Source organism: Chelonoidis abingdonii, chromosome 1 (genome assembly GCF_003597395.2).
Source record: "Chelonoidis abingdonii isolate Lonesome George chromosome 1, CheloAbing_2.0, whole genome shotgun sequence".
NCBI classification, from domain to species: Eukaryota; Metazoa; Chordata; order Testudines; family Testudinidae; genus Chelonoidis; species Chelonoidis abingdonii.
In genome coordinates this window covers 151,821,508-151,893,213 of record NC_133769.1, presented here as the reverse complement: position 1 = coordinate 151,893,213, position 71,706 = coordinate 151,821,508, and the positions used below count along the sequence as shown (strand labels likewise).

General features: G+C 47.6%; 2 protein-coding genes across 6 annotated transcripts in view; one reads left to right on the top strand and one right to left on the bottom strand.

Moving 5' to 3' along the window:
- Positions 1-7,772, bottom strand: part of LOC116815541 (rap1 GTPase-activating protein 1-like) — a 53,568-nt gene extending 45,796 nt beyond the window's left edge. For 4 of the 5 annotated variants that reach the window (XM_032763978.2, XM_032763979.2, XM_032763980.2 and 1 more), the window contains exons 1-2: positions 4,557-4,665; positions 1-90 (exon numbers count right to left, since the gene is read on the bottom strand). The exon at positions 1-90 is cut by the window's left edge and continues 4 nt beyond it. In XM_032763978.2, the coding sequence (XP_032619869.1) occupies positions 1-90; positions 4,557-4,600 (134 nt within the window). In that variant the 5' untranslated portion in view covers positions 4,601-4,665. Of the gene's footprint in view, positions 91-4,556; positions 4,666-7,685 lie in introns of those variants that run through there. The other variant, XM_032763983.2, reaches the window with a different exon arrangement.
- Positions 7,773-43,945: 36,173 nt separating this feature from the next.
- Positions 43,946-56,917, top strand: TMEM139 (transmembrane protein 139). The gene is made up of 3 exons (XM_032763995.2): positions 43,946-44,332; positions 50,492-50,800; positions 52,514-56,917. Exons 2-3 carry the CDS (start codon positions 50,553-50,555, stop codon positions 52,914-52,916), a joined length of 651 nt encoding a protein of 216 aa, XP_032619886.1. The 5' UTR covers positions 43,946-44,332; positions 50,492-50,552; the 3' UTR covers positions 52,917-56,917.
- The last annotated feature ends 14,789 nt before the right edge of the window (positions 56,918-71,706 follow it).

The window sequence follows — 71,706 nt, the reverse complement described above, 5'->3', positions numbered from 1 at the left end:
TTGTGAACAGCAGGGGTAAGTGCAGTCTGGGGGTCCTGGACAGGAGAGTCTAGGATGTCACTGATGCAGCGCTCCACTTCATCAGATCTCCTGAAGGGAGACAATTGCCATTAACCCTTATAGCATCCAGGATGCCAATACTCATATACAGTCTCTCCAATGGTTCTCCCTGCCACTGGATCCCGCTCTGCCCACCTGCACTAACTCTCTGACAATTCCCTTCCCTGTGGATATACATGCTCGGCCAAATCACTTCCCTGCTCCAGGCTCCTGATTCAATGGCTGGGTTGCAGTGACAAGACGGGTAGGTCCTAGATGGAACAAATGCTGGGAAGCAGGAAGAGGGGAGGGTTCCCAAAAGGGGGGACAGGACCCAGGACTAGCCTCTGAACTATTAAAAACTGTCAGGTTCCCAGGAATCAGCCACTTTGAGACTGCTCAGTATCTGAAGAGCTAAAAGCCCTTGGAGTCACTGAAACCAGAACCTAAAGACAGGCCCACTTGCTACAGCCTTGCTGCCAGACCCAGGGATGAGAATATGCCTGAGCCAGGGCAAGCAAAGGAGAAAAGCAGGGGTCAGAATTATCACTGCTAAGGGGGTGAGCAAAGCAGAACTGAGAAGGGGCTGCTGCCTTGTAAAGTTGCCAACTGTTGCAAATTAATCATAATTATGGCCCTTGCTACAGGCCATCTTGTGATGATGTGAAAAGCTGCAGCCATCATGCTATCTGTGCGAAGAAAACTCAAATAGCAACCCTAATGATGTCTAGCTGTCTACGGGAAGCTGCATTACACTGCCCCTTCTGCCCAGGCTGCGGCCCAGCGCCCCCCTACCCCCAGGGCTCCTGCAGGCTGCAGCAGTTGCATGCGGTCAGTGGCCCCTGTGCGCCTCCCGGCTCCCCCCCTCGCCACGCTTGGCCTCTGCAGCTCCCGGGCATGTGAGTCGCCACTGGGGCGCAGGGCCCTGAGCCTGCTCCTGGATGAGCAGCGGCGGCTCACACTCCCGGGAGCCGCAGAGCCCGAGTGCGGTGAGGGGAGAGAGAGCTGGGGGGTGCACAGGGGCCGCCGCCCGCATGCATCTGCTGTAGCCTGCAGGAGCCCCCCAGGCAGCCTGGGCAGGAGAGGCAGGGGCTATGGCTGTTCCCCGCTAGCGGCGCTGCCACTTTTGCAGGGCTGCCGCCCTCCCTGCTCCTCCATGGCTGGGGCTCGCTGCCCCCACAAGCCGACGCTCTGGCTCTCCGGTACCTCCAGAAGGCAGCTCCTCCCTGCCAAGCCAGGACACCGCTTTTTGGCGCCCCCAACCACTTGGCGCCCTAGGCGACTGCCTAGATCGCCTGGTGGTTGCACCGGCCCTGTCTCTACACTGTCTGTAACTACCAGGGCACAAGTAGTTTTGAGGGCCAAGAATCCTGATGCCCCACATTCTACTGCTGTCTCATGAGTACTGGTGCAACCCATTGGCAATGTGCATTTGGTGTCTGACTCTGTGGGCTGATCCACATAGAGGGTAACGGCATGCATCCCCCATTAGTTACTCCTACAGCTGAAGTACACGACATCTGTATTGTGCTTCTGAAGGTTGAAACCCTGCTAATGACAAATATGGGAGTAAAACATTATAAAAGTTAGTCTAAGGAGCCTGGAGTAATTGTTGGCATGTCTATATGCAAACCACTGTAGTTGATTTGAATGTTGTATTAATATTCATTTTATTTTTTATTTTTTGTACTTGGTTAATGGGAGCGGCTCCTTTAAGAACAGGGCCAGGCAAACAGAGTGCATCTGAAACCGACAGCACAGTGGGGGAGATTTACACTGTGTGTCCAGAGAGCAGATGACTCTGCCAGCGTAAGCTGCAAAGGAGATCAGAATTTCATTTAATAAACTCATCTCTCCAGAAAGAAGCCTCATTCTCAAAGGTGCAAAATTACTGCTTTTGTGGGACTGAATGCCTCAGTCATCTGTAATGCGATATAGACTCAGCATCTTCCAGTTTGATCCTGCAGATCACCAGTTTGAATCCTTCCCTGCTGAACAAGGATTAAAAGTTGTTCCCATCTAATGGATCTTCAGTGGCCCCTCTATGAGATGAGTCTGGCTGAGTCCCAGTTCCAAACTCACCACATCACAAACTTATCACCATGCCTTGCACTCAATTGCAAGCTTTCGGGGCCAAGGACCGTCCCTTACTGTGCAAATGGAAAATGCATGGCACAATCGGACCCCAGTTTTGGTTGGATCCTCTAGTAAGAGCTCCTTCAGCAAAATCCTCTACCTTAATATACATCTTGGCAACAAGACAAACACATTGCAGGTGGGCTGGGGCCAGGGGAATTAAAAAAAATCAGAAGACAGGACAAAAATGGGACTTAAACTTTTAAAACAAATTTCATGATTTTTGGGAGACTGACTCATGAATTTTGAGCTTTGGGGCTTGGCAGTACTGCAGGCCCACAAGGAAGGACCATTTCTCTGCATATATGTTTGTGGGAGAACTTCAAAAAACTTCTACCCCAAACGAGTGGCTCTCCTTGTCATCGGCAAAACTTTGTCTTTTGTGAGTGTGTGTTTTTTTAACACCTCTGAAAGACAAAAGTTTTGTTGTTCAGTTGCCAGTGTAGATCTAGCCTAAGCCGCACATTCTTCTATCAAGGAAGAACAAAGTGCTGCAGGCCAAACAAAATCACAAAAGAAACTGGGCTGGGAAAGAGAAGTAGCAGAAGGCCAGGGGAGGACAGGACATTCAATGCTATATTAAAATTGATTGAGAACTGTTTAAATTCACGCCACTTTTTAAAGAGATATTTCTTTATGCAGAAATGTTTCTTAACCATACAGCTGTACTACCTTTAAACAGAAAAACAGGAACCCACCCCTGGAATTATTCTCACTATCTACTGCTTACATTTTAAATAGAAAAGTAGCCAGGCAATCCTGACCTGCAGCATGCACTGCTATTCAGTCCTTCAGTCTCCACACTCAGCCCTGAAATCCTGTGGAAGACCCTTTATAACCCTCTCAGCTATCCATCTCCACATATACTCTGCCAGTGCTTCTCCATCCTGAAAATAAAACATGCACATCCACTTTGTCAGATGTCATAAGCCCTTTAATTCCCCTTCCACAGGCATTCATAGGAGTGATTTGTTGCTCTCTGGAAGGGGAAGTGTCCAAATCCTCATGAAACTATTCTCATAGGGGCTTGTGATTGAAGGGTGCATGTGGCTATCTTGAAGGCTCTTCATGGGCTTAGGAGTCCAGCCCAGGAGCAGAAACAACACTATGTGACTTCAGGGACTAGTCAAATGGCCATGGCAAATTACAGATAATTCAATGTAATAGCCATGGCCAATAGTTGGCAAATGACCCTCTTAAGCTGAAGTATGTTCATGGGAACCATTCCCTGAAACATTTAGAAGAATCACCGAATTCATAAGAATTAGAATCTGTCTGCAGGTAATTCACAGCTAGAAAATAGGTCTGAAGAAATCAGATAAAATGTTTGCTGGGGAACACTTGTCTTGACCTGCAGCAGCCCCTGCTAGTCCAGTCCTGGGCCTCTCTCCAGTGCCCAGCTCTGCCAATCATGCTCATTGGGGTTTTGGTGATCACATCCTAATCACAACACCAGAGCATGTAGTAGCTAGAGCTTTGCATTCCCCAACACTGTGTCACAGATTGATTCCTGAACTCCAAAGGAAAGAAAGCAAGACAGAGGCAGAGAAGTGAGAGTGAGCAGCTGCCACTGATGAGGCTAACACTCTTGCTCAGTGGTTCTCAACCTATTTACCACTGTAGGCCACATATGCAGCCCACAATGTGTTATGTGGGCTGCATCCAGTACTACCTGTATGGCCCTGAGGATGTCACATGGACCGCAGCTCTGTGCTGATTGGCCCGCAAGCGACCTATGGTCCACAGGTTGAGAACCACTGTGTCCTCATTCTTTGTCTAGGATTTCCTCTAAATGCCTCTGCCTCCTTTTGCCTCTGAAACAGACAGACAGAGAAGGCATATTGGGTCACGAGGTAAACTGCCTAAACTCTCACTCCAAGCTCTATCAGTCATTTGGTCCACAGCTATGGTCCATGCCCGCAGGCACACCAGGTGTTACACTGTTCTGTTCTGGAAGGAGAAGTCCTGAGGAAAATGCTATGCACCCATCCTCAAACACCCATCGCCATCTCCAGAAACATTAGAACTGGGGAACTGCGTCTCCTTCTAAGGGGAAGGAGGAGGGAAGAAAGTGAAGTCTCAGGCTTTGAAGGAGAGCTCATCCTGAAGAAAACAGTCAGTCACTCCCCCACCCCAGCCCACAATCCATACAGGCCAGGGAAAATCTTATCTCTGCTGGGGACAAGAAAGGCGGTTGTCCCAATATCAGAAGGATGAGGATGAGGCTGGGGTGATGGAGCAGAGATGCACATGTGAATTTTCCTGGAGGTTTCCCTCTTTAGTTTTAACCCACTCCCACAGCTTTGCCAGGGTTCTGGCAGGAAGAGGCTGCATAATGCAAGGTCTGTGAGAGGGAGCCAGGGGCTGGTACAAGTACATACCCTCCATAGGCTCCGAAGGTGAAACTGCGCTTCCGAGAAAACATTCTCTACTCTTCTCTCTGCTAAAGGTGGATTCCTGGCTCTCCTGCTTGCCAGCTTCCTCTCCTCTTGTCTCGGCATGCAGCAGGGCATAGACTCACCTCCCCATCTCTGGAGGGCACAGGCTCCCTCCTATGCCCCCCCAAGTCCCAACCCCCACCTGCTTCTCTTTCCTGAGACACACTTCAAATGAGAGAAAGGAAAGAGCTGCTCACAGCTAGGGCCGGGCATGAACCACATGAGGGCAGGAAACTCCCAGGGAGACGCTGCGGGACTCCCTGTGAGCAGCAGAGAGTGACAGCGTTGCAGTGAGAGACTGAGAAACAGGAGGCACGGAGAGAGCAGAAAATAATGTGAGACAGGGGTACTGTTCCTTTTCTATGGCTTGGGGAGCTCAGCTCTCCCTGCACATCCTCTCCTGCCAGGCTGTTGAGATGAGGACCTCCAGGAAGGGGAATCTCAGGTGGGAGCAACAGAGGGACCTGATGATTGGCAGAGGAATGTCAGGGGTTCCCAGAATTTTCTGCCAGTGGGTAAAGTGGTAGCAGAACCTGAGAGGGGGAGAAGAGTCCCCTATTTCCCTCCCCTCCTTTAAAGTAGGGTATTTCCCTCTCAGCCAGCTTGCCATACCCTACAGGAAGAGAGGGTCACAGGAGCAATCCCATACTGCCTCCCATTCCCTAAACAGGGAGAGAAAGCCTGTACCAACCTCTTCTAGCTCCACCTCCTCTGGGCAGTAAATAATACATAATGTGGAGACTTGGCATAAAATCTCTCTTGTGGGATGTCTAGCTGTTGGAGTGCACAAGCTATGGTATCGGGCATTTCATACCTTTGGCAGGTCAGGCCTACCCACTTTTCTTTACTTTCACATCAGTACAGATTCTCCATCCTGGTAGAGACTGTGGTTGGGGGCACTGTCCCCCACGCCACCAACATACACACATGGTTGTGTTTACCTGTCTGTGGCCCTGTTGCTTGGGGACTTGAATCCCTTTCAGACCCATTTCCTCTCTGCCCTCAATCTCTTCCCCTTGCTATGTGAGTTCCAATGCCACAAAATGATGTAATGCTCCATGACCACATAACTTCAAGACCTGTGACAGCAGCCACTGCAGTTGGTGAGGTCCCACGCTCATCTTGAGCTACTTTAATCACTGAGGGAGAAAGAGGAAAAAAGAGAGAATGGCAAAGAGTGAAAGGAGAGACAGATAGAAAGAGAACAAAAGGGAGACAAATGGAGGTGGGAGGAGGAGCAATAAAGAAAAGAAAGTCACAGGGGGTAGGAAGGACCAGAGGGTAGGAGACACACACAGAGTATGACTGCAAGTACTATACAGGAAATGCCAGATATAGATGGGGTAGAAAGAAAGAAAAGGAGAGAGGGTGGTATAATGCCTCCTGTTGGGGACATGAGTGTGCGAATGTTGTTCTACTGCCTCCAAAATGTTCTTGTCATGAAAGGCCAATGGAATTGCAAGTGACCTGGCTGTGCATCATTGTCCAGGTCAAGCACAGATGCCCCCACAAGCAACTCCCATCTCATAATGCTGGGAACATACAGAGAAGAGAGAACAAAACAAGTGATGAAAGCTAGCTAGTGTGCCCTCCTGTGTTCAGAGCAGAACCTGAGGCATCACATACAATGAGGAGCTGAAGCTGGCTGGAAGCTTTAGGACCCAGCAAGAACAGATCATGGCTTATTCTCTCTGTCTCTGTCCCTCCATCTCTGTTGCTGGGGAATGAGAGGAACTGCGTACTCACAATGTGGGAACTTCTGAGTGGGAAGGGGAGATTAGCTAAACTAGAACAAAGAGAGAGCATATGGGAAAATGAAATGTAGACAGGTGAAGGGTCTTGTACTGTGAGGAGAATTGCCTCATGGGGAGTGGAGATTAGAGCTCTCTTATTACTGGTTCTCTAGGTATGTTAGGCCTGGCTTTCATTTCACTGCATCACAACTTTATAGAACCAAAGGACACAACCCCGATATACAACTGCAAAATAGCTCCCTCAGCAACTCAGCACCCACAGGTCCCCAGCTCACAATCTAGTTGCAAACAGCCTCCCTCCTCAAACAAGTCACAACTCCCTGCCACTTGCTGCCCCTCAGTATACTACTAATACACAACCACTCCCAACAACCACTGCCCTCAACTTGCACTCAAGCCAAAGACAGCCTGTGGGTACGCACTAAATACAATGATGCCCCCTGACTGTATGGGGATATACATCCAGTTGTGTTAATGAGTATGTTTCAGGATGTATGGGTCAGTGTGTGAGGTCATTCATTCTGAATATGTGTAAGTTTGAGCTGGAAAGGTTTGGATTTACTCTAACACAAATTGATCTCAGCGCCATCCATCTATTAATTGAGTCACTGTAAGTACATCTGATGTGAGACATTAGCTCACAGAAGGGAATGCATGCACAGGCACAGGAACAGGCACTCACACAAACATAACCCCTCAGACTATAAACTAGTCCTCACAGAAACTGTCTCCGTCTCTACTCATTAATACTGTGCAACGTTAATAAATCAGCAAACAGCTTCACAGGTGCAAGCCACGCACACACAGAGCGACACACAAATCCACATCTGCACACACAGTTGCACACAAGCATGTCCACACAAATGCAGACACACACTCCAACACACAATCCCCTGTGCCAGTGCCAGATGTGAACAGATGGCATCTCCCATGGCCCAGCTGGGCTCAAGATTTGATGCCATGAGGTTGGGAGGATAAAGGTGAGATCCTTTAGACAACCCCCTCCGCCCCCTCCACCTGCCCAGTGTCTCTGTCTCACTTCCTCTCCACGTAGCTACCCTACCACGTTCTCTGCCTCTGGCCAACCCCTGCCCCGCTGAGCACTGCATTACAGCACAATTTCTTTACAATATACCCCAGAGCCACCTCCCCCTTGTAACAAATTCCCTCAGTCAAGCTCTGTTCCCTGCACCGTGCCAGGGGGACCCGTGTCAGCCCCTGCCCAGCTGCCTCTGCCCCCCCTCCCCTGCGGATCACAAAACACCTTTAATTGGCATTGCAGGAGAGGAGAGAATGAAAAGCAGCTGCGCTCCCCTACCTGAGCTCGGCTCTCTCATCCCCGACTGGTGAGCGGATGGAGACACAGGGAGTCCAGCGGCTCCCGCATACGCTCCCCCCTCCTCGCGCTATCAATTATTCAAGGAGGTTGCAGTGTCCTCTTCCTCTTGCTCCCTCTGCCTTGCCCTCCCCTTCCGCTGCCCCCACCTGCGGAGAGAGGGAGTAGGGCGGTCACACGCCACACCAAAGAGATCCTCCTTCAGGGCAAGAGCCCCGCTGTGCTCTTATACCGGGAAAGTGGAGCCTAAGGAAAGGGGTCAGCGTGGCTGTTCCCTGGGGACTGGTCTTGCAAACCCTCCAGGATTGTGCTGGAGCCTCCAGGACTTAATCTGTATTTAAAGATTATGGCATGTGATGGAACTTCCAGGAATATGTCCAACCAAAACTAGCAACCCTACCAGGGACTGGCATTCACAAGGCAGGCACAGCACTGGCAGTGGTACTCTCCCACAGGCACCCTGCCTCCTTCCAACACCATAACCTCAGCCCTACAGAAATGACCCAGGATTTTTGTTCTGTTTTGTTTGGTGGTGGTTTGTGTGGGGGAGTGCTTCGCTCTGTGGCCCACTCAGTCATAGTCTGATTAGTGTCAATTGCAGTGAATTTGGTACATAGATTGACTGAAAACCCAGCTCATTTCATGTGGTGGCCAAGGAACAGAGCTAACTACTTACAGTTAATGCTATTGTGGGACTTGTGCCCTATAGGTGAAAAGCTCTGTACCTATTGATTTCACTGCCCCATCTTAGACAGCCAGCCCCACCTCCCCGTATCATAGGGCTGGATTGTAACTACTGCAGCGGAGGGGAAGGGCTCTGTATTCCCTTCCCATGAGCCAATCATTCCTCCTGACCTTTTCCCCATTGAGGTAATTTAGATCTCATCTCACCCCCAACTGTATAGGTCAGAAGATGCACTCATGCAGTGTCTAGACTGAGATAGTCCTTTATTGCTAAGATCTGATTAAAAGATGTGGCTTGGTCCCACCACATGAGCCAGAAGAGAATGAAGCTCTATACCTCCTCTTAGGTATTTGTGTAAGTGGGGTGGGGGCTCCTTGAGGACCCTCCGTGCTCTGATCAAAGACTGATTGAGTAACTTAACTTGGTCTAGAAAGGCACTAAGGCCCAGATTGTCAAAGGTATTTAGGTGCCTAAACTCCACTGATTCCAACTCCCATCTCATAATGCTGGGAACATACAGAGAAGAGAGAACAAAACATGTGATGAAAGCTAGTTAGTGTGCCTTCCTGTGTTCAGAACAGAACCTGAGGCATCACATACAATGAGGAGCTGAGCCTTGGAGCTCAAGCTCACCAAATGGGGTTTGATCAGGATACAGCCAATTAAAAAAAAACCTCTCTTTACAAGCCATCCCACCCTACTACCTCCAATGAAAATGACAGACTGGGTGTGCGTGTGGCAGAAACCTTCTTGTCTAATTCAGACCAATTCTCCAATTTGTCAAGGCCACTTTGAATTCTAATCTTGCCTGCCAGACTGATTGCAACCTCTACCAGCTTGGTATCACCCGCATATTTTATAGGCAAGGATGAATTGTGGAACTGACAGTTAGAAATCAGCTTCTCTTTACTTGTAAACTCAGCACTTGTGTCCCCATATCCCCGAGAGATGATAAACGTGGAGCTCCAGGGTGCAATTAATAGACACTTTTCAAAGGAGAGGTGCACTTTATGCCTAATGTAAAGCACAGTCAGAGTCAGAAAGAAGACTCTGACAACCAGTCCCTTCTATCTCATTAATGTCAAGTTTTTCAAAAGCTTGTGAATGTGCACACCGCCATTCGAGTGCCCACCTCTGAGAACAAGTTGGAGTTGGGTTTCCATGGAGTTTTAAAGATTGGATTTGGTGATGGCCATGTGCTCTGGGCATTCTGGGCCTCCTGTGCTCCAGATGGGTGAAGTCAGGATGTGGTTTTTGGGTGAGTCCTCAGTAAGGATTTTTCAGGCAAGCAGGGGTGTTCAATGGCAGCACTAGATTCAGTCAGGTCAGAGGTGTTACTGAGCCAGGAACTGCAGTTACTCAAGAACCATCCCTGCTCTAGGTTCTTGCAGCCATTCTCCCAGTAAAATATAATCCCCCTATACCCCAACAAACACTCACTGATAGCGAGTGAGCAGGAGAGAGAAAAAGAGAGTTTGATATGATTAGAATAGGAAAGATAAGTTAGTTAGATTTAGGAATTGGTCTTGGGAGAGGGGACAGAAGTTGGCAAGGACACAAGCGCACATACAGGGTACAGAGGAAGAGAGAATTGTGATTTTCAGTATTGTCAACCCTATGTCTACACTAGGAAATTAGGTCGAATTTATAGAAGTCGATCTTTAAAAAGTAGATCGTGTATGTCCCCCCTAAAAGCAGTAGGTCAGTGGAGTGCATCCTCAATACTGTGGCTAACATCGACTCACAGAGTGGTGCACTGTGAGTAGCTATCCCACAATTCCCGCAGTCTCCGCCAGCGATGGGAATTCTGATGGGGCAAAAACATTGTCATGAATGGTTTTGGGTACATGTCATCAGACGCCCCTCCCTCCATGAAAACAACGGCAGACAATAGTTTCGCGCCTTTTTTCCATGCAGACACCATACCATGGCAAGCATGGAGCCCACTCAGCTCAGCTTACCATCACCCCTGCTGTTGTGTTCTGGGTGCTGCTGGCAGCAGATGGTGCAGTAGGTCTGCAAACCATCATCATCCACCACTTCCACTGCAACTCTGCTCTCCTGCTGTTGTAAATGAGCTCAGTTTCAGTTGAGTAAATGATGACTGAGCTCAATAGAGTAAAGGAGCTCAGTCATCTACTGCTTCCACTGCAAGTTTGCTTTCCTGGTGCCATGAATCCACCTCGCAGGTCCTCTTATTGTTCCATATAAATATCTATTCTCATGGCATCTGTCATCATCCACCGCTTCCGCTGCAGCTCTAATCTCCTGCAGACGCCATACCACGGCATGCATGGAGCCTGTTCAGCTCACCACTGTTGTTGTGAGCATTGTAAACAACTCATGCATTATCCTGCAGTGTGTGCAGAACCTGCAAAAGGCGGTGAGGAGGTGACGACAGCTTGATCATGATAGCTATGAGGACATGGACACAGACTTCTCTCAAAGCATTGGCACTGGCAATTTGGACATCATGATGGTAATAGGGCAGGTTCATGCTGTGGAACACCGATTCTGGGTCTGGGAAACAAGCACAGACTGGTGGGACCACATCGTGTTGCAGGTCCCAGTGGCTGAGAAATTTTCGCATGCTTAAGGGCACTTTCATGGAACTTTGTGACTTGCTTTCCCTTGCCTGAAGTGCAAGAATACAAAGACGAGAGCAGCCCTTACAGCTGAGAAGCGAGTGGCAATAGCCCTCAGGAAGCTTGCAATGCCAGACAGCTACTGGTCAGTCGGGAATCAATTTGGAGTGAGTAAATCTACTGTGGGGGCTGCTGTGATCCAAGTAGCCAATGCAATCAGTGAGCTGCTGCTATCAAAGGTAGTGACTCTGGGAAATGTGCAGGTCATAGCGGATGGCTTTGCTGCAATGGGATTCCCTAACTGCGATGGGGCAGTAGATGGAACGCATATCCCTATCTTGGGACTGGACCACCTTGGCAGCCAGTACATAAACCGCAAGGGGTACTTCTCAATAGTGCTGCAAGCAGTGGTGGATCACAAGGGACTGACATCAGTGTGGGATGGCTGGGAAAGGTGCATGACGCTTGCATTTTCAGGAACTCTGGTCTGTTTGAACAGCCGCAGGAAGGGACTTACTTCCCAGACCAGAAAATAACTGTTGGGGATGTTGAAATGCCTGTAGTTATTCTTGGGGACCCAGCCTACCCCTTAATGCCATGGCTCATGAAGCCATACACAGGCACCCTGGACAGTAGTAAGGAGCTTTTCAGCTATAGGCTGAGCAAGTACAGAATGGTGGTAGAATGTGCATTTGGATGTTTAAAAGCACGCTGGTGCAGTTTACTGACTCAGTTAGACCTCAGCAAAACCATTATTCCAATTGTTATTGCTGCTTGCTGTATTCTCCACAATATCTGTGGGAGGTTGAGGCAAATGACCTGGCCATTGATTACATGCAGCCAGACACCAGGGCGGTTAGAAGAGCACAGCAGGGCACGCTGTGCATCAGAGAAGTTTTGAAAACCAGTTTCATGACTGACCAGGCTACGGTGTGACAGTTCAGTTTGTTTCTCCTTGATGAAAACCCCTCTCCCTTGGTTCACCCTACTTCCCTGTAAGTCAACCACCCTCCCCGCTTCAATCACCACTTGCAGATGCATTGAAGTCATTATTGTTTCAGAATCATGCATTCCTTATTAATTCATCACACAAATGGGTGATAACTGTCAAGATAGCCTGGGAAGGGTGGGGGAGGAGGGAAGCACTGGGTGAGGTGGATGAGGGGGAGGAGAGAAGGACAAGACCACGCTACACTTCAAAACGTATTGAATGCCAGCCTTCTGTTGCTTGGGCAGTCCCTCCCCCTCCCTGTGTTCTTTTGAGTCTGGCTGAGGAGGCTATGGAACTTGGGGAGGAGGGTGAGTGGTTACACAGGGCTGCAGCAGCAGTCTGATCCTGCTGCCTTTCCTGCAGCTCCACCAGGCATTGAAGCATATAAGTTTGATCCCCCAGTAGCCTCAGCATTGCATCCTGCCTCCGCTCATCTTGCTCCTGCCACCTCTCATCTTACCTGTCCCTCCTGTCCTTGCATTCATTTTCTGCTTTCCTGGACTCTGACATTGTTTGCCTCCACGCATTTTGCTGAGCTCTTTCAGTGAGGGAGGACTGCATGAGCTCAGAGAACATTTCATCGTGAGTGAGTTTTTTTTGCCTTCTTATCTATGCTAGCCTCTGGGACGGAGATGATATGGGGAGCGTTGAAACATTTGCAGCTGCAGGAGGAAAGAAAGGGGGAGTAGTATTTAAAAAGATACATTTTAGAGAACAGTGTGTACACTCTTTCACAGTGAACCAAGCTGTTAACATCACCTAGCACATGTGCTTTTGGTACAAGGTCACATTTTGCCTCTTATATTGAGGGCCTGTCGGTTTGGTGTGAGAGATCACACACACAGGGCCAATGGGCAACAGAATTCGGCTTGCAGGCAGCCATGGTAAGCCACAGTCTTTCAGCTTGTTCAACTTTCTTAACATGTGGGAATGGTTTCAAACAGCACCACCCTCCTTTCCCATACCAAGCACCCGTTGGGTTGGCCATTTAAAAGGAAGGGCTGTACTGGCCACAAATGCATCCCAAGTCTTCAGGGCAAATTAAACATTAAACACGCTTGTTAAACCATGCATTATATTTACAAAGGTACATTCACCAGAGGTGCCTTCAAGATCCATGAACCCTCCTTGGGAGGGTAATGGCTCCAGGGTGATAAAACAGTTCCTGACTGTTGGGGAGAATGGTTTCTTCACTTGCATCCTCCTCCTCCTCCACCTCCTCATCTTCCTCATCCCCAAAATCCCCATCCCTGTTGCATGAGACTCCCCACTTGCAAGTGTCCATGGACAAGAGTGAGGTAGTGGTAGGGTCTCCCCCTAGAATTGCATGCAGCTCATCACAGAAGCGGCATGTCTGGTGCTCTGACCTGGAGTGGCCGTTTGCCTCTTTGGTAGGCTTCCCTGAACTCCTTAATTTTCATGTGGCACTGCTGTGGGTCCTTGTTGTAGCCTCTGTCCATCATGCCCTTGGAGATTTTTTCAAATATTTTGGCATTTTGTCTTTTGGAACGGAGTTCTATAGCACAGATTCGTCTCCCCAAACAACGATCAGATCCAGTACCTCTCGTTCGATCCTTGCTGGAGCTCTCTTGCAATTCTGGGACTGCATGGTCACCTGTGCTGATGAGCTCGCCACGCTGGCCAAACAGGAAATGAAATTTAAAAATTCCTGGGGCTTTTGCTGTGTACTTGGCTAGTGCATCTGAATTGAAAGTGCTGTCCAGAGTGGTTACAATGGAGCACTCTGGGATGGTTCCCGGAGGCCAATACCATCGAATTGCGTCCACACGACCCCAAATTTGACCTGGAGATGTCGATTTCAGTACAAATCACCTCATTGGGAAGGAGTACAGAAATTGATTTTAAGAACTCTTTAAGTTGACAAAAATGGCTTCATCGTGTGGACAGGTGCAGGGTTAAATCAATCTAAGGTTGTTAAAATTTGACCTAAACTCAGTGTAGAGCAGGGCTAAGTACAAATCAGCAGTCAGGCCCAAAAGATTCATGAGATTTAAAAAAAAACCAAAACATTATAACTTTTTGATTTCTCTTTTTTGAGCCTTTACGGGGTCAAATTTTCAAGATTTTCTTCACAACTATGAGAGCTAGAAACTCACAGAAAGAAAGAAAGAAAGAGTCTCACATAATCACATGACTCCAGGAGCTGAGGCTTTAAGAAAACCCCTGATTTTTGGTGAGATGCACAATAAAATCATGAGAGCTGGCAATGTAAGGTTTCAGATACTGAGTTGGAAAAGCAACCATGCTGGGCTTGCAACTTGATTCAGCTCAGAGAAAGGAAGAGGCAATTGGACAAGTGAGCCTGAGAATCAGAACTGGAGACACCTGATCTGTGAGTCACGGAGTTACCCATAGGAACAAGCTCACCTTTGAACTATCCAGCATCTCTGTGATAAGATGGAGAGGCCTACCCACAAGAATGAGGCCCTCTTTGTGGCACCCAGAGTCACCATTGCATTAGGCTCTTTAGCCACTGGATTCTTTAAGTACTCCGTTGATGATATATTTGGCATCAAACAATGGCCTCTATGTGACTTGAAGAATTCTTACTGCTATGTAGAGCAGTGTAACACAGCATGTCAGCTACTGCGTGGACAAGCCAACTCAGCTTGAAATGGTGCAGGAATTGTATGCTGTAGCACCATTTCTTTTGGTGCTTGGCATCCTGTGTGGGCATTCAGAAACAGAGAACATGCCTACTGAACACATATGATGTTCCCATGATACACGATCCCAAACTGGTCTTCATAGCTATTGAGGAGAGATACTCTTGTTACTGCCATAGTTTATTTGTTTTGGCTCATTCTGGGCTGCCTAAACTCTTGGAGAGGGGACACATTGCTCTGGATGCATATTTGGGGCAATGTACAGTTGTGGCAGTGCCCCAGGAGCAGAGGAGGGACCTACGTGTGACTCTGAGCTACAGTCTAGTTCCTGGTTTCCTCCTTGCTCCAAGGAAGAAGTAATGTGTGTACCAATCCCACATCTGGTGCAGATTACGTTCTACTCCATCCTGACTTGGCTCTGGATTTCCTGTATGCTGCTTTGGATGTCACCAGTCATTGTAGTCTGGACAAGGAAGTTAATTAAACAGGAGCTAATTTTTCAAATATGTTATTGGGAATGTAAATTTATTTGGCATTTGATACCTTAGATAATGGGAAATAAATGGCAAGATTTGGTTCCAAATACCAAGGGTCCATGAGTGCTGCAACACCACAGGCATTGACGCCTTTACAATGAGAGGACAGCCGAGATGGTGCGATTATGTGGTCTGAAGGTCTGACAGTAGAATATCAAAGGTGGTCTTTTACCAAGAATTTCAGACTGGAAGTTGTTTTAGGGACAAACCAAAGGATACTCTCAAAGCTTACCTCCAAATTTGCAATGTTGACCTCAGTACCTGGGATCTCTTAGTCATGAGTGACAAAACCAGATAGCGGCTGCTCTGCCACCTCAGATTGAAAGGTTTTGAGAGCTTGAGGATTCCTGCAATCAAGGAGAGTCATGTGAGGTGTAAAGCTAAAACAGTTCACATTCATCTACAATTGTCATCACCTGTCATACTTGCAGACAGGGCTGCAGGTCAGAAATTGGTTTTTGGTCTCATCTCAGGACCCACATAAGTGATTGTAGCTCCTCCACTGAACTCAATGGGAGACTCCATCATGTGCCTAAATGCAGATGTAGGCAGGACAGGTGCTAGGGGTTTTAGCGCCTTAGACGCATGGCAATTTCGCCGCCCCGCGCGCTGGTCCCACGGCTCCAATGGAGCTGCCGCAGTCGTGCCTGCGGGAGGTCCACCGGAGCCGCACGAGCAGCTGAGCATCCACAGCCACGACTGTGGCAGCTCCACTGGAGCCGCCTGCTGCCCCCTCCAGCAAAACGCCGCCCACCAATAATCCTGGCGCCCTAGGCGATTGCCTAGGCCACCTAAATGGAAGCGCCGGCCCTGGATGTGGGTGCCTAACTTTAGGCATCCAAGCCTGAAAATGAAACCCATACAGCATATATCCTGTGAATGATTTGATATCTTGTATTAATCATAACCTGTATAATAAAATTGTTGCTCCTATCCTCCATTTTAGATCTTTGTATCATCTGTTTAGATTATAAACTCATTAGGGCAGGGTCCTTGTCTTCATATCTGTCTGTAAAGACTCTAGCACACATTTGGTGCTATATAGATTATAACGCATTATATACTTACTTGGCACTTTTCAATAGAGCCGCCCAGAAGATTCAGGGGGCCTGGGGTAGGGCCGGGTCTTCGGCTGCAATTCAGTGGCGGGTCCCTCTCGGAGGGAAGGACCTGCCGCCAAATTGCCACCAAAGAATGAAGTGGTGGTGGTAGAACAGCCTAAGTGCCGCCGATCGTGGCCCTCTCGCTACTTGCGGTGCTTGTACTCACCGAGCGGTGCTCCGAGGCTTCGACAGCACTTCAGCGGTGGGTCCTTCACTCACTCCAAGTCTTCCACTGCACTGAAAGACCCGCTGCTGAAGACCCAGAGTGAATGAAGGGCGTGCCGCCGAAGTGCCGTTGAAAACCTGGAGCAGCTCGCGGGGCCCCTGCGGGCCTGGGGCAAATTGCCCCACTTTCCCCCCCGGCTCTGGGCGGCCCTGCTTTTCAACTAGAAACCTCAAAAATTTTTACTGAGGTTGGTCTCTATTATTATCCCCATTCTACTGATGGGAAAATGGGTACAGAGAGGTTAATCAACCCGCTCAGGGTCACCCAATGAGTCAAGGGCAGAGCCAATAGAGCTGGGTGGGAAACTGTTTTCTGTGAGATTTAATTTTTTTCCCCATTCTGCACTGGGACAAAACTGAAACCTGTCATACTTTTTTATGTGAAAAATGAGAGCAATCTAATCCCTTCCCAGAAGAACCTAATGGTTACTTAGGGTACTCATCTAGAATGTGGGAAACCCCAGTTCTAGTCCTAATTCTAGTCTGATTTGAAGCAAGGACTTAAACCTAGGTTACCTGTGCAGAGACTCCCTTGCTCCCCTAAGTACACTGCCTCCAGCATGTGCTCTTTACACTACCTGTCAGCTTCCAAGCAGGCAAGAGGACTGTGAGGATTCAGGAAGATCTGGAAGGGCATATTGGGCAGAGTGGGAGGTGGGAAGGGGGATTTCAGGAAAGTGGTGCAAGAGCTCATGGTGAGAGCAGAGAGTGAGTTTGGGTCAGTTTTAGGCAGGAGGGGAATCAGGAGAGTTAGTTCCTTTGTGGGGTTTCAGGCAGAGGGTGGATTAGAAAAAGTAAAAAAAAAAAATTCCATTAATGTCTCCACATCCATTTAAATTGGATCTGGCTCCAGTGACTCCCTACTAACTTCCCCAGCAAATTCCCCTCTGGCCTCAGATGCGGGAGCATGAAGGGAGATTGTTTCATTCTGTGAGTGCTAGAAGGGACTAAAATGAACCTGCAGCAGCCTCAACCTAGCAGACAGTGACTCCCAGACAGGGAGGTTGAGAGTGACAACCCCTTTAGGGGGTGGGAATATCTGGAGATACACTGCGTTCTCAGAGAGATTATGTCACCCTACCCCGAATCCCGCACAACTCTTGTCATCCTGATGGTTCTTTGGGGAACAAGAAAGGTGATGCTGGCCCTTTAACAGAAGAAACGGCTGCTTATTAGTGTGGACAGCACGATCCACTGCAGTATATGAGCTGGCTGGAGGGAGGGGGAAGTGGCACACAGAGGAGGAATCATCCATAAATTACTGCACCATGAGAAGCAGCAGGATGACCATCTACACACAAAGAAAATAAAGGGCAAGTGTATGCAAAATACAAGCATAAAACTTGTTCAAAAGGCCACTCTAAAGAGCTTATTCTCTAAATAAACAAGATATACTAAGTAGTATTATTATCCCCATTTACATACATGAAATTGAGAGATAAAATGACCTGCCTGAAGGCATACAGGAAATTAAACCCAAAACTCCAGTCTATTGCCTCAATCAGCCACAACAGTATCTTCCCTCCCTCCACTTTCCTTACTAATACTGCTTATTAGACTCAAGTCATGGAATACTTGACATACCAACCTGACATCTGCTGGGAGAGCAATACAGCAATGCACAGACAATCCAAGAAGTTTTTGGAAGCAGCTTCCTGGTGCAAGTCCTGGAGGAACCAACTAGGGGCCGTGCTCCTCTTGACCTGCTGCTTACAAACAGGGAAGAATTGGTAGGGGAAGTAGAAGTGGGTGGCAACCAAAGGCGCTGACTCTGTGGGTGCTCCAGGGCCAGAGTACTCATGGAAAAAAATTGCTGGGTGCCCAGGGCAGCATGCTGGGGGAAGAGGTCCAACAGGGGCAGGGAGGGGGTGGAGTTAGGGCAGGGACCTTGGGGATGGAATGGGGGTGGGGCTAAGGGCGTGGAAAGGCGCGAGGTGGTGTGTGGGCACCCACTGGCGCCAGAGAAAGTTGGTGCCTATGGTGGCAACCTAGGCAGCAGTGACCATGAGATGGTTGAGTTCAGGATCCCGACAAAAGGAAGAAAGGAGAGTAGTAAAATACGGACCCTGGACTTCAGAAAAACAGACAGTCTCCCTTAAGGAACTGATGGACAGGATCCCCTGGGAGGCTAATATGAGGGGGCAAGGAGTACGGGAAATCTGGCTGTATTTTAAAGAAACCTTATTGAGGGTGCAGGAACAAACCATTCCGGAATGCAGAAAGAATAGCAAATATGGCTATCCTTGGCTTGGCTTAACAGTGAAATCTTCAGTGAGTTTAAACTCCAAAAGGAAGCTTACAAGAAGTGGAAATCTGGACAGATGACTAGGGAGGACTATAAAGATATTGCTAGAGCATGCAGGGGTGTAATCAGGAAGGCCAAGGCACAATTGGAGTTGCAGCTAGCAAGGGATGTGAAGGGTGACAAAAATGGTTTCTACAGGTATGTTAGCAACAAGAAGAAGGTCAGGGAAAGTGTGGGCCCCTTACTGAATGGGGGAGGCAACATAGTGACAGATGATGTGGAAAAAGCTGAAGTACTCAATGCTTTTTTTGCCTCAGTCTTCACAGACAAGGTCAGCTCCCAGACTGCTGCACTGGGCAGCACAGTATGGGGAGGAGGTGAGCAGCCCTCAGTAGTGAAAGAACAGGTTTAGGACTATTTAGAAAAGTTGGATGTGCACAAGTCCATGGGTCCAGATCTAACACATCCAAGGGTGCTGAGGGAATTGGCTGATGTGATTGCACAGCCACTGGCCATTATCTTTGAAAATTTGTGGTGATCAGGAGAGGTCCCAGACGATTGGAAAAAGGCAAATCTAGTGCCCATATTTTAAAAAGGGAAGAAAGAGAACCCAGGGAACTACAGACCAGTCTGCCTCACTTCAGTATCTGGCAAAATCATGGAGCCGATCCTCAAGGAATCCATTTTGAAGCACTTGGAGGAGAGGAAGGTGATCAGGAACAGTCAGCGTGGATTCACCAAGGGCAGGTCATGCCTGACCAACCTGATTGCCTTCTATGATGAGATAACTGGCTGTCTGGATATGAGGAAAGCAGTGGATGTGATATATCTTGACTTTAGCAAAGCTTTTGATACAGTCTCCCGCAGTATTCTTGCCAGCAAGTTTAAAAAGTATGGATGGGATGAATGGACTATAAGGTGGATAGACAGCTGGCTAGATCATCGGGCTCAATGGGTAGTGATCAACGGCTCGATGTCCAGTTGGCAGCCAGTATCAAGTGGAGTGCCCCAGGGGTCAGTCCTGGGGCCAGTTATGTTCAACATGTTTATTAATGATCTGGATGATGGGATTAATTGCGCCCTTAGTAAGTTCGCAGATGACACTAAGCTGGGGGGAGAGGTAGATACGCTAGAGCAGGGGTGGCCAACCTGTGGCTCCCGAGTCACATATGGCTCTTCAGAAGTTAATATGCGGCTCCTTGTATAGGCATCAACTCTGGGGATTGAGCTACAGATGCCAACTTTCCAATGTGCAGGGTGTGTGTGTGGGTGCTCACTACTCAAATCCAGGCCCTGCCACAGGCCCTGCCCCCATTCCACCCCTTCCCTTCCCATCCCCTCCCCCGAGATTGCCATGCCCTTGCTCCCCCTGCCCCGAGCCTCTTGCACACCACAAAACAACTGATCGGGAGTTATGGGGAGGGTGGGAGGGGGAGGCGTTGCTTGGTGGAGCTGCCCATGGGCAGGAGGCACTGGGAGCCTGGGGGTAGGTGAGGGGGGAGCTGATGCAGGGCTACTGACATGTTACTGTGACTCATTGGCAATGTACATTGGTAAATTCTGGCTTCTTCTCAGGTTCATGTTGGCCACCCCTGTGCTAGAGGGTAGGGATAGGGTCCAGAGCGACAGAGACAAATTGGAGGATTGGGCCAAAAGAAATCTGATGAGGTTCAACAAGGAAAGTGAAGAGTCTTGCACTTAGGAAGAAAGAATCTCATGCATCGCTACAGGGTGGGGACCGACTGGTTAAGCAGTAGTTCTGCAGAAAAGGACCTGGGGATTACAGCGGACAAAAAGCTGGCTATGAGTCAGCAATGTGCCCTCGTTGCCAAGAAGGCCAACGGCATATTGGGCTGCATTTGTAGGAGCATTGCCAGCAGATTGAGGGAAGTGATTATTCCCCTCTATTCGACACTGGTGAGGCCACACCTGGAGTATTGTGTCCAGTTTTGGTCCCTCCACTACAGAAGGGATGGGGACAAATTGGAGAGAGTACAGTGGAGGGTAACGAAAATTATTAGGGGGCTGAGGCACATGACTTATGAGAAGAGGCTGAGGGAACTGGGGTTATTTAGTCTTCAGAAGAGAAGAATAAGGGGGGATTTGATAGCAGCCTTCAACAACCTGAAGGGCTGTTCCAAAGAGCTGTTCTCAGTGGTGGCAGATGACAGAACAAGAAGCAATGACCTCAAGTTACAGTGGGAGAGGCTGGATATTAGGAAACCCTATTTCACTAGGAGGGTGGTGAAGCACTGGAATGGGTTCCCTAGGGAGGTGATAGAATCTCCAACCTTAGAGGTTTTTAAGGCCCAGCTTGACAAATCCTTGACTGGGATGATTTAGTTGGTGTTGGTCCTGCTTTGAGCAGGGGGTTGGACTAGATGACCTCCTGAGGTCTCTTCCAACCCTAATTTTCTATGATTCTATGAATACTAGGCATCTATTAAGGGGTGTCCTGTTTTTAACAGGACAGGTGGCACTGTGTTGCCAACTCCCATGATTTTGTCATGAGTCTCATGATAATTATTGTTTTCCTTAAAGCCCCAGCTCCTAGAGTCAAGTGGGTATGGGATGATTTCAGCCTTCATTCTTAAAGAAAAAGTAAGATTCTAGCCCTCATGACTGTGGAGAAAGTTTCAAAATGTGACCACAGCGCACCCTAAAGTCTCAAAAAATAGAAGACAGATAAAAAGATCACCAAATCTATTATTTTTACATAATTGTATAATTTTTAAAGCCAATTTCATGATATTGGTGAGCCTGACTCATGATTTTTGTACATTTGGGATTGGCAATACTGAGGTGGGTATCAAGCATGTACCAACCAGAGCAGTAAAGAAAATAGTATAGGAAATATACACAATTATTACATCAAGAGAGTTCAGCTAGGAAGTATCCCCACATTAGTACACCATGACTAGGGTCCTACCAAATTCATGGCCATGAAAAACACATAATGGACCATGATATCTGGTCTCCCCCATAAAATCTGGCTATTGTAGGGGCGGTCACAGTGTGGCCAGCCTTACTTCTGTGCTCCCTTCAGAGCTGGGTGGCCAGAAAGTGACCACTGCTGGCTGAGTGCCCAGCTCTGAAGGTAGTGCCACCACCAGCAGCAGCGCGGAAGTGAGGATGGCATTGTATAATATTGTCACGCTTACTTCTGCACTGCTGGTGGTGGTGCTGCCTTCATAACTGGGCTCCTGGCCAGCAGCTGCTGGTCTCTGTCTGCCCAGCTCAGAAGGCATCACCACAGCCAGCAACAATGCAGAAATACGGGTGGCAATACCATGATCACCCTACAATAGCCTTGTGACACCTCCCCCTTACCCCAGTCTCCTTTTAGGTTGGGATCCTCATGGTTAGAACACTGAAATTTGTGAAGCCATGAAATTTAAGATTTTCAAAATCCTATGACTATGAAATTTACCAAAATGGACCGTGAATTTGGTAGGGCCCTAACCATGACAAACCAGCTAGAGAGTGTCTATCATTTACTACACATCAAGATACTGTCAGGGACTGTCTGCCAATTGCAGTGAGGCAAAAGACAAAAGGTAGGGATCATCCATCAGTTACTGAACTAATAAGGCTACTGAAGAGACAAGGTGGGTGAAGTAATATCTTTTATTGGACCAACTTCTGTTGATGAGACAAACTCTCTCACCAACCGAAGTTGGTCTAATAAAAGAGATTACCTCACCCACTTTGACTCTCTAATATCCTGGAACCGACATGGCTACAACAACACTGCATGCTGATAAGGCTATATCAGGGATTTTGATTTGAATTAGCTTACTTTGCACAGTGCACAATTTTGCATACATTTTGAGTATGCAATTAGTACTCCACTAATGTCCAATGCCTGTAAAATGTAAAAGGCTAAAGTGGCTGGATTTGATTTCTACAGTAGCTGTGTTAAGACTTTTAGTCTTCTGAATTTTATATTGTACTTTTTTGTTTTAAAAGAATGTAATAGAGTTGCAGCAAAATGTCTGGTTATCAAAAACAATGTAAGACTTGAAGGTTATATCGTTCCAGCAAATTTTTCTTAATCAAGTGTGTGTACTCTGGCTTTTCCAAATTGCTGCTATTGATAAAGGTCAATTATTGCTTTTCTGTGATTTTCCATGTCATATCTGCAACTCAGCTGCAATTATCTGAAGATCATTCTGTAATTCAAGTAGGGTCTTAGAGCTGCCACTATTTATTGCAATACAGACAACATAGGATGCATCTTACTATTTACAGCCTCACAACATTCAAGGATAGATTGTCCACCAGTCAAAGGACCATGAGAAAGAGGCCATGAACCATCCACTAATGTTGAATTCCTATAAAACTTATTAGTTAGGCAGATCTTTGTGTGTTATATGCTCTCCTTGCAATCTGCATCCTTTTCGCTGATGCTGTGTCTTATCAATTAGATTGTAAATTTAAGAAAAAGGTTGTCTCTTATTTGGGTTTGTACAGCACCTAGCACTATGTGGCCCAATTCTGATTGGCTCCTCTGGGCTCCACCAAAATATAAATTATAATGATGATGAATAACCATATTTCCACTACTACGGCTGCAGCAAAAGCTCAGTCCTTGTCTCATTCATAAATGCTATTTTTAATAGTATAGCAATGTTTTCCCCAGGAACTGAAATTGGGAGGGGGGTGTTTGAATTTACAGGGGAGAGGTCAGGGCGGATGAGAGGTGAGACCGTGAGGATGAAGGAGGGCTGCATGGCACCACAGTAAAAACTGAAAAATGTTTCATGACCATTTTATTAGATTTAACTCATGTTTTAAAAAATCACCACACAAATTAAAGTTGGCTACTCAAGCCTTCTATGAAGCACGACATCTACATCCTTCTTCATTTCTTATTAAAATTTTGCACAACTCTGTTAATGAACTTTTTGAATGCAGTGCGTTCATCTTTGGTGACTTCTTGTGTGTCTGGTACTTCCATTTCTTCAATTGATGTGCTCATTAGTTCATTCACATGATCAGGCAGAAAGACTTCTTTCAGGACACAAAATTCTATTCAATAATGAAAAAGAACGCTCAGCTGTAGCTGTTGTGACTGGGAGTAGCAAGAGATGAATTCCTACTTCTTTTATCCCAGGAAACACAGCATAAAGATCGAGTCAAGCCACTAGTGATGGTAAAAAAGAAGTTGAAGTCAAATCATCATTCATTCATCGTATGATATTCCACTCTGTGTTCAATTTCTCTGTTCTGAGCACATGGCAGCCCCATTGCTGGTAGTGCCTCACTCCACTCAACTTTTGGTGTTTAACAGGACAGGGATCTGTAAAAGCTACATAGAGGTTAAGTAGACTCTAGAAGCTGCTGTTGTAGATTTTAAAGAAAGAAGTCTGTGTACTTTTTCAGTTGTCTTAAACACTTCTTGTCCTCTTCACTTAAGAATTCAATATAAATGCCTTCATTGGTCAACTTCTGGACTGAAGTCTTTGCTTCTCCTAGTACCTTTTCAATGGACAGCTCTCTAATTGAGCCAAATGTAGCTTCTATTGCTGGAGAAGGATCTACTACTGTTGTAGCAGATGGCGTTGTGTAATGACCCAAGGGTTTCAACAGTAGACTTACAAGAGAGAGAATGGCAAGAGTCTTCCCTGAATGCAGTAGCAAAAGTAATCCACCAGTCTCACTACTTAGGTCCATCCTATCTTGGTAGATACTTTCTAAAGTCAGTAATAAAGGCTGGAGTAATTTTAAGACAACAGCCAAGGATCACTCATGAGAAAGCCAGAGGGTTTTCCCAGGTTGGACTAATTTGAACTTCAGTCCCAGTGTATCTTCTATATTTTCCAAGATATGCAGTATTTTTGGACTCTTGCTGAAAAAATAATATAATGAAGACATTAAATTTATAGCTTTTAAAATGTCTTTTGAAAAGTCTGCAGCTCATACTTGGGCTAGTTGGAGTAGATGGCCTCTGCAGTGTATATAGGAGAGATTAGGGTTACACATTTCTTTGAGCAAAGCTTCTACGCCACCCTGTCTTCCAGAGAAGTTTGCAGCTCCATCAAATGCACAAACAGATATCTGTTTAGGGTCCAGCTGACAAGCATTTAACTCTTCTAATATGTGGGTTGTCATAGATGCGGCCGATGTGTCTTCTATAAACTTGAACATCTAGAAATGCAACTATTGGCCTATCCCTGACATCAAAACAACATACGCAATGACTTACTACTGGATGCCCATTTGCACCGGTGCATTCATCAGCCATGTATGCAAATTTGTTGAATGTGGTGAGTTCTTCACTTTTTCAACTGTTGAGTCTTTCACTGTTGCATCATATGCTTCTAACCAGTCAGTTGAGTTTCTTGCAGAAAGATAGTGAGCATTTGCTGGTCTTTTTCGGAACAAGTGTTCAACTTTAGAATGAACAAGAGACAATGCACTTAACATTGGCCTCCCGTTTATAGTGTGTGGTATCGCTTGCTTAAATAGAAAGTAGGATGCCACAGCCATGTTTGTTTGTATGAACTGTGTTGTGTCTCCAGCATTCTTAACAGCCTCATTAACAATGACCGGTGTTGTCCTTGGTCAGTGGAGGGTCAGAGGTGCTTTCACGTGAGATCACCTCCCAGGTGGAGGGCAAGAAGGCACCTTGCTCATTCCTCCAGCTGCTCACTGTTCACTCTGGCCACTGTTGTTCATGTGCCAACATTCACTCCATCACTCTGTTGCCAATGGCCCTGTGCAGTCACCTTCTGCTGCCACCGTGACCTCTGCGAGTTAGTCTCTTGAGGTTCCGCTGAGCCCTCATTGATTTCAGCTGAGGTCTCAGTGGGGGAATCTTGCTGCTAGTGCAGACTGGGCCATCTCATCCACAGAAACACTGTTCCACAGCTGGTCTAAGCACTTAGAACTGATTATCAGTGATTTCAGCTGTAGTGGTCTCTTAACAAAACAAAAGACTATCTATGGAGTCTAATCAGCTCTGTCTTTAAACAGTGGAGAGGGGCAGGTCAAATAGTACTTGTGACTCAGGCAAACCACCAAGCAAAACACCTGTCCCCACCCTCTCTCTTGATGCCCTCAATCAGCACAGGCTAAAGTACAGTTCTATTGCCCTTTGCTCATACAATGAGAACAACAACATTTCATTATCTCTTCCCCTTGCTTATTCAAGTGATTAAAACAGGGAGTCCAGTGGCACCTTAAAGACTAACAGATTTATTTGGGCATAAGCTTTCGTGGGTAAAAAACCCACTTCTTCAGATGCATGGAGTGAAAATTCCACTCCATGCATCTGAAGAAGTGGGTTTTTTACCCACGAAAGCTTATGCCCAAATAAATCTGTTAGTCTTTAAGGTGCCACCGGACTCCCTGTTATTTTTGTGGCTACAGACTAACACGGCTACCCCCTGATACTATTGAAGTGATTTGTAACCCAACCCCAGCCAAAATCTATCACTTGGGCAACACAGCTCTGTTTGCTGGATACCTAGGTAGATTAGTTGTGAATGTAAAACAATCTGGTCCTGAAGCCTTTCCCCCCAAACCCCCAGCTCATCACTAGCTGTCAGGGAGAGCTCATTTAGATTTTGCCTATAAATCATAATTTGAAATTATTAGGTTGGCCAATATCACTGAAATGAATGCACTGACATTGTCATAAAAACAAAAGCTGTATAAGGAAGCTAGTCTATGTCCATACTTTTCTAATCTATTATACTTTTTCAGATACACGTTTTATCATACACTTTATATGCTTTTAAAGTGTGTATTAAGGTTTCAATTTCAATTCAAATTTCCAAACAGTCACTAAATTGTCAACACTGCATGTAACTAGTTCATAAAACTGGGCATGGGGGGCGGGAGGGGAAGGGGAGGAAGAATCCCTATAGTATAGGGTATATGAACAGCTACTGTTCTGCCTAAGATTATACACCCATGAGCGGGAACATCTGCTTTTACTAGACTGAAAAGAATAGCTGGGCTAGGGAGTATTCAGTAATTGATAGGCTGTAGTGAACTGGGCAGCTAGAACAGAGAACATCCAATAATTGCTTGATTGCAATGAACTCTGTGGATGGGAGAGGGAACATCCAACAGTTTGTAGACTGCAAGTGATGGTATGGCTGGAAAAGGGAGCATCTAATAATTTCTAGACTGCAGTGAAGGATGGAAATAGGGAGGATTAGCAATGCTATGATGACCTGTATCCTTTAGTTAGGGAACATCCAACAATTCCTTAACTGCAACTAAAACAAACTGTAATGGCTAAAGGACGAGCAAGCTGTTTTCTTCTTTCTTAATGTGTGTCGGGGCCTAAAGAAATGTGCGGAACTGTAAACATCAGTGGAACCCTGCCAAGGTGATGGAAACTGTAGAAGAGCTGGGTGCTGCTGGACAAACACAGAGAAAAGGCGATAGCCAAGTGTGATAAGGAAATGGCCCTATTTCTACACTAATAATAATAATTAATATAAATTTTAATCTGTATGTGCATTTGTCAAGGTAGTATCCCCACTCTGAACCTTAGCGTCCAAAAGATGGGGTATCTGCATGAACCCCTCTAAGTCTAATTACTAGTTTAGAAATGTTAGAGCTGCCACTACCCAAAAATATAGTGTTTTGGGACACTTTCCGAGTCCCCAAACTCTTCCCTGGGGACCCCAAGACCCAACCCCCCTTGGATCTTAACACAAGGAAAGTAAACTCTTTCCCCCACCGTTGCCTCTCTCCGGGTTATCCTGGAGATACTATACAGATTCAAGCTCCGTGAATCTAAAACAAAGAGGAAATTTACCTTCCCCCCCTCCTCTTTCCCCCTTCACCACTCCCTGAGAGAGAGACAGATTCCTAACACAGAGAGAAATCAGGCTTTTCCTCCCCGCTTCTCTCCTTTCTCCCACCAATTCCCTGGTGAGTGCGGACCCCCTCCCCTTGAGTCTTAGACAAGGGAAAAATCAATTGGGTTCTTAAAAAGAAAAGCTTTTAATAAAAGAAAAAGTAAAAAATTATCTCTGTAGTATCAAGATGAAAAAATGTTACAGGGCCTTTCAGCTTATAGAGAGAATCCTCCCCCCAGCACAATACAGGTTGCAACAAACAGAAATACAATCCTTCCAGCAAAATACACATTAGCAATAAAGAAAATAATCAAAAGACTAAACTACCTTTCTAACTAGTACTTACTAAATTTGGCATAAGAGACTTTTTCAGAAGGATTGGAGGAACCTGGATGCATGTCTGGCCTCTCCTAGCCCCCAGAGAGAACAAAGCAAAAACCCAAAAAACCCACAAACAAAGGCTTCCCTCCACTGAGATTTGAAAGTATCTTGTCTCCTGATTGGTCCTGTGGTCAGGTATTCCAGGTTTACTGAGCTAGTTAACCCTTTACAGGTGAAAGAGACATTAATCCTTAACCATCTGTTTATGACAGCATTACCTTTCATTATGAAGAGCTTTACAAACCATAGAACAAACCCAATGTTAAGAGAACATTCAGGCTGCAAAGTTAACAGCACTCAAAGTCAGAAAATGCCCGTGTTAAGGAAATGCAGCTCTGCTTTGAAAGTGATTGTAAAAATGGGAATTCATTGACTTCCTGTTTATTGGGTCTCAATTACACCAGATCAAATGTGTTTACTTTACAGGGAGTGAGATAAAGCATTTTTCTAACCGCCAAACCTGCAAACTGCCTCAAGGAACTGAGATTCAAGTTAAGTTCTTCCCAACTGTGCTTCATGATCAATAATAAAGACAAACTCTTCCCCCAGTGACCCCTCAGAAGTCCTATTTGCACAGCTGCAACTGAGTGGAATATAGAAATCAATTCAGTTGATAATGCATGGGAAGGAATAGGCTTCATCTCGTTCCTTCTGAGCAGTGCTGGCTAGGCACACAAATAAACAGGAGTAAGAAGCAGGGAAAATTTATTGTGGTCACTAAGCCCAGCAACTCTGAATGGAGATGGTCTAGTAGGCCAGAAGGTGCTATTTTTACAGACTCACTTTTCAAGTGAAGCCAATGTTTAAAATGTACTTTTCCCAAGAATCTTTCCTACCTTGTTGTCCTCATCAGTAATCGCTCCACACCCTCTCTTACTTGAATTGCCTGCTTCTCTGTCTTTGTCTCACCTGCCTTAGGCCTTGTCTTCACTGCTAAACAAAAGGTGTGTGTTTTTTACCTCAGGTAACTATCCTCAAATAAAAACAAAGGGAAGACCAAGCACTTTAGTTTTACCACCAGGTAAATTCACCGAGGTCACCCCTGTACCCCTGTTTGGGGTTGATCTCATCTAGTTTACCTCACAGTAAAACTAAAGTGGCCTGTCTTCACTGTGCTTTTACCTCAGGATAGCTCACATGTGTTATTTACACCAAAGTATAAAATGTCCCTTTTTTTAGCTTTGAAAGTAAGGCCTCAGCCTGTGAACTCTCTAGGGCAGGGAATATGCCTCACTCTGCACTATATCTGTAAAGTGTACGACAGTCCATAAATGATCATTATCACTAATATTATAGTGCTCTACAACTTCAAAGCACAGTTCAATCATTAACTAATTAATTAATCAGCCCACCCAGGTAGCTTAAATCAGCCTGTCAGCTACTGATAACAATCCAGGAAGGCAGCACACTAGGCAAAGGAGTTACTGATTTAGAGTCCCAGTGGGGTGAGTCTTTATATTTCAGTTATTCAAGGCATTCATAAACTTTGCAAACCTGTTTGAGTTTGCTCAAGAGCAAGGGACAAACACTATAACATTTCTTATGCAAGATCAGAGCTCAGCAGGGCTGTTTATCTTACCCTTAGTATTGCCAAATACGGAATTTCAATTTCTAGCTGATATAATGTGGCCCATATCCATTCCCCATAGCACCTCTGGGCAAGGATAGTGTGTAATCCCACAAACTAAAGAGATCTAGGCTAAATTCCAGCTCTGATAATGACATTCTGCATTCCTAACCCCCCCCCCATCCTTTTTTATTCCCTGCCTTAAGATGTTATTTACTGTTACTGTAAATTGTTAGATACCTGTGGCATTTCACCCCAGAGGTGGCAGCATTTTAGGGGTTGGCGATTATGCTGGTACACGGCGTTTGTAAAACAGTTGGGGATTCTTGTAACTGTAAGGGGATATCTGTGTTATTTCTGACAGAGAAAAGACAGGACTCTTATGAATGCAAAAGCTATTCTCTTTTGGGGCTGTGGGACACAGACAGACCTTATAGTTCTCTCTGGCTCACAGAGTAACAAGGCAGCCTGTGCTGTCTAGTGTCACCACAGTTGGGCTTGGTCTGCACCTAAAACTTAAACGGACAAGGTGGGTAAGGTAATATCTTATTGGACCAACTTCTGTTGGTGAGAGAGGCAAGCTTTTGAGTTTACACAGAGCTGTTCTACACAGAACTCAAGAGCTCTGCATAAGCTCGAATGCTTGTCTTCCTCACCAACAGAAGTTGGTCCAATAAAAGATATTACCTCCCCCACCTTGTCTATATACTATCCTAGGACCAACATTGCTATAGCAACACCAGGGGGAGGGATAGATCAGTGGTTTGAGCATTGGCCTGCTAAACCCAGGGTTGTGAGTTTAATCCTTGAGGGGGATCTGGGGGACTGGCCCTGCTTTGAGCAGGAGGTTGGACTAGATGACCTCCTGAGGTCCCTTCCAACCTTAATATTCTACATACCTAATTTAGATTGACCTAGCTACATCACTCAGGGCTGTAAAATACTTCATGCCCTGTGTGACATAACTATGCTGACCTAATCCCCACTGTAGACCCAACTTGGTTGACAGAAGAATTCTCCACTGTTTCACCTATGGCCTTGTGAAGGGGTGGATTTACCACTACAGCAGAAAACCCCCCTTTCATTACTATAGTAAGTATCTAGGCTACAGCTGTGCCACTTTAGCACTTGTGTAGATATACCATGTGTCTCCCTTATCTGCTTTCTCCTTCCTCAATTAACCTTCCTTCTTCCTCCCCTACAGTATTTCCTCTTATTCCTCCCACAGCACTCCATTCTTCCTTCCTTTTGTACCATCTTCTAGCAAGGGGTCCCCTCCAGCTCTCCTGACACTGGTTCCCTGCTATCCTCCTCCATCCTCTTCTCCTACCCTGGCATCAGGTTTCCACTCCATTCTCAGCACCACACCAGTAGCTCCAGGCCAGCATCAGAAGTCAAGGCAACTGCAGCATTCTACTCAGGAGTAGAAACACAGGCCCCAAAAGTTGGGTGCCTTTGTTTGTTTCACTGGGTGAGAAAGACCACTAGGTGTTGATAGTTGGTGTCCCTAGACAGGGGTGAGGGAAGACATTGACATCTTGGATGTGGCCTGTGCACTTCATGCAGCACCCAGCCAGTCTGCATACACCATATAGTAAACTTAGAAGCACGCCATTGTTCTGTTCAGAAAACCTGGCTCATAATCTGTTGTAACCCATGTTCTTTTAAACTGGGACCTCGACACTATTGTGATTAGAGCCTGAAGTGACAGAGACAGCTAAAACATAATAAAAAGTAAAACAAAGAGAGTTTGTCTGGGTCCAGAGATGTTAGATCTGAATCCTGGATACCTGCTCAAGTGATTATTTTCCCACCAGTTCCTTTTCATTTTGGGATTCTGGCACAAATGTATTAGGGAAAAGTCATATAGAATTTAACAGAAAATGGGACCTTTTTTATGGGTTTTCTAAACAGTCCTATAGAACTTAAATATTATTGTTCTTGCTCTAGAATTCTCATGGAGTGGTCATAAGAGCCTATGAAAGGATCTTATTCTCTTTTAAATTGTGTTCGATTTTAGAGTAGTGTCTGTAGCAGCTCACTGGTTTTATCCATATCCAATTCTACTTGACTTTTCCCTGAGGGGAAGCCCCTCTCCAGTGTGCTCATGTCTGGCTCTATATTAAAATCCATATCTGTACATATCCCTTTCACCCCATGGTGCCACTGGGCTCTGACGGGTCATTACTAGGACCAACAGTGTTCCCAGCACTCATGATTTCATCACAAGTCTTGTGATATTTTGTTTGTTTCTCTCTGAGATCCCTGTTCCTGGAGCCCAGGGGTTACAGGAGAATCTCAGCTTTCATTAAAAGAAAAAAGTTTCTAGATTTCTTTGGTGTTGAGAAAAGCTTGAAAATGTGACCTGAATGTATCCTAGAGGCTAGGAAACCAGAATGCAAAGAAAAAGAACTCAACAGTCATTATTTTCGTAAAATCTCACAATTTGGGGGCTGTTTTCATGATTTTGGGGCCTAACTCATAAATTTTGAATACTTGGGGTGGATAAATATTGAGGATTCCTGGAAACCTTTTGTCTTGGTTAATTACATCCTTTTCAAGACCTGCAGTCCTGGAGCAACTCCTCAGTTCAAATTCAACTCTGCACGTGCAGGCTTGAGGAATTCTGTTAGGAATGCAATGCTTCCATTTGTCTGAGCAATCTCTCTCTTTCTGCGTATCCCCAAAACTGGTGAGGCTCCAGCAGCAGGAGTGCAGGTGTCCTCTGCAACACTAGAGTCCCTCCCAATATGCTTTAACTGTTATATAGTAGGAACATAGAGGATAGCTCTGTTTCCATGGCCTGACTTTGACCCTGCCAAAAAGGGGCCAGGAACCACTGAGAGAGGTGAGCATGGGTGCAAGGTTTGCATAATTTTTGGTGGTGCCCAGAATAGGTCGAAGCAGAGCCTTCCCTTCCATAGGATGTACTTTGGGGGGCCCTGCACTTCTGGGGAATACAGGGTCCAGGGCGGCCTGGGGGGCTAGCAGGGGGCTTGGCATCAGCAGCAGCGAATAACCCAGCCCTGGCCCACCCTGCTCCACTCCATCAGCTCCTGGCATCACTTGGGGGAGGGGGCAGGAGCCAGAAAGAAGTGGGGCAGGGGCTTGGGCGAAAGGGTGGAATGGAGTTGGTGAGGGGGTGAAGCATGGGTGGGAAGAGGTGAAGTGGGGGCGGAGCAAGGGTGGGAAGAGGTGGGGTGGGATGGAATGGAGTGGGGTTGGCTAGGGCTGGGTTACTCACTGCTGCCAGCGCCAGCCCCTCTACTAGCCCCCCAGGCCGCACTGGACCCCATATCCTCCTGCAGCACGGGGCCTCTCAAAGCATGGGGCCCGGGACAGTTGCCCCGGTCCGTCCTATGGATGGGATGGCTCTGAAAATATAAGTGGACCTGGGCCCATTTTCCTGAATATGGGGGAACACGAGCATCACAGGCCCATATAACTCGCTGCCTAAGGAGGTGAGTTTATGGTGTGTATACATAGCCCACAGGTACTGGAGTGAGTCAGAGGACAGGGAAGAGATTGCCAGCTACTAGGAGAAAAGTGAATAGTCAGCCTCTGACAGGCTACAGCTCAAGCACAACTGACAGTCCACATGCTTCTCTAAAGTGCTGAGGAGGAGTAGCATAATTTAATTGGGACTCTGCTCCCCACCCCATTCACTCAGGATAGCCTAGAGGGTGACGTACCACATGGTACTACCATGTCTGCTACCTCAAGTGCTGCCCCATGACTTATGGATCATAAACTGATAAGGAAAAGCAAAGTCACCTTCCCTCAGGCTGACTTGGCAGGACCTGTGAGAGTAGAAAAGGGGTGGGAAGCAACAAATGCAAACGCACTGTGTTCCCAGAGCAAAGAACGCCCCGGATTTCAGCAGAACAGAGACAGGGCTGCCCAGGGAAAGCGGGGTGGGGGTGGGGAGTCAAGTGGGGCAACTTGCCCTGGGTCCCACAGGGGACCTCATGAAAATGTAGTATTCTATAGTATTGCAACTTTTTTTTATGGAAGGGGCCCCCCAGATTCCTTTGCCCCAGGCCCCTTGAATCCTCTGGGCGGCCCTGAACAGAAAGAAGGGGTCTAGGCCCTCTGGCCATGCATGGGTCCCATAGGGGTTGCTCCGGCTTTCTGTAGTTTCTTTCTACATACCATCATTGACATTAATCCTTCCAATTATATAGGGATTAATGGCATCATGGAATCTATGACATATGCCAGCAGCATCTCCCTAGGGAGCAGAGCAAGTTCTTCCAGACTGTTTTGATAAGAGAGCTTGCTGCAAAGAGCAGGTTAATTAATAGCAATCTGGACAAGAGGTGGGGGAAAATTAGAGGGTGAGAGGAAACAGAGAAGAGGTGAATTACTACCCAGAGACTGAAAGAATGACATAAAGACAGACAGAGATACTGTGAGCAAGAGAGAGAGAAGTGATAGTCTTGTCTACACTAAAGAGATGTGCGATCACCTGAACTTGCCTGTACCACATTTGGTGACCATACACTGAAAGGGTTCCAACGGTTGACATATGTATCAATTAGAATTGATTCCAATAAGGCTAGCTATCATGTTAGTCTGTGTGGTGCCCGTTTCAGTGTGGACAAAAATTGCAGACAGAATAGCATGTGGGGCAAACACTGTTCCACACTACGCCTCTCATTGCTGAGGCGGTCTGCCTGCTCTTTTTGCTGCACTCCACTGTACACAGACCTGCCTGGCTGGATGCCACTTACCTATACAAATAGCTCTGCACACACCATAGAAGTCAGCTGGAACCTTTGTCCACAATGTGCAATTTCTTCTGCCAGAATAGCACTTCCACCATGATCAACTTTGTTTTAGTCATGCTCTTGATTGCCATTACCGCATGTCTCAGATGAGACCTTTTTGTGAACAGGCTTCCGGCTGGCCCGCTGACATTTGGGCCCTGAGAAAAGAAGGAGATCCAGACCCATCTGAGCCTTGTAACTAGCAATATACTGGCCAAACTCATGCTGTGAGAACAGCAAAGTCCTTAAAGTACAATATAGCAAGGCCAAGAATAATCAGTCCAGCTCTTCATAGGAATTCTGCCCATTTTATGATTAACTTAAACAGTCCATCAGGACTCTCTTCTCACTCAGCTGGAGATCCTTAGACAGCCCCAAAGTGCCTTGAGATGTAGCCATGGGGTGGGCCAGGAGCCAGGAAAAGAAAACACCCCCCACACCTCCAATTAGGAAAAGTGGGGACCAAGGATCCACATCAGAAGATACCTAGTATGTTGCCAGGATTACAGGAGTTCTGGGTGGGAGGGGAAGGGGAGATTGCAAGAGTGTACAGTGCAACCAAGCCAATCTATCACAAAGAGGAGGAATCTGGGGATGATGGACCCTCTGCAGCAAATATGTAGCTTTTTATTATAAAGCATATTAATGAGGACTGAGTTTGCCGATGTGGGGGGTGGGGTGGGGTGGGGTGAGGTGGAGATTTCCAGATTCCACATACACTGTCATTAGTGTCCATGCAGGGGTGGCTCTAGGCACCAGTGCAGCAAGTGCGTGCCTGGAGCAACAAGCCACAGGGGGCAGCCTGCCGGTCGCTGTTAGGGCAGCAGGCAGGTGGCTTTAGGTGGCGTGCCTGTGGGAGGTCCGCCGGTCCTGCGGCTTCGGTGGCAATTCAGCGGCTGGTACGCCGATGGCACTGCACCAGTGGACTTCCCACAGGCATGCTGCCAAATCAACGTGACCGCGGACCACCCGCAGGCATGCTGCTGAAAGCCACCTGACTGCCATGCTTGGGGCGGCAAAAACCATAGAGCCGCCCCTGTGTCCATGAAAGGTTAGATACAGCTTCACATGCAAGTGGAGGTGTCCATGTCTCCCCTTGCACATAACACCTCCTTCCTTCATGGTCACTGTACTAACCACCTGCAAAGCCTTTTCTTTCCCACCCATCCTGTCCCTTTTTAAATCCCTAGGTATTGGAATTTCCATGGACTTCCCAATTTGGTCCACTGTTCCCAGTCATGGTGATGTGACCAGCTCAGTCCACAGCAGCTGGCTGAGCCATGCCGCATGGAGAGATTCTAAAGGGCAGACAAATGAAGAAAAATGCCAAAAGTAACACCAAATCATCATGTAAAGGGCAAAAAATAGGAGCATTTTATTGCAAGAAATTATGTGTTGGCTATGATAGTCAAAATATTTACACTGCTTTGTGTTTCTGAGTCCATATGCCGGCCATCAGCAGCAACAGAGACATAAATGCTTGACTGTGCATTTACAATTGCATTACAATCTGTCTGCCTCATGAATGCATGACGGTCAGTCCTAAGCAGATTCAGTCCAGCTATTTATGTAATTCCGTGAACACTCTATATAGCAGATATTGATAAAACTGATGTGCAGGTAACACAGGCCATGACTAGTGAGATAAAAACAACAATCCAGCAGAGAGATCTATTAATTCTAGCCTTTATTTGAGCCTGATCTTCAATGCCAATATCCAGAAATCTTTCATAAAACAAGTCAGCCAATCTCACTATTACATTTTTAGGCAAGGCAAATTGCTCTCCACTTATCCCAAAATCTAATAAAGCCTCTCCTCCAATAACTAATGCCTATCTACCCAGCTTTCAACTCCCTGACGACTTTCTTCTTTCATTTGCTGAGATTCCTAACAGGTATTTTCTAAGGTCCTGTTTGCTTCTAGTAAGCAAACCCTTGTCACTCCATTTGCAATGACCACCACATGCATTCCACTCTCTGGGTACGTCTACACTATGGGATTATTCTGATTTTACATAAACCGCTTTTGTAAAACAGATTGTATTAAGTCGAATGCACGTGGCCCACACTAAGCACATTAATTCGGCGGTGTGCGTCCATGTACCGAGGCTAGCGTTGATTTCCAGAGCGTTGCACTGTGGGTAGCTATCCCATAGCTACCCCATAGTTCCCGCAGTCTCCCCTGCCCCTTGGAATTCTGGGTTGAGATCCCAGTGCCTGATGGGGCAAAAAACATTATCACTGGTGGTTCTGGGTACAGCCTCACCCCTCCCTCCATGAAAGCAGCAGACAACCATTTCGTGCCTTTTTTCCTGGGTGAACTGTGCAAATGCTATAGCACAGCAAGCATGGACCCTGCTCAGATCAAGACCACAATCGTGGACGTTGTAAACACCTCCTGCATTCTTGTGCAGTCTATGGTGAACCAGGACCTGCAAAGCCAGGCGAGGAGGAGGCGGCTATGGCATAGCGGCAACGAGAGTGATAAGGACATGGACACAGAATTCTCTCAAACTGCGGCCTCCTGCGCTTTGGAGATCCTGCTGGTAATGGGGCAGGTTCTAGCCATTGAACGCCGATTTTGGGCCTGGGAAACAAGCACAGACTGGTGGACCGCATAGTTTTGCAGGTTTGGACGATTCGCAGTGGCTGCGCGATGAAACTTTCGCATGCGTAAGGGCACTTTCATGGAACTTTGTGACTTGCTTTCCCCTGCCCTGAAACCGCCATAATACCAAGATGAGAGCAGCCCTCACAGTTGAGAAGCGAGTGGGAATAGCCTCTGGAAGCTTGCAATGCCAGACAGCTACCGGTCAGTCAGAAATCAATTTGGAGTGGAAAATCTACTGTGGGGGCTGCTGTGATGCAAGTAGCCAAAGCAATCATTAAGCTGCTGCTACGAAAGGTTGTGACTCTGGGAAACGTGCAGGTCATAGTGGATGGCTTTGCTGCAATGGGATTCCCTAACTGTGGGGGGCGATAGATGGAACCCATATCCCTATCTTGGCACTGGAGCACCAGGAACCCAGTACATAAACGCAAGGGGTACTTTTCAATGGTGCTGCAAGCACTGGTGGATCACAAGGGACATTTCACCAACATCCAAGTGGGATGGCCAGGAAGGTTCATGATGCTCATGTGTCTTCAGGAACACTACTCTGTTTAAACGCTGCAGCAAGGGAATTACTTCCCAGACCAGAAAATAACAGTTTGGGGATGTTGAAATGCCTGTAGTTATCCTGGGGACCCAGCCTACCCCTTGATGCCATGGCTTATGAAGCCATACACAGGCAGCCTGGACAGTAGTCAGGAGCTGTTCAACTACAGGCTGAGCAAGTGCAGAATGGTGGTAGAATGTGCATTTGGCCGTTTAAAGGGTGCACTGGCGCACATTACTGACTCACTCAGACCTCAGCCAAACCAATGTCCCCATTGTTTATTGCTGCTTGCTGTGTGCTCCACAATCTCTGTGAGAGTAAGGGAGACCTTTATGGTGGGGTGGGAGGCTGAGGCAAATCACCTGCCGCTGATTACATGCAGCCAGACACCAGGGCGATTAGAAGAGCACACCCAAGAAGCGGTGCGCATCAGAGAAGCTTTGAAAATGAGTTTCATCACGGGCCAGGGTACGGTGTGACTGTTTGTTTGTTTCCCTTGATGACCCCCTCCCCTTGATTGACTCATTCCCTGTAAGCAACCACACCCCCCCTTCGATTACAGCTTGCTTTAAGGAAATAAAGTCACTATCGTTTAAAAATCATGTATCTTTATTAAAAAGTCATTAGAAAAAGAGGGAGAGAACTGACAAGGTAGCCCCGGGTGTGGTTTGGGAGGAGGATAGGAGGGAAGGAAAAGGCCACTAAAAATATTTCAAAGTAATGACAGCCTTTTGGTTGGGCTGTCCATGGGGTGGAGTGGGCAGGTGCACGAAGCCTCCCCCACGCGTTCTTCACACATCTGGGTGAGGAAGATATGGAACATGGTGAGTGGTGAGGGTGGTTACACAGGGGCTGCAGCAGCACTCTGTGACCCTGCTGCTGTTCCTGAAGCTCCACCAGACGTGGAGATGTCAGTTTGATCACGCAGCAGCCCCAGTGTTGCATCCGCCACACTGATCTTCCTGCCTACACCTCTGATCTTCTGTCCGCCACTCTCATCTCGAGTCGTCTGGTCCCTCCTGTCCTCACGTTCACTGGCATCTTTCCTGTAATTTGATACCACGTCCTTCCACTCATTCAGATGAGCTCTTTCATTGCGGGTTACTTCCATGATTTCCGAGAACATTTCGTCTCACGTCTTTTTTTTCCGCCTTATCTGAGATAGCTTTCGGGATGGAGTAGGGAGGCTTGAAAAATTTGCAGCTGCATGAGGGAGGTAAAAAAAGGGAGAGAAGTATTTAAAAGATACATTTTACAGAACAATGGTTATACTCTTTCACAGTGAACAACACTATTCACCTTACATAGCACATGTGATTTCACTACAAGGTCGCATTTTGCATCTTAATATTGAGTGCCTGCGGCTCTGGTGTTAGAGATCTCACAGACGCAGGTCCGGGCAGCAGAATTCAGCTTGCATGCGGCCATGGTAAGCCATTGTCTTTCGGCTTCTGCAGCCTTCATATACACAGTGCCCTCCTTTCCCAAATACCAAGCAAAAGCCCGTTCAGTGCTGCTTCTTTCCTGTAACACATGCAGCAGCAGAAACCACCCCCCCCCATCCAATTCTCTGGGATGATCGCTTTACCCCTCCCCCCACCCGCGTGGCTGGTATCAGGAAAGATCAGCTAATCAACCCCCTCTCCCCCCACCACGTGGCTGGTAGCAGGGAAGATCCCTGCTAGCAAATGCGAAAAAGCTCAGCGCCATTACCCCTCTCCCTCTCCCCTGCTTGGCTACCTGCAAGGAAGGATTTCTTTTAAGCAACAGGCAAACAGCCCAGTAGGAATGGCCATCTCTGTCCCCTTAATTAAATTCCTGAATTTCAACCAGGTTACCATGAACGATATCACTCTGCTGAGGATAACACAGTGAGATAAAGAAGGATGTTGCTTGAATGCCAGCAATCACCGGGACCATACGCAGCTAGGCTTTGTCATGCAATGTACCAGATTACTTGCTACTGCATGGCGTGGTCAAAGTCCTACCATGGAGGACGGAATAAGGCTGCCTGCGCAGAAACCTTCTGCAAAGGCTTTTGGAGTACCTCCAGAGAGCTCATGGAGATGTCCCTGGAGGATTTCCGCTCCATCCCCAGACATGTTAACAAACTTTTCCAATAACTGTACTGGCCGCGAATGCATCCCAAGTCCTCAGGGCAAATCAATCATTAAAAAAATGCTGCTTTTAAAACCATGTTTTATATTTACAAAAGTACACTCACCAGAGGTCGCTTCCATGGCTTCATTGTCTGGGCTACTGGCTTGGGAGGGCTAGGAGGGTAATTCCATCTGGGTGAGAAAAAGCTCCTGGCTGTTGGGGAGAACGGAGTGCTGTGTGCTCTCTGCAAGCTCGTCCTCCTCTTCCTCCTCCTCATCTTCCCATCCACAGAATCCTCAGCCATGGCTGAGATTACCACCCCCACCTCAGAATCCACGGACAGGGGTGAGGTTAGGTGGCGGCCCCCCTAGAATTGCATGCAGCTCAGCGTAGAAGCGGCATGTTTGGCCCTGCCCTGGACCTTCCGTTTGCTTCTTTGGTTTTCTGGTAGGCTTGTCTGAGCTCCTTAACTTTCACTCTGCACTGCACTGAGTCCCTGGTGTGGCCTCTCTGCATCATGGCCTTGGAAATTTTTTCAAATATTTTTCATTTTGTCTTTTGGAACGGAGTTCTGTTAGCACGGAATCCTCTCCCCATATAGCGATCAGATCCAGTACCCTCCCGTGCAGTCCATGCTGGAGCTCTTTTTCGATTCTCAGGAGACTGCATTGTTACCTGTGCTGATGACTCTGCGTGGTCACCTGTGCTGGTGAGCTCTCCACGCTGGCCAAACAGGAAATGAAATTCAAAAGTTCGCGGGGCTCTTTCTGTCTACCTGGCCAGTGCCTCCGAGTTCAGATTGCTTTCCAGAGCGGTCACAATGGTGCACTGTGGGATACCGCCCGGATGCCAATACCGTTGATTTGCGGCCACACTAAGCCTAATCCGATATGGTAACACCGATTTCAGTGCTACTCCTCTCGTCGGGGAGGAGTACAGAAACCAGTTTAAAGAGCCCTTTATATAGATATAAAGGGCCTCGTTGTGTGGATGGGTGCAGCGTTAAATAGGTTTAATGCTGCTAAAATCGGTATAAATGCGTAGTGTAGACCAGGCCTCTTGCTTTTTCATTGCCTGCCTATTCTGCTATTGAATAAGCTCCCTCACCGCATCTTACTTTTTTAATTGGTGTATAAGGATTCTAATTGTATGTCCTCCCCATTTTCATCTCGTGAAGGAGCTAGCATCCAAAGAATGAACAAAAGCATTACTTTTATCTCATGTTTTGGTATATCAAGGACTGTATGGGTAAATGCTCTGATTATAACGCTGGTGTTTCCTGTTTCCCAGTACAGTGTCTGTCCCAGATGGTGGGCCTTCTGGTAGGACCAGGCAGGCTGGCTCCTTGATCATGGCAGCCTAATCATTTTGAGGGCCTTCTCATGGAACTGCACATGGACATGAATAGGAACTCAGAGCAAACATACCCCCTTGAGGAGCATAAATGATGGCCACCATCCTGGCCAGTACCCTGAGGACTGAACTGGGGATCTCCAGAGGTAACAATAGTGAGTCTCTATAGCTTGCGTTAAGGAGCCAGGATCTCAAACTTGAGCGCTATAACAGATTCACCTCCCCTCTTGATTGGGCTCAGAGCAGGCCACAGGCCACACACTGACCAGTAAGTTACATGGAGGATGAGTTTCACCTGCGAAAAGCGTGAAACACTGTTAGAAAGACAGGAACAATATCAGTAGGAGGACGGAGAATGAATGCAGGAATACCTAATGACCAAGAGGGAGAAACCTAGGAAGCACAGAGAATTCCAGTGGAGCAGCATAATGACTTTTTAAAAAATAGCTAACAAGAGCATTAACACAGCAACTGGCCCTTGCATCAACTCTTTGTATCCAATACCATGCTCTTAATAATCTAGGTAATTCATCATATTATCCTGCCCTTTATTTTCCTGCTCCCTCTCAAACTTTCCCCAGGCGTTCACCTTCATCACCAGAAAAAAGGGAAGAAGAAATATTTATTCTACTTTTAATTCTTTTTGGAACAAATGACTAGCCAAAATTCAGGGTTGAGTGGGTTATTAGAAGGAGAAATTAAAGTTGGATTCAGGTATTTCTTTGGTGCAATCCATTTTCTTTACAAAGAATGTAAAGGTGCTGTTCCCTGAATACAGCGGGAATCAATGTATTTGCTCATTGCACCAAGCCCCATGTTAGCCAGCACTTAGCCCAAATGCTCTCTCTCTCTATACTTTTGCTCAGGACCACATTTCAAGTGTTTCATAGAATCATAGATTATTAGGGTTGGAAGGAACCTCAAGAGATCATCTAGTCCAAACCCTTGCTCAAAGCAGGACCAATCCCCAAATCTCTAAATCCCCAGTTTGTCCTGGCTTTATCTTTGGCATTCAGATGCTTCTCTGATGTTTCTCTTTTTCTGCTTCTCTCTCATTAACATAGCCACATCGCTCCAAGCCAATCAATTCCCTGCTCCTGAGTTTATTAGATCACAGAGGAACCCCACTGGGCTGTATAGTTCAGCTTCTTCTCCAGCCTTGCATGTGGCTTTGTGTTGGGTGGAGGTCCCTATTATTTCAGCTATCTGGTTCCATAAAGAAACTTAATTGTTTCTTACATTTGTCAGGAATGAGGAGTTATTCTTTCATCCATCAGTTTCAAAGAGGTTTAACCCAATCTATAACAATAACATTGCTATTGTCCAAAGGGTTTTTATAGTGTCTACAGCCAGCCTGCTAGTGTGTTAAAATATATAACAAAGCATGTTTTTAACATAAAAGTGTCCATGTTCTTTTCACATCAAAATGCACAATACAGAAGGCAGATATGATAATGACAACCTTAATTGCTGAAAAGTCACTACAGGTCCAGAGCCATTTCCAGCTCATATTCAGTCTCCGAAAAACACAATCCTGGATCTGCTTGGTGTACAGATGAACCTTCTTCTCCCCAGGTTTGAGTAATCAAGACAAGACTGCACAAGCCATGGCCCTAGTGAGTATACAGGGCCACTAATGTCACGGTTGTTCAGTGGGAAGAGAGTTCAACATCATCCACTATTGAAAAGTCCAGAATTTTTGGAAATCCTATCATCCATTTTTCCTGGTTGCCCTATGTACATATCCATGAACCTCCTGGCACTGGCATTGGCACTGGCACCAAAGGAGTTATAGGACTTTGGGGAGCTTCACAGGGAATTCTAGGACTCTGACCTCTTCTTCCATAATTTCCAAATTCCTGAGAATTCCAGAAGACCTTTCAAAATCTCCTAGAATCCACCACTTCTGGGAGCTGTGCCAGGAATTGTGGGATAAGCACTCGGAAAGCAATATTACTGCAGTGCTGTAGAAGAGCACTTGTGTACATGAGGGACAAAATTCCAAAGCTCCATCAGTGTGGGTGCAATGCTCTGTTGGTGCTTAGCAATGGCGAACGTCTCTAGTGAAGGCACAGCAGGGGAGACAGAGAGTCATCTCCAAGTCTTGTCTACAGTGCACATATTCCACTGTGCTGACATGGTTTCTGAAACAATGCTCAAATTCGTTTATCCTTGTCTATACTGCAGCTAAACTGTATTCAGCACTGCACCTGTCCTTGACAATCATTGTCAATAATGCATCATTTCTGTGTTGTAAAGAAGCTCTAGCTGTCATGCCTCACAAGATTTTACTGTAGATGGAAACCTTGCAAAAAGTGTGCTAGAAACCAGAGCCTGATTGTCCCTTCTTTACAGTGATATAAATCCATTTACTTCAATGGAGTTCTCCCACAGGTGCAAGTCAGAGGACAATCAGGCCTCAGTCCACAAAAACTAAAAGAGCTGAAAGTGGTTTGCCTCCATCTATGCTAGCAGCCAAAATGATTTTTCAGCTCCAGTTGAAGGAAGTCCAAGGGGCAAACTATTGTTAACAATCATTGTTAGCAATAGGACTGCTTCCTAGTTCAGATAGATACTTGCAACTGCCAGTTTTTGGAGGCCATTCATGTGGAAAATCCATGTTTGAGAGTTTACAAAGATTTTTACTAAGGGTTCAAATGATCACTAGATTTGGGGAAGATTTCAATGCAGGTCTCCCCCTTATCTGTACTCCTGATCTCCAGATGGGTCCATGATAGCAGGGACTCAACTTCAGCCCTCTGGGAGTTAATAACCTGATTGTCTGCTTCTCCTTTTTTGTTCTTACAGTCCAAAAGGGCATAAACTAGTATGTGACGCCCAGCAACCAATGTGGGTACATAACTTACATTTTCATAGAGCTCATAAAAGTTTTACATAGGGAACATGGTGCTTCTGGGCTGGGCCTGGACAGGGACCAGGGGCCTTTCTGAAGGGCAGGGAGAGAGAATAAAATCCTCACTGAGAAAGGAGAGAACGTTTATTAGTAGAGGGAGGTGGGCCAGAAACACAGACACAAGCACACCCACACGACACACCCCGCCCTTTCCCCCAGCTAGCTTCCTGCTCTGCTAGGACACAACAGCAAGGGAAAGAACAGGGAGGAGAAAAGAGGAGCGAGAAGGAGCACAGAAGAGAGGAGAGAAAAAGGAGAAAATAGACGACCACAGAGAAGTGAAACTTTGGATTCAGTGCTTTGAAAAAGAAGGCAAGGCTACTGTAACAAGGTCTCCCTGTGGTCTGCTACCTTCCCACATTCACTGCTCACTAGCATATAAAGAGCTCCCTTGGGAGTGTGAAAGGAGTCAAGGGAAGAGAAGGAAGTGATTTTGGTAGTGTCTCTTCCTCAGGTCAGGGAGAGAAAGGCAAGGAATAGATTCAAAAGATGCTTACAGATCATTCCTTGGGATGAAGAGAGAAGGCAAGAGGACATGGCTGGTACTGGCTTCAGAAGGCTATCTCTGGTGAGTGCATGCTGAAAGTAATGGCACAAAGGCTGCTGCAAGGGACTGTCTTGATGGAGGCAGCTGGAGAATGTGTGTCTGTGTGACTGCTGCGTGTATCAATGTGTATGAATGTGCATATGTGCTTGCAGGAGTGCAGATGTGCATAGGTGTAACTGTACACATACCACAGCTGTGTATTTGTCTATGAGGGGAGGGGAGGGAGGTGTGTAAAAGAGAGCGTGAGTACACACATAAGTAGGTTCACAGGGTTAGCCCCACTGGAACAGTGCGCACAGTAGGTGCGTCAGAGAAAGGCAAATGTTATGAGGATATTCCCTGATGTCTTGAAACATAAGATTTGATTAGCCCTAGTCTGGTTTGTATAATTGCAACTATCAATGCTCATAATTTCCTCCATCTCTTTTTTACAATCTAGCCACGGCATTTGACACAGTGTGTGTATGAACATTTGTTTATGAGTGTGCCTATCTAAGTGAGAATACTTGAGAGTGTGCTTGGAGTAGATGTGTTTGTCTGCCTATATTACTATGTGTCTGTGGTTATGTCTGGGTACATGCATGAACGTGTCCACATGTTTGTGAATGTGTACATGCCTGTGTAGGTGTACTCACCTGCATGTGAATACATGCATATGCAAGTGTATGCCTATGAGAGTATGTATGCAACTGTTTTTATATCTGTGGTTTGTATGCGTGTGTGTCTGAAGGTGTGTGAATCTGTATAATCTATGTGAATGCAAGAGTAAGCATCAAATAAAGAGAAATCTGATTTTGATTACAAAAACAGAAACACAAAAAAAAAACATCCTGTGATAGGTTCAGGCAAATGGCCAGCGTTGGGGTCTGTATGCCTATCACTTCTCTCCCTCTCTGTATCACTAGTTCTGTCTTTTTCCTATTCTCTGTTCCTCTCTCCTTTCTCCCCAGCCCTGGTCTGGGATTTCCTAGGTATGTAGCATTCAGTGTCAGGCTCTGCACTCAGCAACATGGGAGGCAAGGGCCCTCTCTCTGTGGAATGTTCCTGGAACTGTCCAGTGTTTGTTAACAAAGTCTGCGATCTTAGATGGAGAGAGAGTGGTCTTAGACCAGGACATCCTGGCAGGGGAGTGCTGCGGACGCAACATTCAATCAGCATTGACTTCACACAAGGAAAACATTCCCTAACCTGGGATGAGCTTGTGGCTGGCCTATGGGAACAATGTTCACTAACAGGATAAAGCAACGAGAGGGCTCCCTCAGGTGTTTCCCTAGGATTGGCCAATTGTTAAAGGAGACTTGTGCTAGTGTCAGATGATAGAGGGCACCCTTGCACTGTAATGTCGTTGTGCTGTTAAGTATTGACCCTGAGGTTTGCCTGCTGTAGACTCATGAGTTTTCCCACTAGGGGCTTGGCTACACGTGGAAATGTGCAGCTCTGGGAGTTACAGCTGTGGTCGTACAGCTGTGTAGGAACAGCGCTGCAGTGTGGCCACATTTGCAGCAGTTGCAGTGCTGTTGGAAGTGGTGCATTGTGGGCAGCTATCCCACAGAGCACCTCGTCCCATTTTGGCGCTGTGGGTTGTGGGAAGGGGACAGAAGGGTGCGGGTCATTCCGCTTCCTGTCCCAATGCCCCGTGATGCATCGCTCCAGCAGTTTTGTGCCATTGTGAGTCTGCAGCGCGGTTTGTGTTAGAAATGGAGCCCGAGCTGCTGAGGACTTTGCTGATGAATGTCGCCAGCACATCACGTTTGGCAGTTGAGCTATTCCTTATGCTCCAAAGTGACAGTGAGGAGTCCAACGACGACGATGACGATACAGATATAGATCCCTGACCGCGTTCACTCAATGCTTTGCAGTAAGACGTCGCTCAGCAGCGGGAAACACTGCTTTGCGCCTCGGCAAACAGCACTGAAGTGGGGATCACATCGTCACTTCAAGTCGGATGTGAGCAGTGGCTGCAGAAACTTTCCGATGAAAAGCCACATCATGGCACGTGTGCTGAGCTCCACAGGCCCCCAACCCTGCGCGCAAGACAACGAATGTGAACCATGCCCTGTCAGTGAAACGGGGAGCAGTCATATGGAACTCCAGCACAGCTAACGGCATCGTCGCGAACCAGTTTTGATGGAAATCGCCGTTGGAAAAGTGTTGATTGCAAGTTTCTACGGCCATTACGCATCCTGCTAAGCAAACCATGACTCGAAGGAAATGTGCAGAACATTACGATAGCTTGACAAATGGGTTTCCCTAACGTGGGCGGCAATAGAATGGACCATTCCTATTACTGGCCCACCACCAGCATCTGAGTACATTAATCGAAGGGGTATTCCTATTGTTCTATACCAAGGCGCTATGTGGATCACTGTGGGCGTTCACTGCATTAACACAGGCTGGCCTGGAAAGGTGACATGAGCAACAACATCTGTTCGAAAGTGGCCTGTCATGCAAGCTGCAAGGCCGGACTTTTCCCAACCGAAAGACACAGTAGGCGGAACGTCGAAATCCCATTGGTGATCCTTGAGACCCCAAACTTACCCTTAATGCCTTGGCTCATGAAAACCCGTACACAGGAAACTTGAAGAGCAAGGACTGTTCAACTACAGGCGAAGCCGTCAAATCACTGCAGAGTGCGCTTTCGCAATTTAAATGGGCGGTGGAGGGTCTCTACGGAAAGCTAGACTTGGGGAAAGCAGAATCCCTGTGGTTATATCCGCTCTGTACACTCCATAATCTTTGTGAAAGGAAGGTGAAACATTACGACGACTGACCCTCCCGAGTTCAAGCCTGGAGGCTGAATTTTGCACCAGACCAGAAGAGCAGGGCTACTAGAGAGGCCCAGCACAGGGCTCAAGGATAAGGGATGCTTGAGGGACAATTTGAAGCTGAAAGCCACCCAGTAAATGTTTGGTGCCTGCATCTGGTGTTCAAATGCAGTGTTACAATGATTTTCCTGGGTACAGTATGTTCTCTTCTGCAATAGATAAAACGTTCTAAAGCTAAAAAGAAAATCCTTTATTAAAAAATACAGTACATAAAAGGTGGGGGTAGGGTGATAACTGTAACAGTCAGCTATTTGAATAGACTGCCTAAGAGTGCTCTTCAATGCTGCTGCACTCAAGGATTACTATGCCTGATGTGATGGGGTTTGAGTCAGAGGGTAAGGATCGTCAGTCCACAGGGCTGGTACGTGTACAATACAGTATGGGGCAGCTGTGTGGTAAAAACAGAATACTGGGAAAGGGGTTATAGCAACACTGGGAAAAAAGGGAGAGAGCTTTGATTGGGTGGGTTAAGCACCTGGAATAGGATCTGCCTGCATGGCACCATGACTGCATACAAGTCTGTTTGCAACCGCCATGAGGCTTATAAGCTGTTTGTGAGTTTCCTCTTGCCAATCTTTTTCGTTAGCCAATCCTTTTTCCTCTTTCTGTTGCCTCCACTGGTGCGTTTTGTCTCTCCAGTCCTCAACTCTCTTACTCCTGGCATACTGATTCATAACTGCCTTTCCACCATCTCGCTTTGGTTCTCCTTCCCTTCTCAAGTCCTGAGTCTTCTTTTCTGTAGTGTTAGAGCCATAGATTCGAGTCACTTTAAAAAAGAAAACAGAAACAGAAACATTTATTACAGAGGCGCTGCATTGTTATAAATCTACGGTGAGGAGTGTGTAGACCTCTCTAGCATCATTCACACATACCTAACAAGCACAAACAACAGCAGAACAAGAACATGGTGAGTACAGGTTCTAACTAATGAAATCAATGTTTCTGCGCGACTCCCTGGGAACGGGACTGCAATATGAGTCAGGGCTTCAGGGTTTTTGTCTTTGAGGAAAGCAAGAGCAGCTGGGAAAACCACTGAAACACCACCCCACAATTCACAGCAACTTACCCGGAATCAATGTTTCTGCGCGACTCCCTGGAATGGTAGCTGCCTGAGTGAGTCAAAGGCTCAATGGTTTTTGTGCTTGAGAAAAGCAAAAAGCAAGCTTTGGCGGAATAGACCACGAACAATATCCCTAATTTTCACAGATTTTATCCTTCCAGATATAATCCTGCTCCGCATCACCGTGGAAGAGCGGGAGGTCTCTCCCACAATGTATTCCGCCCGTGCCAAGCCAGCTTGCGTGTGTGCAGCAATGTCCCCCCACCCCTCACGCACAGGGCGGACGTGTACCGACTGGGACTAATGACCCCAGGGTCCCCCGATAACGCGCAACACATTGCCCACCTCCTGGCTAAACTTTGCAGAGATAACAGAGCATTGGCCGCGGACGTGACTAGACCAAATCAATGGCTATTCCACATCTAGGCACATGCATGCACCGCAGCCATAACGCCCCCTCCCCTCAAAACATTTAAAACGCGCTACGGATGCACCTTCTCTGCTCTCCTCACCAACAAAGTTCCAGCTCGCGACGGCACTCCTCCTGCTAAAACTCCTGGCATCCTCCTGACTCTGGGTTACTTCCACCACCAGACCCTCAGTCTCTGGCTCCACAACCCTCCCCACCTTCTCGCCATCTGAACGTCACCTCAGGTCCCGATTTGCAGTGGGCACCCCCACCGTAGCTTATCCATGCTCATGTAAAACGGGCCGTGTGGGCGCACCTGAAGCGCCGGTTCCCTCAGGCTTTCAATAGCACTCGCACGAGCTCCTTTACTTGACCCTGCACTGGGGCAGCGTGCTCATGCCACGCCCACAGGACTTGATACTGGCCATAGGTACCATAATTTCACGGCTGAAAGCGCATGCTGGCTCCGAAACAGCTCCTCACCCCAAACCATGAGTCCTCCGCAAACTCGCCATTGCTCCATGCGGCTTTGTGGGCGTGGAGTGCAGTCAAGAGAGGATGATAGCACCCACACCTGCGTACAAACAAAGGGAATTTTAAAAAATGCCTGGCAATTTAAGGCGGTCACAGCCAGGGCATGGAGGTGAACGAACAGTTGCACAAAGGTATGCTGATACCTCCAATACCCGGAGCCAATAACACGCGCGGTATCCACACCTGATGAGCAGCGCTGCATCGCCAGCGCTGGAATCGCTACACCCCAATCAGACCAGGTGTACAGCCAGTGCTGCAGCCAGGGAGTTGCAGCGCTGGCTGGGCTTTGTAAGTGTGTACACAGAGTGAGTTGCAGCGCTGTAACCCCTTCACCAGCGCTGCAACTCTCCAGTGTAGCCAAGCCCTAAGTGGGTGAAAGGAAGGGACAAGTCCTTACTTCTGGTCTTTGCCTCAGCACCAAACAGAGGTCCCTGGTATTCGTGACAAACAGGCCACAACACAGTGATCATCACTGTCTCCTGCAGCAAAGAAAAGATGATGGGGGAGTCAACTGGTGGGGCGGGGAGGGAGAACTGGGGTACTTGGAATGTGGAGGTGGGAAGGAGGCAGCCAACAGGAAGGAATTTGAAGGGGCCACAGTGGATTTAAAATAAACCCCAAGATTCGTGCTGAGTTTTGCCTATATGCTGGAATCAAAGCTGAGTCTGGTCACAGCCATGGGGTATGCATAGAGCCCTGCAAATCTGTGGATATCCACTTTATATCTACAGATATCCGCATCTGTGGATGTGGATATCCACAGACCATTTTTTGCGGATCACTGATCAGATGTGGATACAAATTATGCAGCCACACAGGGCTCTAGGTATATGGGTGCATGTTGCACATTATCTGACAACTGATACTTATGCTCAGGCAGTTCATATTCCTGTGTTCAAGAATTCAAGTGTGTACATGCCACATTCTATTATCTTTTGTTACTTTGTTGTGTTTGCATGTTCATTTGTTGTATATATGCCCTCATGGGAGAGTATTTGCATGTCTGTATGTTTGTATGTGTACATTTGTCCACACTAATTTCCTCATATTTGTGCATGTGTATGTTGCCCTGTAGGCATGTTTGCATGTGTGTCTCCTACATTTGGTGTGTATTTGCATAAGCATGTCCTCATGGTGATGTGTATTGATGTTGGCTTGTATTGATGTTGGCATGTATTTATATACGTGTCCCTGTGTTGTGCATGTGCATATTCTTGTGGTGGCATGTATTTGTGTGTGCTCTCATGTTGGTGTGTCCTTGTGTTGCCATGTATTTGCACAGGCATGCACCCATGTTGACATGTTTTGTGGGCTCATGTTTCATGTTCAAAACCCCTTCATATCTTCCACAGATCTCTGTTCCCCCAGCAGCCCAGCCTTCTCCCATTGCCTGCCATCACCATCCACATCAGCATGTGGGTAGAGACACATTGGAGAGGCATTCGCCGAGCTTTGTTGTTTGTCTTCACCGCCACACTTCTCATTGGGGTCATCATGCTGGCTCTCTCCTCTAACATCAACCCAGTTGGATTCTTCTTCCTGGGGGTGGGGGGCGTGTGCCTGATTGGCTACCTGCTGAGTGTGTTTGTGGAATACTTCCTGAAGCATCGGCACTCACAGGATACAAATCAGGCAGCCACAAGAAGACAGAGCCAGGCCGGGTAAGCAACTATATCTATTACTTCCTTTTTATTTACCCCTTCCTTCAGCCATAACCATTTTAATCTTTCCCTTTCCATCATCCTTCTGCTACCCTTCTCCCAAGGGGTAAAACTCAAAGTCCATTCCAGGAGGCACAGTAATCTCTTCTTCTCCCATATGAAGGTTCCCAAAGTTACAGAATTTTAGAAATGTAGGGCTGGAAGAGTCCTCTAGGTCCTCACTTTTTTTGATACCAGGTACTGGTTTGCTGCCTTCCTAAACTGTGTCAGAGAGATCTCAGGGACTGGCACTGGTCCATGGACCAGTTGTTGAGAAACACTGCTCTAGAGGTCATCTTGTCCATGCTCCTGTGTTAATACAGGTCTAAATATTCTGTACAACACAGAAATCACATTCATGGTATTCCCTTCACTGACTCAGAGCCCATTTCTGAGGCCACATAGATCCAGCCCAGTTTTCTCTGCCCTTGAGTAATCACGTCTTACCTCTGCCTTCCCTTCAACTCTTTCCTAATGAGCCAGAACAGAACTATTGTCTTGCAACAGAATGAGCCAGACAAGAAAGGAGATAGAAATAGCTGGGGAAATGCTATGGTGAATCTCAGCTGGGTTTGTGCTGCTCACTTCTCCAAACCTCATATCCAGGACAATTATTCCCTAGAAAAGTGGCCTTTAATTTTTGGTACCTCTGTGTTTTGACTGTCTTACTTGAGACATATAGGGACTGAATTTGAGAGGCGTTGAACACCCACAACTTCTACTGGCTTCAATTACAGTTGTAGGTGCTCAGCACTTACATAAATTAGACCCAGATTGTCTATAATTAGGCACCTTAAAACAGAGACCATACTGGGCCTTAACTTCTCTGTACCTCAGTTTCCCTGTCTGTAAAATGGAGATGATAATTTATCCATCTTGGTAAAATGCTTTCAGATCCTCAGATGCTGTATAAGAGGAAAAGATTATTTATTATTAAAAAGGCAACATATTAAAACCTGCTTTTTAAAAAATTCAGCTATTGTTCATTACTGCTGGGTATTCTGGAGGCAAATAGCTCATGAGAGTTAAAAAAAAGATTAAATATTATTAGGAAGAACTGCATCTACAATGTTGTTACCTAGGATAAAAACGACAAGGGCTGTTAGTTCTCCTGACAAACACTCCTATTAACTCTATGTGGAATAGAATGTCCCTATTATTTAAACTAAAATACAGTATTTCTTATTTTCCTCTCTCTTTGTCTTCAAAAAACCTCACCATTGCCAGTCTGATATAATACAATAGAGCTAAAAGGTGCAGTGATTTTTCTCCCAAAATAAGTCCTATTAATTGATTTTAAATGTTGGCAGGTCTGCTAAGCTGAGCACCAGTTGATGGGTCAAGAGGACACCAGACTAGATAGACAGGTGGTATGAGCCATTGTGGCAAGTGTTGAACTACCAGGCTAAATGAACCATTGTTTGGATCCTGCACAACAGGAGGTGGGATACTGAATTATAGGACCAGTGTTCTGATTTAGAGTGGCAGGACATGGCATACAGAACCATATGGATGAATCATCTGAGCACTGCTGACCTGTTGATCTATTCAATTGCCTGTTGCATGGCCCCCATTCTAGAGGACTCAGATCACCTCCCTCATGGGTTTATCTCCGTGTATAGTATAAACATCACGATGACCTATTTAGTCGATGTCCCTATCTTTTGTGTGTAGGGTGAATTCTGCCTATGAAGCACCAGCCTATGAGGAGGTGGTGACGATGACACCAGCCCCAACAGTCTGGACGATCACCTCCACTTCAGGCACAGTGCCCTCAACACTGGGGGAGCCCCCACCATACAGTGTGGTCATTGAGCCGCCCAGTATGGCAGAAACTGGGGCGGAGACCTTCAGCGTCTCAGTGGCTTCAGGCATCAGGCGTGCCTCCGAGGCAGACGCAGGCTCCAGGCTGCACCTTAGGTTGGTGCTGCCCCCCAGGATGCAGCGCTTTGTCTCAGATATCCATGACGTCAAAGGTGCTGAAGAGAGGCTGGAGCCACTCACCCCACCACCTGCTTATGAGAGTCCCACTGATGATGATGTCTTTGCAGAAGCTTTCCAACCCTCAAGACAATGATTAAACAGACAGCCCCTGGTTGTTATGGATGAGACACAAAACCCATCTAGTGCTACCACAAACTGGAGAAAGGAGCTCAGTGCTGCGGGCCATGACATGGGAGCACCAAGGGGTCCACAATAGAGGATGTGGGGCAAAGATGGAATGCTGAGCCCAGGGCTGTAGTCTGTAAGTGTGAAGAGGACAGTGCACAAAGACCCCTGCCCCTACACACAGTACACTCTGTACCTCTCCACACACACTGCTCATTCTCTCCTGCACCCCCTACATACACTACTCACTACCTGCTCCACCACCACCTGCTATTTCCTACACATACACACACTATTCATTACTTCCCTACATGGACAAACTACTATCCCCTTCATGAACACATACTGACTCTCTTTCTCATACACACACTCACATTATCTGCTACTCCCTGCACAAACACTCTTAATACTTTCTACACACATATATGTACTGTGTACTTCTCCCCAAGCACATGAATGTCCACCCACTTACCTACTATCCTCAAACACACACACATTTGCCAATGTCCTGGATCATTCCTTAGAGTTCATGCTGTCTTGACATCTTCCTCAGAAATGAATGTTTGGGTTTTTCCAGAAACAATACATTAACTGATGAGCGGTGAGTTAGAAACTATCCCTTAAAGTGGATTGTTCAGAACCAGGGTCGTCTTAGATGATAAACAGAAATGAGTGACTACTCACCAGCAGATACCAAAGACATCCACAGCCTTGGAGAGACAGCCCTACGTTTTATAGGGTCCTACATTACTTAACAAGTGTGAGGCCCCATCCAACTCCCTCTGCATGCCCACAAAGTCCCTGTCTGTCTGCATCCCCTTCTGAAAAGCTATTTATGGGGCCCCACAGATTTTTTTTTTTTTTGCCTTCTCTCCATGGAGCCAAAAGGTGGAGAAGAAACAACTGTCTTAGAGGAAGCCAGGAGAAGGAATGAAGGGAGATAACTATCTGCCATGAACTGCTGGGACCAGAATCAGATGGGTCTGTGCATGTGGAACTGATTGCAAAAAGTATACTGGAGCCACTGAAGGCCAGAGCCCAGTGCAGCTGCATCAGTTGCAGGAGTCCAAGTTGCCCTGCGTCCTTGGAGAATAACCAAAATCTAGGTTTCAACTTACTAAAGTCTTGCATTTATATATTTTTTTTAACTTGTATTTTTTAGTGCTGTTGATTTACGATTTTTAAAAAATACAATTAAGTGTGTTTCAGCCAAAGCTTCACTTCCTAGTGACTTCTTATTAAATATTATTGGTATTACAGTAATGGCTACATATCCCAACCAAGATCAGAGCCTCATTGTGCTGGGCACTGATAAACAGATAGTAAAGGCCAGTTGCTGTCCCAAACAGCTTACAAGACAATGGATGGGAAGAAAAAAGTGTGTGTGACACCTTATATGGCAGCAAAGAGTCCTGTGGCACTTTATAGACTAACAGATGTATTGGAGCATGAGCTTTCGTGAGTGAATACCCACTTCGTCGGATGCAATATGGCAGTCTCTTTTGGCCTTGAAATATATTAATTCTATTTCCCACAGAGGCACTATTGCGTTGGTGTGGTGGGGGGCGGCTTGTACTCTTCATAGTTAAAACAATAGCAAGTCTATCTTACCACTTCTTGAACCAGACTAGAAATTCTGAAATAAAGCTTTTGATTCTACTGGAATCCTTTTTGCATGTTCAAAACAATACTGCAATGGTCCCTCCTGGCAGAAGTGGCATAGAGGGACAGAAAGAATGAAGCAGTATGATCTAGAACAAGAATCCCAGATGCACACTGCAAAGCACAGTGGACTAAAGGAATGAACCCTGGATCAAACAATGAGGTATCATGGCCAGCAGCAGGGGTAGGGTGACCATATGTCCGTTTTGGCTGGGACAGTCCCTTTTTTAAGCCCAGTCCTGGCCCTCCTGACTTTTTTGGCAAAAGTGAGCATTTGTCCTGTTTGCTCTTGCTGACTTGCTCAGTTGGCAAGAAAAAATGGGGCAAATGCCCACTTTTGTCAAAAAAGTGGGGTGTGGAGGAACCATGCTAGCCTCATGCAGGGAGGGAGGCAGGGCTCAGGCAAGGCTCAGGCAAGCAGCAACCTCAGCCCTGCAAGGGGGGGTAGGGAGGGAGGGGAGGAAGCAGAGCTCGGGTGAGTGGCTCAGGCCAGCCCTGCATGGGGGTCAGGGAGAGGATGGCTTGGGCTAGCCCAATGCAATATCCCACTTTCCCTTTGGGAAATATGGTCACCCTAAGCAGGGGTATCAAACACATTTGGAGGAAAGAACCAAATTCCATGTTTAATTCTGCTCTGTTCCGGGCTATAATTCAGGGCTATATATCCCCACAATGCACAGTGGAAGGTTTGTACAGAGATCAAAGGGAGAATATGCCCTTTATATAGTAACTAAATATTCAGTGATTATTTCTAATTTGTTCAGTGTTTTATCATCACATTCAGCACTGGGGAAGGAAACCTGTGCCCGGTTGGACCATTACTATCTCTGCACCTTTTGTCTCTTCCTTCCCATCCCTCCTTCTCTATTTCTCCCCACCTTCCCTGTCTCTGAGTTCCTTTGTCCTTTCCTCTGCATTTCCTTCTCCAATGGTGCTCCCATTTCCTACCTCACTGGGCTCCACTTCAGGGTGGCCAGAGGGCAAGTGTGAAAAATCAGGACAGGGGTGTGGGGGTTAACAGTTGCCTATATAAGAAAAAGCCCCCCAAATTGGGACTGTCCCTATCAAATCGGGACATCTGGTCACCCTACTCCACTTCCACCTTAACCCTCATCCCACACAATAACATAATCAGGGATTAACTACTCAGTGTTGACAGTGAACAAGTATCATTAGGATTTAGACTGGATTCTCTAATCAGATTAACAGGAGTCTGGGCAGTGAGCCATTGTTTCAAACTGTCTGAAGACTGAAGGAGATATCACTGTATCCGATGAAGTGGGTTTTAGCCCACAAAAGCTTATGCCCAAATAAATTTGTTAGTCTCTAAGGTGCCACAAGTACTCCTGTTATTTTTGCTGATACAGACTAACACGGCTACCCCTCTGAAACCCATTGCTGTATTGGTTACACTCTCTTCACCATTGGAAGGTTAGCCCTGTAGCCATAAGGGCTAGAAACTTACTTTTTTAAAAAAATGATAGTTTAGTTTCTGGAGAATGTGAACATGTCATGCAGGCCATAAAATCACCTAAGTTCAGCCAGATCCATCATGCAGGCAGTTTGTTTGATAGGCCTGTCCTAGAGCAAGGAGAAGCGTTTCATTTTTAATTCTGCCACTGATTCACTCCATGCTCTTGAGTAAGGACAAGTCTACTTTTAAAACACGGCATTGGTGCAGCTGTACCAATGCAGCTGCACTGCTGTAGCATTTTAACAAAGACGTTCTATGCCAATGGGCGAGAGCTCTCTCGTCGGCATAGTTAATCCATCTCCCCGAGAGGTGGTAGTGATGTCAGTGGGAGAAGCTCTCCTGTCAACATACCACTGTCTATATGGGGAGTTAGGTCAGTATAATTATGTCATTCAGGGTGTGAAAATCTAGACCCCCTGAGTGATGTAGTTACACCGATATAGGTCTGTGGTGTAGACCAGACATCAGTCACTTCAGTTTCCCCATTTGTGAAGCTGGAATAATCATACTTCTAGGAGTGTTGTGAAGTTTAGGTGGTTAATGTTTGGATACGCTTTGATCATGCAAAGGCCTATAAATGTGAATGTACACCTCTACCCTGATATAATGCGACCCGATATAACACGAATTCGGATATAACGTGGTAAAGCAGTGCTCCAGGAGGGCCGGGCTGTGCACTCCGGCAGATCAAAGCAAGTTCGATATAACGCAGTTTCACCTATAATGTGGTAAGATTTTTTGGCTCCCAAGGACAGCATTATATTGGCATAGAGATGTATCTTTAATTAACCCAGCCCTTTACCACTTATTTAAATCAATTCATTAAACTCATTTTGAAAATAAACATTCCTTGTAATATTTTGTTTCACCTTCTCTCCACATCACACAAGCTTGGTGGCTGACAGGATTGTCTTGCCAGAGAAGGAGGTATTACTTGATCAGAGCATTTCATAGCCTGAAGTTAGAAATAAGTTGTTCTGAGAAGATTTTCCTCAAGATTTTTCACAGTGAGCCTCACACCTGCCCATTTCCAACTAAATGAAAAGATTTCCTCAGATTCCTCCCAGAATCTAGAGTAGATATGGGTTTTATGTGGATACTGCCCATAGCACTTCTCCCTAGCTTTGGGAAACATTTTTTTAAGATCCAGCACATTTTAAAATAAGGTCATTTGTTTGGGGGAAAGGATGAAAGGGGATGAGAGAGCCTGTAGCTCAAGAACATTGAGGAAATGAACCCAAACTTGTACCACTAACTTTCCAGGGTCCCTCAACTTACATAAGAATTTTCAAGACAATTAACATGCATGTGGATTTTAAAGCACTTGGAAAAATCAGCTTTTTAAAACAGAAAGTTCTGTTCAGCCTTAATTATGGAAGTCACTACCAATCTTTTCTCTACTCCTGCTCCTGCTGGGAATGATGTGGCCAGCGCACCCCCTACAGGAACACTCAAAAAAAGGAAGGATTAAAAGCAACAGCAAAACATCCTTCTTTGACCTAGCCATCCCACAATAGTTACACATACATAAACATTCCCTTCTATGGGGTTGTGACGGGGCAGACTGGCCCCGCACTGGGACTGAGAGAGTTAATCCTTCCCTGCTGGCAGAGGAAGCCATGCCCCTGAGGCTCTGCTGGCATGCTCCAACGGAGTCAAGCATAAAAGCCTGCAGAACTGCTCAGTCAGGGCTGGCGGCTGGGGAAGGAGGACACCCAGCAGAAGCTTGAGCCTAGGAGCAGTTGCAACCCTTACAGGAGGGAGCTGAGGACCCAAGAAGCAGGCCCAGAGATTGGCAGTTGTGGGAACCCCAGGGAGCATCAGGTGCTGAGGAACCTGGAGACCGTGATGCCATAAGGACTGCTATGTTTGGAGGACTGGTAGAAAGTGACCCAGGGAAGGAAAGGAAGTGGTTTCTCCTACCGCTCTGAGGGCAGCATGTTGCGGTAGGATTCCCCACTGACCCCTGGCGGATCATGCCGTCACTAACATGGGGCCTGGGTCAGAGCCCAGTGAAGGCGGGTGGGCCCAGGCTCCCCTACCGGGGGTCTCTAACACCCCCCCCCTTTTTGGGGGAGGACATAGTTCACTGACCCCTCTCTCTCTCGCCCCCAAAGGAGGTAGACGAACTCCGGCTGCTGGGCCACGCTGGAGCCTGACTGCTGTACTAGTTGACAGGTGGCCAAGGCTGTGGTGCTGGAGCAGTTCCTCTGGATCCTGCCCACAGGGGGGAAGGAGTGGGTGCAGCGACACCGGCCAAAGACCCTCGCAGAGGCTACGTCCCTCGCTGAAGACTACATGGCAGCAGAGACGGAAGAGCGAGTGGTTCCAAAGACAAGGACTTCAGGAGGGGGAGACCATCACCCAGAAGGAGTGGTGCCCAAGGCTGGCGGGGGAGGTCCTGTTTGCCTACTTGGCAGTTGGGGTCTCCAACAAACCTCAAGACCCGGGCCCCCTCGGGGGTACGCTTGTCCCAGGACCAAGAGGAACCGTCTGGGGAGGCAAACCTACTGCAAGGCACCCTATCCACAGAGGGAAATCACGGTAGATGCTACCTGTGTGGACAAAGGGGGCACTTCAAGAGACAATGCCCCTACATGGACTGTAATTATGGACAGGTCCTGAGGTGGACTGATGAGCCTGGAAGGAAGGGCCTTCGAAGATGGTGATCCCAGTGCAAGTGGAGGGAACCCCAACCTCAGCACTGGTAGACTCGGGGTGCAGCCAGACCATCATTTGCATGGGATTGGTAGGGGACTCCCCTCCCACCAGGGCCCCGATACAGTTGCAATGTATACACGGTGATGTGAAGTCATACCTCACCATCTGGGTGCAATTGGAGGTTGCCCAACAGGAGGCACATTGCATAGTGGGGGTGGCCCCTAGATTAGCGTACCCCGTGGTGTTGGGCTGCGACTGGCCGGGTTTCACTGGTCTTATACAGGGGTGGAGCGGACAGCCTGAGAAGAGGAAGAGAACCCGCTATGGGAGGCAGGGTTTGTTGGGTCAACCTGGGCCACAAGACCTCTTGGAGGGGACATCGAGGGGGCCTGAAGTAACGGAAGGGAGCCAAGCCCCGACCAATGGTCCGGCAGGGGAAGAGACGAGATGGCTGGATGTTGATGGAGATTTCCTAGAGGAACAGAGAGGGGACCCCAGCCTTAGTCCAGTCTGGAAACAAGCAGTCAGCTGGGATGGAGAGGCCCATCCTCGGCAATACCTGCCCCAAGGCCCCAATTATGAGATCCACAAAAATTTACTGTATTGAGTGGTCCAGGAGCCAGAGACACGAGCCGAGGTTTGCCAATTGTTGGTTCCCCAAAGGTTCCAGAGAGAACTACTCCGCCTGGCCCACGCGGTCCCCTGGGTGGGGCATCTGGGGTGAGAAAAAAGACTTTCCCAAGAGTAGCCCAACGGTTTTTTTGGCCAGGCATACACCAGGAGGTCCGGGATTACTGTGCCTCTTGCCCAGAGAGCCAGAAGGCCGGCCCAAAGGGGGTACCCAGGGCCCCCCTGGTGCCTTTGCCAGTGATTGGCTCTCCTTTCGAATGGATTGATCTCAACCTGGTGGGACCCCTGGAGAAAAGTAGCTTGGGACATAGGTACATCCTGGTCGTAGGAGACTATGCGACCAGGCATCCTGAGGCAGTACCCTTACGAACAACTACGGTCCTCATTATTGCCAATGAGCTATTACAGATATTTTCCAGAGTGGGATTGCCACAGGTGATATTGACAGACCAGGGGATGAATGTAACCTCCAAGATGATGGCAGAGCTCTGCAAACTGCTGAATATCCAGGCCCTTAAGACCTCCGTCTAACATCGCCAGACAGACGGATTCAATGGGACCCTGAAGGCGATGCTGAGGAAGTTTGTGGGGGACGACCCCCACCAGTGGGACAAGTACCTGCCAGCAGTCATCTTCGCCATACGTGAAGTACCACAAGCTTCCACTGGGTTCTCCCCATTCGAGCTCCTCTAAAGGAGACAACCCTGGGGGATTTTGGACCTCTTGAAAGAAACCTGGGAAGAACAAGAGACCTGGGTCAAAGGTTCGGTCCAGTATATCCTCAATCTGAGGCAATGGCTTTGGGAACTGGGCACCCGAGCCAGAGAGAATGTATTACAAGCACAATGCAACCAGAAGATGCAGTATAATCGACGGATGAAGATGAGGAACTTCAAACCGGGGGACCGAGTTCTGCTGTTACCGCCCTTTGAGTCTAAATTATTAGCCAAGTGGCAGGGGCTGTTCGAGGTGGTTCAGCAGGTAGGGCCCGCTGATTACGAAATCTGGTTATCCGGACGACATAGGGACATCCAAGTATACCATGTGAACCTGCTGAAGGCGTGGACAGACTGCGAGGGTTTTATGATTGTCCCACCCCCTGCAGAGCCCGAACTAGGGCCCTTAGCCAGCAAGAAAGAGAGAGGAAAAATTATGGACTCAAAATCCTAGGCATCAGTGAGAGCAAATTGACAGGTATGGATAAGAACCATTTCAAGCAACAGAAGAATTCAGCTCACAGTGACAATGAACGCTCAGAGGGACTAAAACTCATTATGACAGATTCTGCAGAAAAATCACTCATCAGCAGGGAACCTATCAACTCACACATCATATACACCAGACTCCAAAAGATGTCAATTTTACAGCGCTGTGCTCTGACAGAGGAACATAGTGATGAGGATAAAGATGAGTTCTACAAATGCCTCCAAAGTGTGCTTGACAGAATACAAAACATGCCTTATTCCTTGCAATGTGCAACATTAATGCTGAAGTAGGATGTCTTTTATTGGACCAACTTCCGTTACCTTACCCACCTTGTCTCTAATATCCTGGGACAGACACAGCTACAACAACCCTATATGCAAAGTAGGATGTGACAATGAAGAAATGGAAAGAACAATGGGGATGTATAGGTGAATTGTCCTTGGTGTTCGACTAAGTTCTTGAAAGTAACCTGTTCAAAGATATACACAAAGAAACATGGAATTCATAAGATGACAAAATGAAAAACCAGTTTGACCACACATGATGGGGTTCCTGGGGTGCAACCTGGACTGTGGGACCGCTGAGCCCTCTGCCCCACCAATCTAGGGTATCCCTCTTGCACTGTGATGCTATTGTTAAGCCACAAGCTTCGGGCAGGTATTGCACTTACAGAGACATCCATAGGCAGGGATACACCCAACTGAGTTATATGAATGGTTGGGCAGCAACTCATGAACCAACAATAGAGAGGCTCCAGCCAATTCCCCACCAGCTCCCCAGCCTTGCATCCCACAACTGTACTGTCTTGCCCTGGTCAGAAGCCTGACCAATATAACTTCATTATCCAGTCTGCCCCTCTGTGGCGGGCTTGGCACCACACCGTCCCTTTGTGGCAGGGGGGATGGGTTGTCAGGACCTCGCCACTTACAAATTCACACGTCCGCCTTTCTGTGGGTGGCCGGTTGCGGCCTAACGGCCTCCCTCCACACAGTCATCCCTTGATCAGGGTCATGCAAGTTCAGGTAACTCACCCTCAAAGATCGGGGCAGTGTGGCCCAATGGGCAGGGTCCAAATAACTCGCCTCCACCCCCACCCCCACAGGAGCAGTGTGGCCTAATGGCCAGAATCCATGCAATTCCCCCTTGCAAGCGCAATAGTGCAGCCTTGCAGCCAGAGTCTGTATAACTCGCCCCCTCACGTGGGAACAGTGCGGCCTTATGGCCAGAGTCCTTGCAATCCCCCTTGCAAGCAGGGTAGTGCAGCCTAGTGGCCGGAGTCCATAGGATTCACATGGTTCGTGGGGCAGGAGGTTTAGGGGGACCCTGGTCCGCCTGCTCCACTGGGTCCTCACCCAGAGCCCTGGTAGTGGCAAGCTCCCTTTGCCACCCGCTCAGCAGGGATCCGTCCACAAAACGCCGAGCGCCTATTTCTAATGGCATCTTCCTTTAAAGTTCCCTTGGGTCACTTCCCACCATAAATGCCAGGTTCTCTGCTGCAAGGGGTCCTCCAGTCTGTTCCCCTACTGTGACGTCCTCTGCCTGGGTATCAGAGAGCGTCCCGGCTTGGTTGGCCTCCAGATCCTGGTGCTCAAGCTCTCCTTCCTCAGGAGCTAGCAGCATGCCTCCTTCTCCTCCGGTGTTCAGCCTCGACTGAGCTGTTCTGCAGGCTTTTATACCTGTTCTCCAGTTGGAGCATGCCTAGCAGAGGTTCCAGGGCATGGCTTCCTCTGCTAGGAAAGAAGGGTTAATCCCTGCAGTACCAGTGTGTGGCCACTCTGCCCCATCACACACCTTTCCTCTTAAGACAGCCGCCTGGGCCAGCTGACTCGTGACCGTTTCTTCCCCCTCCTCTTCCCCGACTCGAGAAAAGAAGTCCGCATTCCCATGAGCCTTTCCCGGACAGCGAAACATGTGGAAGGAGTACAGTTGGAGGGACAAGTACCACCGCATGATTCGTGTATTTGTCTCCTTCATTCTATTATCCATCTGAGGGGTGCATGGTTAGTTACTAAGGAGAAGGTGTTCCCTAAGAGGTAGTACCTCAGTGCCTTGACCACTCATTTAACTGCAAGGGCCTCCCGCTCTATGGTGGAATACCGGGTTTCTTGGGGGAACAGCTTGCGGCTTAGGTACAAGATGGGATGCTTTTCTCCCCTCATCTCTTGTGAAAGCACAGCCTCCAACCCTACCTCTGAGGCGTCGGTCTGGAGGATAAAGGTGCGAGGTCGGGCTGTATCAGTATTGGCTCCCGGGTCAATCGTTTCCGCAGGGCACAAAAGGCTTTCTCACAGTCTTCTGACCACTGGACCTTCCATGGCTGGGAGCTTCTCATCAAGTCTGTCAGGGGGGCGGTAAGCATGGCAAAGTTAGGCATGAATCGATGATAGTATCAGGCCAGCTCTAAGAACTTCTGTACTTGCCTTTTTGTTGTGGGTATAGGATAGTTCTTCAAGGCTTCCACCTTGTCTACCAGAGGGCGGAGTTTCCCTTGGCCCACGGTAGAGCCCAGGTAGGTCACTTCTCTTTGGCCCAGGTGACACTTGGCTGGGTCTGCGGTAAGGCCTGCTTTGCCCAGCGGTTGTAGCACCTCGGCGAGGTGCTGGACATGTTCCTCCCAGTTGGCACTGTAAACAACGATGTCATCGATGTATGCTGTGGTGTATGAACTGTGGGGGCTCAGCACTTGATTCATGAGGTGCTGGAAGGTAGCTGCGGCCCCATGTAACCCAAAAGGCATAACTGTAAATTGGTAGAGGCCAAATGGTGTTGGGAACACTGTCTTTTCTCTGGAGTTGGGTGTCAAAGGGATCTGCCAATATCCCTTGGTCAGGTCTAGGGTGGAGATGAATTTTGCCCTAACTAGTTGCACCAGCAGCTCATCCACCTGGGGCATGGGATAGGCATCAAAACGAGAGACCGCGTTCACCTTACAGAAAACACAGAACCTGACTGTTCCATCTGGCTTGGGGACTAGTACTACTGGGCTCTGCCATTCGCTTCTTGACTCTTTGACCATCCCCAGGGCCAACATCATCTCGAGCTCCTTCTGCACCGTCTCCCACATCTTCCTGGGGAGTGGGTGGTGGTTCTCCCTCACTTTGTGGCCAGGGATGGTGGCGATATGATTGCTGGTCAAAGTGATCTTCCCTGGTTGGGCTGACAAGACTGTGGGAAAGGCTGATATCAACTGTTGTACCTGTTCCTGTTGAACAGGGTCGAGCTCCTGGCCTATGGCTGCTGCCTCTGGTTCCACTGGCTTGCTGGCCAATGTTCCCAACTCAGGTTCTGGAGGGTACGGGGTGATCGTCAGGCCTTCCCGGTCTCTCCAGGCCTTAAGGAGGTTCACGTGATAGACCTGAGTGTCCTTCCTTGGCCCCAACATCTGAACTTCATAGTCGACGGACCTTATTCGCCTGGTCACCTCGAAGGGGTCCTGCCATTTTGCTAACAACTTAGATTTGGAGGAAGGTAGCAGCAAGAGGACATGGTCTCCAGGCTCAAAACTTCTCATCTTCACTGCTTTATTGTACTGAGCTCCTTGACTACGTTGGGCCTTCACCAGGTTCTCTCGTGCCAGGACTCCCAACTCTCAGAGCCGCTCCCGTAGGCGGAGGATATATTGAATGGATCCTCTGACCCAGGTCCCCTGTTCTTCCCTTGTTTCTTTCAGGAGGTCCAGGATCCCCCAGGGTTTTCTCCCATAGGAGTTTGAAGGGAGAGAACCCTGTGGATGCATGTAGCACCTCATGCACAGCGAAGCCGAGTGCTGGGAGCAGCTTATCCCAGTGCTGAGGGTCATCTTCCACAAACTTTCTCAGCATGGCTTTCGGGGTGCCATTAAACCTCTCTACCAACCCATTTGTCTGGGGGGTGGTAGACTGAGGTCTTAAGTGTGTGAATATTCAACAGATGGCATAGCTCTGCCATCAAGTTACATTAGTCTGTCAGTATCTCCCGTGGCAAACCAACACGGGCAAAGATCTGCAGGAGCTCATTGGCGATGACCGAGGTCATGGCAGTCTGTAATGGCACCACCTCTGGGTACCATGTAGCATAGTTGACCACAACCAAGATATACTTGTGGCTCGAGCTGCTCTTTTCCAACGGCCCCACCAAGTCCAGGCCAATGCACTCAAAGGGCATTTCAATCATCGGCAAGGGCACAAGGGGGGCTTTTGGTACCCCTTTTGGGCTGGCCTTCTGGCACTCAGGGCAAAGGGTGCAATAATCCCGCACCTCTTGATGGATGCCCAGACAGAAGAACCTCTGGGTCACCTGTTGCAGCGTCTTCTCCCTCCCCATATGCCCAGCCCAAGGTACTGAGTGAGCCAAGTGGAGTAAGTTACGCTGGAACTGCCACGGGACCAGTAGTTAGCACAGGTCTTCTTTCGTTTTGTGGTTCCTGGACCACCCGATAGAGTAGGTCATTATAGCTCTCAAAGCGGGCCTTGCTGCCGGTGTTGGGGTGGGTCTTCCTCCCCAGGGGAGCCCATCGCTTGGTCCCAGGCCTGGCTGAGGGCGGTGTCCCCCCTTTGTTCTTCAAGGAAATCAGCACTGATATCCAGCCATCTCTGGCCCTCCCTTGTTGGGTCTCGGTAGGGTCTTGGGCTCCTTCAGCTATCTCGGGATTCTCCAAGGACCCCTCCTTGGGGTTGTCAGATGATGGTTGGCCCAGTAATCCAGGCCTTTCGGCCCACATCCCCCTTTTCCTCTCAGACCGGACACCTCACTCTTGCAGGAGGTCAGTGAAGCCTGGCCAATCACGTCCCAGAATCACTGGATAAGCTAACTTTGGGATCACCCCAACTAGACACCATCCTCCTTGTTGAGCAGCCTCAAGCTGCACCCAGACGGTGGGGTAGGGATTCATGTCCCCATGGATACACTGCAGGCATATGGGGGCCCTGGTGGGGCCAGGGGGGCCCTGGTGGGGCTGGGGGGCCCTATCATCTGCACCCAGATGACTGTCTGACTACATCCTGAGTCCACCAAGGCCATGGTAGGCCTCCCGTCCACTCTCACTGGTACGACGATCTTATCTGGCTCCCGCTTCCGGGCCCATTGACCAGCAACCCAAACCTGCCTATAATTACAATCCATGTATGGACACCCCCTCCGGAAATGTCCTATCTGTCCACACTCATAATATTGGTCCTCCTTTCCTTCTCAGGGTGGAGTGTTTTGGGGGGTGCTCTGCCTTCCCGACGGGTCATCTTGGCTCCGCACGAGGTTCGCCTCTGTTGAGTCCCTTGCACTGTGGGTTGGTAGGGTCCCCGATGGCTGGGCATGCAAACGGAGGCTCTCTCCCCCCACCTTGCACGCCCTTGTGCTGGGGTTGGGTTCCGTTCCCTCACGTTCCCCCATTTGGAACCAGCCTTCTGCTCTCCCTCCGCTGTCAGGTAATCCTCCATTATGGAGGTTGCTTTGGCAAGGGCCTTTGGGCGATGCCGCAGCACCCACTTCTTCCCTCCCGGTAGGAAGGGTCTGGAGGAACTGCTCTACGGCTACAGTCTCGGCTACTTGAATGTTCGTCCGACGTTCTGGTTCTAGCCACCTCCAACAGAGGTCGCGGATTTGCTGTGCCACGGCTCATGATCTGGCCCCGGCACGTACCGCTCGCGGCAGAGTCGCTGACAATAAATCAGGGGTCGGCAACCTTTCAGAAGTGGTGTGCCGAGTCTTCATTTATTCACTCTAATTTAAGGTTTTGTGTGTTGGTAATACATTTTAACATTTTTAGAAGGGCTCTTTCTATACGTCCATAATATATAACTAAACTATTGTTGTATGTAAAGTAAATAAGGTTTTTAAAATGTTTAAGAAGCTTTATTTAAAATTAAATTAAAATGCAGAGTCCTCCGGACCAGTGGCCAGGACCCAGGCAGTGTGAGTGCCACTGAAAATCAGCTCGAGTGCTGCCTTTGGCACGTGTGCCATAGGTTGCCTACCCCTGCGGTAAATCTCAAGGTTGATGCCCGTTTGGTCCAAGATGGCTGCCTTGACCTTAGAGTAGTCCAGCATCTCCTAAGGATCAACATTGTGATATGCAGCTTGACCTGGGCCCATTAAGTAAGGGGCTAAGATGCTCGCCCAATGTGTGGTGGGCCATTGGATAGTAGTTGCAACCTGCTCAAACGTCAAGAGAAAGGCCTCGGGGTCATCCCCAGGCCCTATCTCGGTTAGGCGCACTGGTAGCCCTCCGAGGCCAACCCCAGCCCTTCCCCCGACCACGCCTGGGGGAGGACTTGGTGTGTATCCTAGCATCGATGCCATCTGTTGAAATAGTCGCTCCTGGCTGGATTGTTGTTGGGCAGTCAGCTCCTGAATCAGCTGCTGCTGCTGTGCTGCCTGCAGCTGCTGTTGGTTGCCCAGCAGCCATTTCAGAAGTTTCTCAGGTTCCATCTTGGGTGTCTGGGTCCTTATTTCAGGCTCTGATTGATGCCTGCATTTTCCACCAGTTGTGGCGGGCTTGGCACCACACCGTCCCTTTGTGGCAGCAGCGGATGGGGTGTCAGGATCTCGCTGCTTACAAATTCACATGCCCGCCTTTCTGCAGGCAGCCGGTTGCGGAACTAATGGCCTCCCTCCACCAGTGGCGACTCCAGGCACCAGCGCTCCAAGCGCATGCCTGGGGTGGCAAGCCGCGGGGGGCGCCCTGCTGGTCCCTGCAAGGGGGGCAGTCAGGCAGCTTTCGGTGGCTTGTCTGTGGGAGGTCTTCCGGTCCTGCATATTTGGTGGCAATTCAGCGGCGGGTACGCCAAAGTCATGGGACCAGTGGACCTCCCACAGGCGCGCCGCCGAAGGCTGCCTGCCTGCTGTGCTTGAGGCGACAAAAAAGCTAGAGCCGTCCCTGCCCTCCACACAGTCACCCCTTAATTGAGGTCGTGCAGCCTGGTGACCGGAGTCCAGATAACTCACCCTCAAGCGTCGGGGCAGTGTGGCCCAATGGCCAGGGTCCATATAACTTGCCTCCCCCAATGAGCAAACAGTGCAGCCTAATGGCCAGAGTCCACGCAATGCTCCATCGCAAGCGGGGTAGTGTGGCCTAGTGGCAGAGTCCTTAGGATTCATACAGTTAGGAGAGGGTTTAGGGGGACCTAGGCCCACCCGCTTCACCGGGTCCTGACCCAGGGCCCTAGTAGTGGCAAGCTCCCCTTGTCACCCACTCGGTGGGGATCTGCCCGCAACACGCCAAACGCCTATGCAGCTATAACGCCATTTGCCTCTGAAGTTCCCTTGGGTCACTTCCTACCATAAATGCCAGATTCTCTGCTGCAGGGGGCCCACCAGTCTGTTCCCCTCCTGTGATGTCCTCCACCTGGGTAGCAGGCAGTGTCCCGGCTTGGCTGGCCTCTGGATCCTGGTGCGCAGGCACTCCCTCCTCAGGAGATAGCAGCATGCCTTCTTCTCTTCCAGTGGTCAGCCTCGATTGAGCTGCTCTGCAGGCTTTTATACCTGTTCTTTAGTTGGAGCATGCCCAGCAGATCTTCCGTGGCATGGCTCCCTCTGCTAGGAAAGAAAAGTTAATCCCTGCGATATGAGTGTGTGGCCATTCTGTCCCATCACACCCTCCCTCGATGTGGAGAGGACAGCCTTTGTAAATTGAGCAGAGATTTCCCAACAGAGGCGGCTCCAGGCCCCAGCATACCAAGTGCGTGCTTGGGGCAGCAAGCCGGGGGGGGTGCTCTGCCGGCGCCGCGAGGGCGGCAGGCAGGCTGCCTTCGGCAGCTTGCCTGCAGAGGGTATGCTGGTCCTGAGGCTTCGGAGGACCTCCCGCAGTCGTGCCTGTGGAGGGTCCGATGGTCCTGCCACTTCGGAGGGTCTCCTGCAGGCACGCCGCCAAAGACAGCCTGCCTGCTGTGCTTGGAGTGGCAAAATGTCTAGAGCCGCCCCTGTTTCTGAAGCACTTCAACCAAAACACTATTTTAGGTAAAATATAAAACAGATTTATTAACTACAGAAAGGTAGATTGTAAGTGATTATAAATAACAGGCATAGAAATCAAAGTTGTGAACCCTAGGAACCAGCATCAGGGGGAGAGAGAGCTCAGTGCGTTGAGCCTTGGCCTGCTAAACCCAAGGTTGTGAGCCCAATCCTTGATGGGGCCATTTAGGGAACTGGAGTATAAATCTGTCTGGGGATTTGGACTAGATGAGGTCCCTTCTGACCCTGACAGTCTATGATTCTATTTCTCCCTCTAGATCCTTGGATTCTAAAGGGTGTGAGTGGTTGGGCTTGGGGAGTGCTGCTGGGCTCCAGGGAGGGAGAATGATTAAGGGCCTGGAAAAACTCTTGTATGAAAAGACTGGGATTGCTTCCTTAAAAATGAGACAAAGGGGCATATGGTAAAAGTCTGCAGTGACTGGCCTGCAAAAGGTAGAGTGAGTAATTCTGTTCTCCTGTCTCCTAACAAAAGAACAAAGAGAAAGTCAATTACATTAAAAGGTGTGAAATTTCACACAATAAAGCAATACTTTTTTGGATTGTGGAACTGTGTCACTGGCAGTCATTGTGCCCAAGATCCAAAAGGAGACTGGATATCATAGAATCATAGAACTGGAAGGGACCTCAAGAGGTCATCTAGTCCAGTCCCCTGCACTCATGGCAGGACTAAGTATTATCTAGACCATCCCTGAGAGGTGTTTGTCCAACCTGCTCTTAAAAATCCCCAATGATGGAGATTCCACAACCTCCGTAGGCAATTTATTCCAGTGCTTAGCCACTCCGACAGTTAGGAATGTCCAACCTAAACCATCCTTGCGGCAGTTTGAGCCCATTGCTTCTTGTCCTATCCTCAGAGGTTAATGAGAACAATTTTTCTCCTTCCTCCATGTAATAACCTTTTATGTACTTGAAAGCTATTATGTCCCCTCCCAGTCTTCTCTTTTCCAGGCTAAACAAACCCAATTTTTTCAATCTTCCCTCATATGGCATGTTTTCTAGACCAATGGTTCTCAAACTTTTTTTTTCAAGGACCACTTGAAAATTGCTGAGGGTCTCAGCAGACCACTTAATGATCTTTCCAAATGTTGCTTGTACCGTTAGCTAACTATTGTAAAGTGCTTTGGATAGAAGTGCTATATACAAAAAACTTAAACTTTTTTTGTTCTATAAATAAAAGCACACAACTCATTTTAATATCAGTAGTCTTACCTTTCTAATGTGACGGATGTGCCCTCTCTGCCCCACTGCAGCAGCCCCCAAGCTGGGGCTGGGAAGGAGGAGGGGTCTCTCCTGCCACGGCAGCCACTGAGTTGGAGCTGGGAAGCAGGGCCATATCTCCCCGGCAGCCGGAGCCCTGGAGCTGGGGAAAGTCACCTCTTTCTCTGGCTGCTGCAGCCCTGAACGTCCCAAATTCCTCCCACCCCACCTCACCCTAGTCCCCCCAAGGCCACTACTTCACCATACATGTGGGTTTTCTCCAGGGTCCAGGCACCTAATTAGTGGAGCCATGCCTGCATGGCTCCACTAATTTAGGTGGATGGTCCTTCATACTCTTGTGTGCGGCCACCCAGGTGTGTACCTTAGAGGGAACTATCCGCGGATTACAGTTTGAGAACCTCTGTTCTAGGCCTTTAATCATTTTTGTTGCTCTTCTCTGGACTTTCTTCAATTTGTCCACATTTCCTGAAATGTGGCACCCAGAACTGGACACAGTACTCCAGCTGAGGCCTTATCAGCACGGAGTACAGCGGAAGAATTACTTCTTATGTCTTGCTTACAACACTCATGCTAATACATCCCAGAATGATGTTTGCTTTTTTTGCAACAGTGTTACACTGTTGACTCATATTTAACTTGTGGTCCACTATAACCCCCAGATCTCTCCCCGCAGTACTCCTTCCTAGGCAGTCATTTCCCATTTTGCATGTGTACAACTGATTGTTCCTTCCTAAGTGTAAGACTTTGCATTTGTCCTTATTGAATTTCATCCTATTTACTTCAGACCATTTCTCCAGTTTGTCCAGATCATTTTGAATTATAATCCTATCCTCCAAAGCACTTGCAACCCCTCCGAGCTTGGTATCATCCGCAAACTTTGTAAGTGTACTGTCTATGACATTATCTCAATAATTGATAAATCTACTGTTGTTTGGCATTGCCATAGACTGGATAATGAAGAAGTGTATGAGCACCACAAACTCTGGTATAGCATGGATAGATGGCAAATGCCTTAGAACTTTGCTGACAGTATTGTGCTTCTGAGTGATAACTTCCAAAAAGCTAAAAATTAAGACACCTTGGTAAAAACAGGAGGCCAAACAGGGCTCAGAATCAGTTATGCGAAAAGAAACTCCTTGAAACCCTGACATCAGGCAACATCATCATATTAGAAGGCAAAAATATACTTTCTTGATAACTGTTCACATACCCTATTAGTCAATGGCCACCTCAAGAAGAAAGGGACACCAAAGATAGAAAAGACATCCACAGCATTTGCTAAACTTGACAAAACATGGAAACCAAAAAGATACACAATACCAGAACAAAACTGAGAATTGTCAACTTGAACATAATCTCAGTGCTAACATATGGCTATGAGAGCTGGAGATCCACCAAAACAACAGACAGAAAACTAGACACGTTGAAAAATAAGTGCCTGTGAAAGATTTTGGGCATTGGCTGGAGAGACTTTCACCAACAAATAGATTTGAAAAATCTTCATCAGAATCAGAAGAAAGTGCCAGACACATTTGGAGCAAGTACACACAGACTCTCACATGAAGCCACCAAGTGGGAACCACCTGGTGTGAGGAAATGAGGATGTCCAAGATAAACATTAAGAAAAACCTGTACCAGTGAGGACAGAATAATTTATGTCAGCACCACACAGCAGACAGAAGCAGCAGTAAATGTAAGAGTAGAACAGAAGCGACTATTTTCCATCCTAAGCACCAATGCTGGCACAAGAGTAATATATACACCACCAAAAAAAAAAAAAAAAAATCGCCAAACACAATCATCAAAAATCATGAGTCAGGCTCAAAAAAAATTGGCTTAAAAATGAGCTATTTTAAAAAATGACTTTGGGTTCTTTCTGTTTGTCTTCTGGTGTCATAGTCTTTGTGGGACACAATTTCAAGTTTTTCTCTGCAACCAGGAAGGCTAAAACTTTTTTTTTAAA

Excerpts from the sequence above, each read along its gene's own strand:
- TMEM139 (XM_032763995.2), top strand. The coding sequence starts at position 50,553 with ATGTGGGTAGAGACACATTGGAGAGGCATTCGCCGAGCTTTGTTGTTT. Across the intron at positions 50,801-52,513 it reads AGAAGACAGAGCCAGGCCGG|GGTGAATTCTGCCTATGAAG; the intron begins GTAAGCAACTAT and ends TTTTGTGTGTAG.